The following is a 60,577-nucleotide window of genomic DNA, read 5'->3' on the forward strand; positions in this document are numbered from 1 at the left end:
TTGAATATAAAACCTAAACTGTGCGAGTAACGAAATCTACCACTCAACATATATACAAAGTGTCACAGTACACGAACCAGCACTAAATATGAGGTATACCATGACTACAATAGTCTACAGTATAAAGCACAACAAACAGGGCAATAAATCATAGACAGCAGAAATGCAGAGTTGTTGACTACTCTACAGCATAAGGTCACGCCTGAAAGAGCACCCAAGCATCCCTGTCCAGCATAAATAAAGATATATGGCTGCATTATTCCAGCCATCTACAACAAATCCAGCAACATCCACATCATCCAGAAAACAACCAATCAACAAGGACTAGAATATCCACACCATCCACAGCACCTTGAGAGTAGGGGTAGGACATGAAATGATGATTATCGTGTCAACAACCATTGAACAAAGAAAATAGAAAAAGTAGGATATATACAAAATTAGCAAAGATTTATTCTCAGTAATGCCTAGTGCATGAAAACTCCATATAATAAACGGCCAGACCAAATATAGTAGTGCATGATGGCTTAGAACCAGTTAGCGTCGTGGATGGTGTATAGAGCTTCTTATTCTTTGGTCTGCATATGATAGTTTATCCTGTTGAGGACAGTATATATGCCAAATCCACTTTGATCTGGTTTACACATTTAGTGACCAACATATCTCAATTTGAAATGCAGACAAGACTACCAGCCGTATGCATTTGATATTATGTTTCCCGCTCTAAATTTTAAAGGCTGATAATTTAGCTGTGGAAGAAAGTTGCAGGTGTAGTGGACTCTCTCTCTCTCTCTCTCTCTCTCTCTCTCTCTCTCTCTCTCTCCTGTGGCTGGTTGGAGAAATTACAAATTAGATGATTTCCTAGTTGTGTAATGAAGGCAGGTAACAGAATTTGGAAGGCTTTGGTTACTTTTAAGTAGAGAATAACAAGAACTTCTTCGGTTCTTCCGGCAAGACATTTGAAAAATAAAGTTCGGCGCATATTAAAGAAAATCAACTCTCATTAAAAAAAAAAGAGAGAGAGAGAAAAAAAAGGGAAAGGTTTTGAAAAAGGTGCTTCTCAAGATTTTCCTGGTCGGGATTTCGGCTGATTTCATAATTGTTTTGTAAATCCACAGATAACCGTGCCGGGAGCATCGAAGATTACAGGGAGATTTTGGTCGTACCAATATAATCCAAGAAATTTCGGACTTACTATGTGCTCGTGGTGTCCCCCATGACTATAAAAAAACAAAACAAAAGCTTTTAATGTTCGGTTTGACTCTTCGAGCAACCAAAGGAAATTAGTGGCAACCAAGAAAAGCAATGATACAAGCAAGAAAGAGGAGGGAAGGAGAGAAAAAGCTCAAGTTCTTTTTCTGTCTTTTCCGCATATAAGAATCCAGGTTGGCGTCCTTTAACTTAAAAAAACAAAGTAACTCTAATTTTTATGATTTTTTAATTATATCATTGATACAAGATATTTCAAGTAGTTTTTCATATATACTAACATTTTTCGAACTAAAAAAGTATATTTTATATGTTATTAAAAGAGCAAAATCATATAAAAATTTCCGGAAAATGGAAGCGCACTCATATTCCACTTATTCTCATTGAGTTATTGACCATTTCCATTTTCCAGATATTTTAAGGCGAGTTGTTTCTCACAGATAAATTGGGCTCTGGACCTCTGGCAACTCTGCTTTCATGTTAATGGGTATCCATCGATCATCAAAATGAATAAAAAATGATTGTAAAAAGATAGTTTCTTTTATAAACCTGGATTATTCTCTCGTTTTCAGTAATATTCTTTCAGTTGTTGGTATTAACTTTATCTTCTGGCCAGTGCCCACAAGTATAGATTCTCTCTATGATGCAAAACCTGAGCTCTCTCCTAGTTGGGTCATGGGTGGCTTGGGAATGGATGAATGTGCTCTGCCTCTGCTTGGATTCTCCCTGCTCACAAAAGATTTCCTGCTTTTGTCCTTGCCTTTTTACCTTTCCTTTTCGTGGATGCCTATACCTTTCCTGGGCTTCACGGTAGGTGCAAGGCGTGGCTGGAGTGCACAATACACATACACAGCAATGCATACGTGCACGTTTTATTCCACACATTTGGGTATAAATACTCATTAACATTCTGAGTTTCTCTATAGCAGTACCTCTCCTACATCATTTGCTGCTATAGGTGGACTGTATTTAGTGCAGATTGCTGAACCGTGAATATGAGCTACAATACGCATTACAACATGGGTTCTGGTTTGTTTCTTTTCCTCCTTTCATTGCCTCTTTCATCTCAAGTACTTGCATGTAGTGTGGCCTGCTGTGGGAACTCCTCCATATTCTTCGTCGTTTTCTTTGTCGTGATGGATGTTTGTTCTTTGATTTGAACTCATATGGCTCCTGCGTGGTGACATTATGGTGACATAAATTCAGGTAGTCGAACTGCAAGGACATTTGAGTTTGGAAGGACACATGTAGTGCGCCCCAAAGGAAAACACCAGGCCACTATAGTTTGGCTTCATGGACTCAGTGATAATGGCTCGAGGTGATGTTGCTATTTTTGCCCGCAGTTGTCTTCCATGCTCTCATCATTGTTTTTGTTTTTCTATGGATTATTGTGGTCATCTCCTGCAAGGACCATCTCCAACTCTTTTAGGATGGATGGAAAGGAAAATTGCATTTCCTTTTTTCTTTTCTTTTTTTAAAATTTTTTTATATATGAGGGGGACTTGATAATTGTGAGGGACATTTAATACCGGGATGAGAGTAATTGCAGTGCTATCAGTAAGTTCAACATAAAACTAAGCATTTAACAGCCTAGCTTGTATCATTGTTTCTATGTACCTATTTGATTGGTAGGGAGAGACGGCCAGGTTAGAACTGTCAAAATTTAATTATTGTCTTTGTTTTATTTTTATTTCTGTCTCTCCCTCAAGGGTTGATGCTATTCTTTCCTTCTGTATTCGAGTACATACCCGGTAATGGAAAGATGGACTTTTTGGTTTCAGAGGCACCAAAAAAAGAAGAGTTCAAGGATGTCAACATCCCGACATGGTCTGTAGTGTCAAATTCTTTGATGTGGAGTTCCCTTTTTTTTATTTTTATTTTTTTTTTTCTGGAGATTCCCATGAATAAATCTTATGGGAGAGAGAAGCAGCACCGTGAATCGATATAATTTGTTTAATTTTTCATTTTCGTAACTAGTGTGATTTTGATGTAAGCTTAACTTGAGAAGCTTTAGTTTGGGAAAGAGTATATGCCATATTCATGAATGGGACCAGTAGTTCACTTGGTTTTTCCCCAGCTGAACAACTAGAGAAGATACTTTACAAAGGATATTCATGCGTCCACACACACACACACACACCCCGCACAGAGGAGATCCATCTATATGTGTTTTTAGATAGATAAAATAACTTTTCATTGCCCTAATGAGAATGAAAGATCTGTAAGTTGAAGATATGCTTTCTCATTCCCTGTTTCATTTGGTTGCAGTGCTTCCCAGCTCTTAGAATCCCTTCCTCTTCCGAATGTAAGGACATTATTTATGAACTTACTAAGCCTGTACATACTCTTTTCCATGCATGTATTACTTCCTTCTTATCATAATTAAGTTTTCTTCTCCATAAGTAGCTTAGGCTTCTGCTAAAATTCTGTGACACAGATTAAATGGATCTGCCCAACTGCACCCACACGTCCCGTTACATTGCTTGGTGGTTTTCCTTGCACTGCATGTAAGGATCTATCAACTTTTGTAATCTGTTTTGGAATCATAAAATCTCAAGTATAAATAGGACAGCATTTATTATCATGTTTTGATCATCAGTATTGCTTATGCCATTCGTCTCAGGGTTTGATGCGGGAGAGCTTTCAGAAGATGGTTCAGATGATTGGGAAGCTTTAGATGCTTCAGCAGCACATATTGCAAACTTGTTGTTAACAGAGCCAGCTGATGGTACTTTAAAGGCTAAATAACTTTCAAAATAACTACCTCGCTAAAATAATAATAAAAAAAAAATCTTTATTTTATCATTTTTAATTTGTTATAAAGTTCCACAACCTCTATGAAATTATTTCAGAACCAAGAAAACCAATGTTTCACCTCAATTAAAAAAAGTTTTTAGACAATATCTAAACGTCAGTCTTGCAATAATCGATCCAGTTATTGACAATTTTATGATCATACTACTTTGTTTGACAGTTAAGGTTGGTGTTGGAGGCTTCAGTATGGGTGCTGCAATGGCCCTTTACTCTGCAACTTGCTATGCTCTAGGGAGATATGGAAACGGTAACCCATATCCTGTCAACCTAAGGGCAATTATTGGACTAAGCGGATGGCTTCCAGGGGGAAGGTACAAATTCGTTTGGAACATTCTTTCTCAGACAAAACCAGATATTCATTGTCTTCTTTATGTTGGAAATGATTAGCACTATCCTGTGTAGTAAACCATGTTCCAAGTAGGGGGTTGTTGATTTGAGAAATTATTACAATATAAAAGCATCTGATATTCGTGTCATTCCAGCGGTTTCTATATGATTTTCATTTATACTTCAAGTTCTTTTCATTTTGATGGATCTTATCTAATGATCGTAACATCTGTGGTATATATGCATCTTAGTAGGCACCCAATTAGCCATACGTTCTATGTAGAAAGTGCACAGAGCCAATACTTAAATAACTTTAAGAAAGGCAAGGGGGCAGGAGCATCTTTAAACAAGGCATGTACGTGATAGAGACACCAAATGAGAGAAAATAATTTGGGAATTTTCAAACCAATGTCTTGCTTATTTAGTTTGCACAAAGAAAAGTAAAAAAGAAGAAAAATTTTTGCTGTGTATGTATTATTGGTTTTCACCCTATCATTTTACAATGCAGGAGCTTAAGAAGCAAAATACAAAGTTCACATGAGGCTGCAAGGCGTGCTGCTGCCTTACCAATTTTACTATGTCATGGGACAGGTACGAGTCTGTCTCTCTGTGGGCTGTAGTAGTTTATGCTTCTTGATTTATACACTGTTTGATTAAAAATAATATAATCATCAAAGATTTGGGTCTTAATGGGAGAACTTTAATCTACAGTAAGAGATGACAAGTCTTTCCTTCTTACCGTGACTTTTGATTTCTCCTTTCCCTTTAACTACTGTAGTCATAGGAAGCTCTCATCTAGACATTTATATGCGTTTGGGCAGGTGTATATGTGCATGTGAAACAAAATCAATCATCCTAAAGCTCAATCTAAAATTCCATTATCTGAATCACATTTGTTTATCGGATGTTGTGATGTGTAGCAGCTAACAATAATAAGTTGGTGACATTACCTGTTACTGTTAGGTAGAAGGATGTAATTTAATCCAGTCTTGATGCATTTCCAGATATCAGTTATAGAAATTCTTCTCGTGACTGTCATTCAAAGCTTAGGTTGCCCCTTGTAGTCAGGCTTCTCGATGGCAATATAATGATATAATCTGTTCTGCACACAAAAGAATTAGCTAGTTAAGTGGAGTATTCTGACTCTTTTATCTTCTTGTAGGCGATGATGCTGTCCTCTATAAATATGGGGAAAAATCAGCCCAATCCTTAAGTTCAGCAGGATTTCAACACCTTGCATTCAAATCCTATGAGGGGTAAACTATTGATTTTGTTTCCATTAGTGAGATATGGACTCACAATAACAAGATGAAATTGGAAAGAAGCATCTCTTAGCTTTTGGTTTGGCTTTGCAGGCTTGGTCATTACACAGTACCTGCAGAGATGGACGAAATCTGCCATTGGCTGACCCCAAAACTGGCGCTCGAAGGGACTCGCTCGATGCGGAACTAGTGTTGGAGCTAGTGATCAGTATGAGGAATAAAATTTTGAAAGGCGAACAGGTTTGAGTGCACTGTGTACGAGTACTAGGTAGTACAACATAGTATTATGGAGCATGGGGTATATTGGTATAGTTAAGATAAATAATCTCTCTCATTCCTTAGCCTCCTCTTGTCCTAAATGAAAAAGTTTGGATGTACCTCACTAGTTTCATTCTAGTTTCTTTTGCTTTTCATATCAAGCAATTCTCTTTTGTATGCTGCACATATTAAGCAAACCAAAACCGCACCTATATCTCATACAGATGACAAAACGTGACAGAACAGAAACCTACCAATTTGTTTGACTGTAATGCTGATGCTTCTCCGCCGAAGCTCAAATTTCAAGTCATGCAGTAAGCTAATTACTTGGATTTTAAATTTTAATGAATGATTTGAACTAACCAACCACCTTCATGTAGTTTTCCGTGAGGATTTTGAACTGAGAAAAATGGTCCTTGCCGTGCATCATATTAATATTGATGTGCAATAATTTCACGTTGTTGACTTTTATTTCGAGTTTTGTTATTCATCATCCACACGCACCATACTTAATTTTATTTTTTTATAGTTTTATTTTTTTAAAATTAATTAAATTCTTTTACTCATTATCCATATACCATATTTGCTAAGAAAATAAAAATAAAAATATATAGTATGGCATATGAGGATGACAAATAGAATTTCTCTTTGAGATTAGATGGTAGTTCACCGTTCACCTATCTTCCTGATTTCTGAAGTTTACAATTACCATTTAATAAGTTCAACTACTTACAAACCAGAGTATAAATATAATACTTGTAAAACCCATTACACGGAAAGCTTTAGCATCACAATTTTGCTACATACAAGTAAAATCATATACTAATATACGTACTAATATTGATTTTTTCATATTCAAAATTTAAATTAATAATATTTTCAATAAAATCTACTTTTTGACCAATCATATTATATTTGTGCACATATTACTGCGCAGTTATGCTTACAACTAGATTTTTCCTTAGCATCAATAGTGTGTTAAATGCATCACTAAGCAAGCTTGCAAATATAATTTTTCTTTCTCGTTTTGTGTTTTCAAATACCAACACATGCTTTACAGCTCTAACTAATTTCTTAACATTACCAGACAATCTAATAATGCTTTAGAGCTCTAAAGCATTGATCAAAACTTGATTTAACAACCTTTTACCAATAAACCAAAACTCTACAGACAAACTATACTCACAGAAATACCTGCGCCTAAATCTAACAAAGATGGTAATTACACGTGCCTCTATACCATAGACGACCTTAGAAAGAGTAGACTAAAAAGGCTTAGAATTAGCACCGCCATTGGAATGAGGTTCCCTAGATTTCTTAGCAATTAAAAGCCCGTCTTCAGCTCTGCTTACGAAGTAGAAAGCAGGGTACCGCCCGATGCCTACATAATACGGTAAACAGGTTACAGATTTTGTCAATTGCATTACCAAGTCAACAAAATATCGATTGACTTACCCAACTCCATGGATTCATTCAAATCAGTGATTAGCAGTACTGTCTGTATGATCATTTTTTAGCTTGCTTGACACCGTCTTGTATGGGGTAAGAGGAGGAAAAGAAGGCACAGCCTGCAAAATGAATTTGCGGCCACACCTCAAGCCCCGTGGGGAGCTTGACCTTTGTCCCTCTGCCCTGTGAGTGTTAGTAGTGTCCTTGAGTATCTCACGCATATCATTGTCCTCCATCATGTTACAGAGTGCAGAGTCAGAGGTGAGCTCATGGGGGCCATTGCTCCCACATAACTTTGGTGTAAGAGTAACAGGGGAGTAGCGCCAATGTAGGGAAGCAGCTGATGACTGAATGTTACTTCCCAATTGCAATTGGGCTTGTGAAACTTCTGAGCAAGGATCAAGATTACGTATATGAGCAATTCCTTCCCATGATGTTGGCGAGAATTGCTTGCTACTCCCATTCTCTTCGCTTTCCGCAATGTGCAGCTTCTCATGAGACAGGTTATCACATCTCTCAGCTCTCCTGTAGTCTGTTTTTGCCGTTCCATTGCAATGGAAGGTTTAGTTATTTGTAACCATGGAAAAAAGATAATGACCAGTAATATCCAACATATTAAAGCAATGCCCTTGAGAAATATTTTCATGCATCCGCGACATAGGTTAGTGCCAACCAACCAAAATGTATTGTCTCCAATTTGCTTGTCGATGAAAATGCAAATTTTTAATAGATGACAAAGATTGAACTAGTGCAGATGATTTTCACTTATCGCAAAAGTTGGATATCATATTGTATACATGTATTTCAAAAAAATAAAAGGTCAATTTTAACTGAGTCAACTAACTTATTAGCTGCTCACAGTAAGGATACCAAGAGACAATTAACTACTTGCTACTATCATCCTAGGTATTTTGGGCAGACAGATCTACTAATTCTTTGATTCCAGTTAGGTAAGAGGGATCTTGAACTAAGAAATAGAATCTAGAAGCTAAAAAAGGGAATGCTCAAATACAGTTCCTCATCCTACACGGTTTATCATTTCCTTTGCCAAGAGTATTAACTATCACCTTCAGCTATTGCTCTTGGAATGAGTGGATGATCCATCCTTTTTCCAATGTCATAGACAAAAAGCCTGAAGAGTTTTAACCACACTGGGTGGCCACCTCAGAGTTTTTTTAGTTACTCGTGGAAATTTAAAAATGGAGCATTTCAGGTGTTGAATGATACTGCATTTGTGATGGAAAAACATGCTATTATATAACTTAGTTCACTAGAAGAAGCTAGAGAAAAGAGATTGGACGAAAATCTGACCTGACTTTATTCCAAATGAATTTTGACAACCGTCACATCGGCATCCATCAGAACATCCCACTTTAGCCTTGAAATAAAGCAAAATGTGTCCATTGAGAATTAAGGAAAAGAGCGCAAATTTACCTTGGTCCTAACCCAACTCTGTTATTCTGACATTTAACTCATTGATTAATGTTTCCATTTCAAACAAAAAACGAAGACAATCAGCATGATATGAATTTCAGGAATGTCAGGGCAAGAGATTGTTATTTTGCTATTAAAAATAAAAAACTGCAAGTAAACCATGTAAAATGAACCTGATAGCATTCACAATATTTTTTAAGACATTTTGACTTCTTGCAATTGCATCCTCTTTTGTGCCGGGCTGAAGATGGAGTAGTCCAGTTTCCTTCTTCCTGCAGTGTACTTCTGCTCAAAATATGTTTAATTGAATCACATTAAGGAACAAAACAGATAGTTGAACAAGTGTATACCGTAACATTTGCTGGAGACTCAGTTGTTTGCTTAACAATCTTTGGAGCAAATGCAAGAGGATTGCGAGACTCAATCTGCTCCCGTGTACTAAGAACCAAGTCTTCATATTCAGGTTTGTTAAAGCAGGTTTCGCATGCACAAGAACCCACGCAATAAATTCCAGCTGCAAAGCACTCGCAATAACTGCCAATGACAGAGTACGGCTGAATCAAATTGCAACAGCAAATATGGTCTAAATGTGCCATTTTCAAATACATTTACTGTCAGCAAAATGTATAAAAGAACATATAACCACATTCACAAAAAATGCATCCACTGGAAAGTAGAATTTCATAACACAAGATGAATGCCCCCTCTCATTCACTTACAGTTTCAAGCATTTGGACCTCTTACAATTACAATGTTTGCAGTCGCCACTCTCACTTTTGTTTGCAGTGCTCTTCCTGGATGCATCCCAAAAACTCAAGTTCGCCAACTGTAAAAAATTAGCGATTCATAAACTATATGATGAAAGCATGCTGACCTTTTCCTTTTAGGGCTCATTTGGTTTAACTCGTCAATACTGTCAGCATTTTGTTGAGCGGAAACTCTCCCCTCACATGGAGCCACCTGCAGCTCAATTTGTGTTAAAGGAGAATCACTTGGGGGATTCAGACTCTTAATAGGGTAGGAGGTAGAACTGGTTGCCACTCCAGCTTGACTTTCCTGCTGATCTAAATCAGCATGTGAAAACATTGTCCCAGCTATGGCTGAATTTGCAATATTATTTGGGTCCTTTACCAAATCATTGCTCCACTCAGGCACTGGCTTATCTTGTGAACTAAGGTTTGAGTTCTTACTTGTAAACACATCCGAGCCTGAAAGCATAGATCTGCCAATGCTATTTACATGCAAACCAATACCAGATGGAAGGGGAGACAGTATTTCAGAGTTTCCAATATTTTGAGTGGATCTATCCACTTCAAGCGGGCAGCAAGATGCCTGGGAAGTTATGGACAGAGTACAGCCAGCTGCATCCCAACTGCTAGAGATTGGCGCCAGACTCTTCAAGTTTGTTATGCTAGCCTTTGGATTGGCAGTATTTCCAGTAGCTATACTCTTGCAGGCTAATGTGGCTTCAAAATGAAGATGTCTACGTGTACCACGACAATTATTGGCGCCCTACATTTTGATAAAGAGATTAGTCTACCGCATGAAAATATTGAAAGAAATGAAACATATAGACTACATTCCGGCTGTGCTAAACTTCTCTCGAAATATAATGAATTTTATATTAAAAATATGTTTCCAACAATACTTACCATTATTTCATAGTTAGCTTCAGACATACACAATAAAAGAATTATTAACAAGCAACAATGCAAAGTAGAATGCTACCAAGTATTCTTTACAGTTCACATTTTTATAACACAGCGTTTTTTGTGACTCTGTCAAAACAGATTAGTTGTACATCTTAATCAATATACTTTATAAAAGAGCAAAAGAAGAAGCATATAGCAAGAAATGCAAAGATGAATATGAGCTCAAGACGGAAAAACCCAAACCTATGCATGTATAGCTCACTGTCATTTCATTTTGTTGTTTAAAAAACATCGATTTTCAAAAACTTAGTACATTATCTAGTGGAATGGTCTCAGGCTATCATGTGCAAGTGGGCAGATTTAAATATTGGGAACAGCCACTTAGGTAGGATTACTCAACCATCCATGCACCACCTGTTAGTCTTTGATTGGCTAATGTGGATATTGATGTCACGTGTCAGCAAATCAGGAACTGACACGTGACTTGTTAATTTATAAATCGACGGAGGTACCTATTGGAGAGTTTCTTGAAGTTCAGTATCAGTTTTGCAAAAACTGAGAAGTTGAAAACTGAGGCCTCGAATTGCAAAAGGAAAAAGCTTCAAACCAGTCAGTTGTAAATTTAATTTTGACACCAACCAATAGAAATCCGCCACATAGAATGTGTACAACCTAAAATTTACACCCCACACGTACATGATTTCATTTTATTTTTCCATCTCTTCCCCCTCTCTCTCTGTCCACCCCACACCTAAAACCCAAAGTTTTGAATATCGTTTTGGTGACCATTTCGATTAAGGCACTGGAAAGAAATATTTCGTTACTGGTATGTTTCAGTGTACTGTTTCAGAATTAATTATATATTATATATAAATATTTATATGTATATATAAACTAACAACTAATAAAATAAATATATATATGTAAATGTGCATCATGTATATGTATATACATATAGAAGAATTGAATATTTATAAAATGAATATATGTTGAAAAAAATCACAAACTTGAGTTAAGACATAAAAATAAAGAAACAAAATAAAAGAATAGATAAATTATTAAAAATAAGGATATTTAAAAGAATAGAGAATGAGGGGACATATTTAAAGTTATAAAAAAATTAAAATTATATAAATATATTTATATTTTAGATCTAATTAAATACGGTTTGGATTTAAAATTTACAAAAATGCCATCTAAGTATAAACAAATTACAAAAACAGCCCGAAACGGAATGGGGACTGAAACGTTCAATTCCAACTGCAATGACCAGAATTTGACCGAAATGGCCAAAACAGGACTAGAATTTGAAGCGAAACGGAATGGGGTGGTAGAGTATACCGGACACTATACTGAAACGGAAAATTCCAGCCATTCCGGCCGGAACGGAACGAAATTCAAAACCTTGCTGCAACCCCCTCTCCGCAAGCGTGCTCTCTCTCTCTCTCTCTCTCTCAAGAAATTGCTTAAGATATTTTCGACCTTTTTTTTTTTCCCTGAAGCATCACCAATACCGACTAGTGTTGCTCTTTGGAATCGCTATTCGAAAGTGGCCACTATCACTGCTGGATGGGATTTACTTGGGCTTGAATCCAACACCGTTGTCTCAATTAGAGATTAGTGGCAGCTGAGGAAAGTTACCTGCATGAACATTTAGCAAGAGTTTGGATCTTTAGTGAAGGTCTGACTGGTCACTTCATGCATGCCAAATTGATGTCCCCATTAAATCCTCAGACCTTGACCCAGAAGATTCCTTTACAGCATCCTAACGATGGGTAGGCTAGGGGAGAGAGAGAGAGAGAGAGAGAGAGAGAGAGAGAGAGAGAGAGAGAGAGAGAGAGAGAGCTCAGAGCAACAGGTGCGGGGAAGAGAGAGAGGAAGAGTGAGTGAGAAAATAAAATAATGTGATCATCTGTATGTGGTTTATTATTTTCTTCAGTGCAACCAATAGTGGCACGGTCTAATACGTGAGTGTAAAAGAAAATTTGCCACCCGACCGGCTGGGAGCGTCTCTCATTGCAAAAACGTGAAAACTCAAGTACTGATTTTGCAATTAATCCAAATCTATGATTGGGGATGTGTGAAATGCATCAGTTAGATATGCTCCAGATTTTAAGTTTGACTCATAGAAGCAGAAACTGAAGAAAACAATAATTAAAGCATGCTTAGTTTGTACCTTAACAAATTCTTTCGGTAATGTTCTTGAACCATCATCAAAATCTTCACAGGCTTCATTAATCTGCAAAGGTTCATGAAGTGATTGACAAGTGCCATCCACTTCATCCTGTTGTGCACCTTCAATCTGCAAATTTAACATTTAGGTTAAAATATATATATATAGAGAGAGAGAGAGAGAGACCCATGCCAACAATTACCTGAGCTGCATGTCTTTCACAATGTTGCACTCCCGAAACAGGATCGAGCTTCATATCAGCATCAACGATGTCCTTCGATTTTTCTGAGGTAAATCCTTTTAGGAAGTCATCAAACCTTTCATCATTCCTCAGATCAACTGAACTTTCAACCAATTTAAGAGGACTTAGATTCATATTCTTTTCAGCTGGATCACATGATGTAAGAGCTCTGTCCTCTCTATTACTATCAACAGCATCATCAACCCTTTTTATGGTTCCTTTCAGACCAGCATAACCACCCTGTAACAACTGAGGCACTTCACCAGCTGATTGCAAGCCTAAATGGGTTGAATTTGTAGAGTCCACCTCCATAGGATCTACCAGATATTCATCGATACACCCCGAGGGACTGCATAGCTGGCCTTCCTTCTCAAAGCTAGGAATGTGCACAACATTCAACTGGGTATTAAAATTTTCATGAACAAACGAATCTGCTGCAGCTACATTATCTCTGTTGACACGAAGAAAGAACAATTGATAGAAAGAGGTCAGCGTGCTTGACCATGGAATGGAAAAAAGATAATGCATACAACCCCAAGTGACTGTCAAAAAGAAATAAGAACATTATGGAATCAAAGCAACTCACCTTTCCAGAAAACTGGTATCACGCTGCGGATCTATACGAGGTGATGTAAACACAGGTGGTGGGGTTGGCAAATTGGTTTCCGAAAATCTTTGTGTATAACGGACTGCCTTAACCGACTTTATTGGGGAAAGATTGCGAAGGTAATTGAAGAAAGGTGACTCCTACAGTTGAAATAAGAGAAAATAGACAAGTGAACACTTGATGCAACATGTCACAGATCAAAAAAAAAAAAACCAACAGATCACACAGGTGGAGTAGGCCACTACCAAAGCAACTCCAAAACATACTTTTTTTAGCAATAAAACGAAGTATCCTAACCTTTTTTTAATGCATCCATATTCCATTAAAATGATATACCAAACATGGCCAAGCCAAACGGATGTATCCGATTCAGTTTGTGGGGTGCTTGTTTTTCCCAAAAAAACGCAAAACGTTGATTCATATGTGTCTTTTGCCATTGTTAAAAACTAGAAATAGGAATATATAGATAAATCTTCAAGCCCTATATAAATCTCCAAGTCCTAGTGCTAAATAACTTTAAACCTTTGAAAAAGTATCGTAATAAATTCCCCCAAATAAAGCAAATGCAAAGTTTGATTGTTAAGAAAGTGAACGTCTGGAATTCATCATCATTCATGCCCACGAACGAATTCTTCCATTAAAAACTATCCCAAGGGACCATCAAATTCGCTACGGTTGAACCTCCCCCGGGCGGCCCGAGGCCCAAAAAAGGAGAAAGAACTTGGAACAGAAAAAAAAAAGAATCAAAATTTATGCGATTTCATTTGCCTACATTTTCTTACAAATAAAAAAGTTTGTAAACACGGCCGAGCACTACACTAAAGTTGGGAAACATAAGCGATCTGGCCCATCAGACAATCTACCAAAACGACAAACATGGAATGCAAAATCAGAGAACGAAACCAGAGGCTTACTTGCACTGGCGGAGAATCTGATGAAATCGGAGATGACGAGGCGGCGACCGGATTGCCCTCAGGAGAATCCATGTTCCACTTCTAAATCCCTCTACGTTTTCTCCACCGCATTTTGCTCTGCGGAGGGAGAAAGTAAATAGGTTTCAAACCTTAACGGAGCGGGAAACCGACCTACTTACGTTGTAAGTTGTAAGTTGTAACACTTCAAATCACCGCCACGTGTCTCCTCTCTCACTGTTTTTTTTTTTTTTAAATGTTTGGTCTCTTTTTCATGGGCCGAAAATGGCCGAATGGGTCCTGTTTTCGTAGGTTAGTTCCGAGTCCCACTCCCACTTTCTCGACAACCAAGCAGAGAATTTCCTACTAAGCAAGACTCGTACCTCATTTGGAAAGTGTCTTCGAAAGATGTCCTCCTCGTATCTTTTATTTTTCTTAAGCATCAACTAGTCCACGTGATGTTTAAGATGCAAACCATGTTCAAAACCTTTTGAAAAATCGCTAAAAACCGAGGTTAAGTCGTAGTGGGCCTGGCCTGTATGTCTGGATCTGGTTTTGTTTTGGGTGGGTCATTCGTTGCTTGGGACTAAAGACCTGGCCTCGCTGGACAAGCCCTAGATAAACCCCGACTCCCAATAACTGTAACAACTTAAAGATTCACCTGCGTTTGGTTGCCGAGAAAATTAAAAGCTGATAAGTCTTCGACGGTTTTAATTTTATTGTTCATTATATCGCACTTGCATTTAAATTTTCTCGGAAACCAAATAGGACCAAGCTTTGAAGTTCCAAAAACTCTTAGGAGCCCCCCAACATGTTGACCACAAAAAAAATAATAATAATAATAAAATATTTGCTAATCTCACAGGTGGGTATCCACCGAGTCAGCGTTAGCGACCTCGTAAAGTCCCAAACGGTAACCCTCCCCGTCCATACTTCTTTCGATATATGCCATCCCCCCAGACGGCGTGTTCCTCCTCACCATCGGCCGAAATCGTAGCTCCTTCCTCATCAACCTCTATCGGCACGTCGTACTTCACCGAATATCCTTCAAGCATACAGTGAATGTCGTCGCTGTGACGCCCCCAAATTCCGTTTGGGATCGGACGGACATTTGAAGCGTCGAGACATGCAACACAAGGTTGCCTGCCCCCGTTCATGACATATAAGATGCAATATTCCTAACATGCATCTAACAATATGCAATATTCGCAGTGGATAAATTTTTTCTTTAGCAATACTATGCACCAAATTGAAAATATCCTAAATGCTTAAAACATACTTCATACATAAAAATCCATTGAACAACTAGGATCACAATACTAGTCCAAAATGGTTATGATCCAAAAAGTACTAGAGATGCAACTCAATCGTACAAGTAGTAATTTACGTTAATTACTATATTAACATTTATGTCGCACCGTCGCTTAGTCAACTGTGTCTAGTTGATCAGCTCCTGATTCTCCTTCAGGTCCTGTAACAAGATCTACCATTCGGGGAGAATGGTAGTTGGGACTACCAAAATGAGATTTGATTACAAATCTCAGTAAGTTAACAAAAAACTTCCACACAAGCTAATAATGCATGGATGACAGTAAAAGCATAAATGCATAATCAAATTCATAAGTAATTAAAGCATAACTTGGCGTACAACATAGCATAATTGACATAACTTAAATTGAAACATGAACTGAACTTGACTTGACACGAACTTGATCTGAAACTTGACTTAGCATGAACTTGCTTTGAAACTTGAATTAACATGAAAAATACATACTTCACAGTTGTTGTGGCCCCATGTATTCTACGTGTAAATACATATTCCACAGTTGTTGTGGCCTCATGTATTCTACACAAACTTGACTTAACATGAAAAATACATACTCCACAGTTGTTGTGGCCCCATGTATTCTACGTGTAAATACATACTCCACAGTTGTTGTGGCCTAATGTATTCTACGGAAACTTATTCTTTAACTGCTTAAATACATACTCTACAGTTGTTGTGGCCCCATGTATTTTACGTGTCATAATTGCTGTGTCTCACGTAGTGTATGCGCCACAATTGCTGTGACCCCATACATAAGTAATCAAGATGAAACGTGACTGGAATACGAAATGACTGAAGCTCTGACGTAACATAACGTGATTTGAACATAACTTGAAATACATGACCAACTTGAGATAGAAACATTTCGTAACATGGCATAACATATAATAGACAACATATTTAACATGACATACTTGCAACAGTGAATATTACATGACTTGACATACATGTAAGAGATGGCATACTTAGCATGACGTACTTGTAAGGTACAGTAATACATGACAGAATATATTATGTAACAGATAAAAAATTGATGACAGAATAAATTCTATATAATAGACAATTACGTGATAACTTGGCATGGCATGACATATATGATAACACACATACATACACTGTAGTTCCTTTACTTAGCACACATACACAGTAGACTGCTAGTAAGTTAAAAGCTAACTTACCTCGATCTCCGCGTTTCTTATAAAACCTTAAGCGCGATTGCGAGTAACTGTAATTAGTGATTCTAAAAGTTAGCATTAAATCACTAATAAATTAAAATATGAAAAATACTAACTTAAAGAGTAGAATTTATATTTTACTCTTCTACATGTAGGAAAATGACCGTTTTACCCATAACTTAAGGATTTTGCGTACTAACTCCAGATGTCACCAAAATTTACATACCTCATGTAAATTTTATCCTCAATTCAAATATCAATTTAGAAAAATTTAAAACTAATCACAACTATTAAAACTCCATAGGGCCGAAATTCTCATATGCTATTTCCATTGATTTTTGTTTTTTAACTTGTTTTGATCAACCTTTTGATCTATGACTTATAAATATGCGATCTTCAAACCAAACCATCACATGGTTTAAAAAGATATCATAAAACATATATAAGCTTCTAATTCAAGATCACATGGTTAGAAATTAACCAAAATATAAATTTAGCCAAGAACATCCACACTTTGGCTTATCTAAATATCTCCTTGTATAAAATTTCATATCTTTGAAACTAACATTAAATATCTTCAAAATAATAATATAACATGTATATAAGATGCTTATGATCCTCCAATAAAATTATCAAAGTCGTTGGAATAGGTTTAGACCACAAAAGAGTTAAACTTTCTCAAAACAGAAACTGTTTTTCCTCTTCCGGTTTCTAAGTTTCTAAATCTAAGAAAATATTTCATCAAAACCTTTAATCATGCAAAAATCCTCAACCAATAGTCATATATACATGTTAAAAATACTCCATAAAAATTTCGGACCAATATCTATCCATTAGCTTGGTCAAAAACTCCAAACTATAACATATTCTCCAGTTTATCTTCCAAAATGACCTTTTTATAGTTTACATAATATTTGACTGACCAAATGATCTTCAAATGGGACAAATAAGATATCCACGTAAACTAGACTAAAAAAGAAATAACTTATATGAAGGATACTTTATGATAAAATACTTACAAAAGCTTCGAAATGGGCATGCAAAAGAACTCCTAAAAGCTGTCAGAGAGAGAGTGTTTGATATTCTTTTAATGGAAAGTATAAATAAAAATAATTTCGTGGGGAGAGGTGGCTGGAGATACTTATGGATGAGATATGGAAGAGATGAGGCTGGAGTGAGAGTTAAGTGTAAGACTCTCTTACTTGAATTGAGAGTTAAGTATAGGACTCTCTTACCCGGAGTAAGAGTGGAGTGTAGGACTCTCTTACCTAATAATATCTACAAAAATCAATTCAAGATATTTTTACCCAATAATATCCACGAAATTAGCTTAAAATATTTTTATCCAATAATATCTACAGTTTTGAACAGACGTTTTGTCCGAAAATATGAAAAAATGTTATTGCTCCATAAGACCTTAAATAACCCTCCGAGTCTAATGGCACAAACCATAATACATTTTGACACTTCTAACTATCTCCAATAATAAAAAACACACTTCTGATACCATAGTAAATAATAACACTAACTATGTAGTTAGACAAAAACCTATACGATTAATGGATTCGTGAAAACTTATGGGGTCTTCATGAGGTTCGTAAAGTTAATAAAAATTTCACAATTGAATTTCTAGCGGGCTGTTACAGTCGCTCTTCCCGTTTGTTGTCGAGATCTAGGGAGAGAGAAAGGAAAATGATAATATGAATGTGACCATCAAACGTGTTTACTTATATTTTTTAATTTTTTGATTTTTTATTAATAAATAAAAAAAGTAATTATTAGTGAATAAATATTTTTTTGTTAATAATTAAAGAAGTTTAAAAAATGTTTACAAAAAATTTATTTGTACTAATGTATATTTGATGGGAATATTTAGTAGATACTCTAGTATTGTTTAGAGATATAATATTTACAATAATAATGTACTTAAGCGTTGAGTAAATATTTTAAAAAGAAATAAATACTAAATTTATATAAAAAAATTTAAATTTTTAATAATAAATGTCACTTTTTCTTAAAACGATTATATAATATTTACACGTTTCATACTGTATATATCATTATTGGAAGAAACACGGCTGTGTCCAGGGAGGCAGGGAATTGGCTGCCTTTCGGGTGTGAAAAGCTAAGACAATTGCTGGTATGGGAGTGGTGGTCAGAGAGTTACATGTTGAAGGCTTGAAGCAGCAGGAGCGTTACCTTGACGCAAATTAGCGCAGCATATTCACCTTATTCTCAGACATTACATTATTTTTATTCTTATTTTTTTATATAGATTTGAGAATGAAAGTTTCAAATTCAAGACTTCCATTTTATAACTTAGAAATTATGCCAATCAGACGTCTCTGATGTTATTATTAATACGACTAAGCCGTGTAGATTTGGGTTTGTCATGTATAGGTCGGTAGAATTGTAGGATGGGAGAAGCTCCCAGCAAGTCGGTTGGGATTATAACTTTTAACACCAGCAACCAGCCTACATAAATCTGCCATTTAGGACGTGTACCAAATTAAAATTTACACTCACATCCACATGATTTTATTTTATTCTTCATCTCTTCCCCCTTCTCTCTCTCTCCCCCACCCCCCACGCCTGCAACGGTGCAATCCCCCCCTCTCTCTCTCTCTAAAACACACTCTTTCTCTCTCTAAAATACACCCGCCATCTTCTCTTGCTTGAAGTTTCCATCTACCCAATGCCTTCTTTCTGCATCTAAATGTCCAGATCATTTTCTGCGCGTGGGAGGGGGTTGCAGAAAATCATCTAGGTAACAGTTCATCTAAATATTTCATGGTAGAAAATTATCTAAATATAAACGCTATAAATATATAGGAGAAAATCATCACTTAGTCCATGTCAAAAAATCATCTAAATGTAAACGTTTAGCTAAAGTGATTTGTTTACATTGGTCTGGGGCGTATTTGGTTCACTGTTCTTTCTAATTGCAATTAGAAAGCTGTACGGATTAATGACTAATTTCCTTGTGAAGCTGTAAAATTATCAGACAATCTCAAATCTAAATGTTTCATAGCAGAAAATCATCACTGTATATACATTCTTGAGAGAGACGGGATTGCAGGCGTCGGGAGAGGAAGGAAAGAGGAGAAGAGATAAAAAAATAAAATGATCATGTGCAATCGGGTGTAAATTTTAAGTTGGTATACGTCCTACGTATCAAATTTATATTGGCTGGTGTTAAAATTGAATTCACACCCGACTGTTTGGGAGCTTTTCCCTTGTAGGATATCAATCGAGATCCAGCAATTGGAGGTCCTAAAGTTTTACCTTCTCTGCATAAGGAACAAGATGGGCATATTTTCAAAACTTCAAATAAAATTGGCCGTTTTTGTCTCTATATCGGAACAGAAGATGAAGTGTGGCTTCTCTTGTATTTGATTCACAATAGTTCAAAACCGTGAAGTTCAGCTACAAAATTAACAGAAAATAAATTAAATGAGGTCACAACACAACAAATCCAATGGCAGATGAAAGCAGAGTAATACGCCGCTTTTATTGTTTAACATTTCAAGCTTATCATACGAACCCTGCAGAAATCTAGCATATAAAAGTATAGAATCCCATATCTCGTCACTTTTTTTAATCAATGATCCAATATCGAGATCACAAGATTTCTAGTGACACCCTTGACCCCTTTTAGATTCACTGCGTCATTCAGACTTTTCCTGATTAGCAGCAATATCTTTCACCTTTTCCTTCAGTTCACCAGTCTACAAGAACAAACCACATTATTAGAGAAATGCACTGCCCTTGGCAAAGAATGAAGCAAAATATGTTTGGCACAAGAAGTAACCTGATGCATATTGAGAATAATATCCGAGCCTCCAATGAACTCTCCCTTGATGAATATCTGTGGAAATGTGGGCCAGTTGCTGCATTTGAAGAACGTGGAATTTTAAAAACTAGCATACCATACAAAATTGAAAAGATCATGGTCATCACAATCAAGAGTCCAAACTCTTCGCCCGTTTAAAAAAGAGCCCATCTCCTGAACTAATGCAATGCACCATACATCTCCTTCCTCTCTGTCTTCTTTTAATTAGAACCTACACCTAATTCCCTTGGTGATATAGCTGGTGAGGCCCAGGTGGCATCATCGAGCTCCGGAACAATATCAGTCTAATATTTAGAAACCTTAATCAAACAAAACTCTGTAATGGTACATCTCCACGGTAGTTTAGTCATCACAGTAGCTTGTTTTCATCTTGAAGAAAGCAACTGGATGCAGCTTTGATTTTTGACTTTTTATTATTATTATTATTATTATTATATATTTTTTAGTTCTATGCCCAGATATAAATATAAAATAATCGTAACGAGCAAAACACCAAGAGCTAACTTACCTGAAGGATTTTACAGCACCTTTCAGCTCAGGATTTTCCAGAATATTTCTAGCACTCAAAGGAACATCTGCAACAGTCATCCATATGGTAAGAGGACAATAACCAGATGATTACAATAAACCAGATACTTATCAAAAAAGGGAAGAAAGTATGATAAGCAGATAAATTTATTTATCATAGGAAGTTGACGAGTACCAAGATGAAAGCATTCAAATTACGGAAAACAGGTATAGGCACAGGTAATCCCTAGCTATAGGAGACAGTGTGCACAATCAACACTTTTACACTCTCCCATTGCACAGAACTATCAATTAGTAGCTTGTCCAGAGATAACTTTTAATTGGTTCCTCCTATGCTTTCATTCAATTTGTGCAGTGTAAGGGAGAAATGTCGCAAGCTATGCACTACAAGCCCTCTCCGCCATGATAAGGAAGGAGTAATCCACACAGCATATAACATGTGTTCATACATAGGTGCATGCTTTCATTTCATATACATGTTTCACATATAATGTGTATGTACAAGTGTTGGGTGCGTGTGCCTATGGTGACTCTGAGCGTGGCACAAGACTAATACACATTAACACATATTGATTGATAAAGTAACCAATAAAGGAATCGAAGGATTTGCTCATAAAACTAAAAATCTACACACTTACTATATTGTTTTAAGACTCTAACTGCCAATGAGCTGAATCCACACTGAGGAAATTCGGGAACACCTTTCATGTAAATCATTACAGGATTCTCCTTGACATCCTACACCAGAAGCAACTACAACTAATAAGTTTTTCTTTTCATAGGTAATCAGACTACAACTTCTCAGGATTGAGCTTGGATAAAAGCCTTTCATATTGCTAATGGGAGACAACGCCTTTCAGAACATGAATCCTAAACATAATTGAAAAGATTCATTTACCTGCTCAACAACATCCTTCAAAGAAAGGGGAGAACTCTCAAGCTTATTAGTGGGTCTAAAATCTTCATGTGTATCAGAATCGCTGGGCACGGTAGTTGAATATCGCATCCCATTGTGGTAAAAGGATCCGCATACCTACCAACAATTTAAAGCAAACTATTAAATGATAATACTGCTGTGATCACCGAGAACCAGAAGAACCAAGAATTATCAATCTGGACTGTGGAGTTGCTTTATAAATATTTGATAACTCCAACTTCAAGTCAATAACCCAGCGAAACTGCGACATTGCAACTCTTTTCCGTTAATAAATAATGAAGTTTATAAAGAAAATCTCAAAAGGGTGCATCCTAGTATACAGGATGTATATGACACAAGCAACGTCTAACAAATTCTAGTTCAGAGTAAACTAAACCCGAACCTTTACTCAATCTCTCACTCTCTTATTCATTTGACCAACATACCAATAACATTGATCCAAAATCCTTTGGCATCATGAGGCTACCTTGATGAACCACTAATGAACCCTCTCACTAAATAGATCTAGCTCGCCAGCTTATCTTAATAAACCCAAAAACGAAAAGAAGGGGTTAAACTCACCAATCCTACGGGCATGTGACAAATATCCACGTCAAAGAAATTCCATGTGCAAATGATATTGACTTGGAACCGAAACTAAAAGTGAGACTATATGTCTCTCAAGATTCTCCAAATAATCAATTTAATTTGACCAGAAAACAAAGTAGCTTCACATGATATTTAGTTCTTGTAGAATCTATCCCATAAGGTCAATTCTAGTGTTGTTGACAGTCACAACCCTCCTCAAAGCTATGACAGCAGGAGTCAGAAAATGTGGATAAGACCGGGACCATAACTACCGTACCATTCTCAATGTACTCTATTCCCAAAAGCAAAACATCTTCACGTTTTGTTCATTGGATGTCCCAATCCATGCTCGTCAGCATAACCAATTTTCAAGAAAAATCACAGCCCCTATATGAACCTAATTTCACAACCTACTTCTACTGATACATTTCAATGTAAATGCTGTGTTTTAGGAACAATCAGAGGATCCAAAGAAGCCACTCTTCGGCCCATGATTCATACTGTAAAATCTATAATCTCATCACGGGTGTATTGATTAACTAAATGTAGAGGACAACAGAAGGTCTTGAATCTTACAGTTCTACTAGAACGGGAGACCGCAATGCCCTTCAGCACCATACTCGATAATGACCTCGCCATTGTTTATTTTATTTTATTTTTTTTGGGAGCTGCAAATAATCTGCACAGAACAATAAAGAGGAGAAACATAACCATATATCTATCCAAACTATACGAACATTCATACAAAGTCACATGCACAAACACGGAGTTCAACAAAGCTTTCTTGGAATAAATTATTGGAAATTTGGAAACTAAACGAACAGAAAATGTTGAACACATGTGGGGTCGAGAAAACAGATTTTAATTTGTAAGAAACATATGTATTCAAGGGGAAAGAAAGTGATAATATCGGTTACAAAGTTCTAGTTTGGTTGCAGAGAAAATCTTTTGAAGGAAACGAGAAATTCTGGATGTAACAATATCTAATGCAAATTCGTGTAATAAGATTTCGAAGTCTGCACACATGAGAGTACAGAACAAACTGATTTCCGAAGAACAAAATTTATGTAGATGGAGCAAAAAAGAGGAAAGAGAGAAGCTGGAGAATGAAATTGTCACAGCAAGAGTTGGCACCAATGAGTTCTAACACAATAAAGAAATCTTAAAGCCTGTCACAGATTCATCAGTTGCTGCCATTTCCACTCCATTTAAGGAGGATCACATTCCTGGCCAGGGAGGCAGCCATGGTATTGACCCGAATAAAACGCCACAGGAAAAACCGAGGCGAAAAAATCCCCTGCCCAAGGTGATCACAGAAGGAAAACCCAAAAGAACTCCAAAGCCAGCGACCCCAAAACCAACGACAGGCAAGAGAAAGTGTGTACGAAGAAAATGACTCAGCAAACACTCTAAAACTCCAGCAGAAATATACCTCAGGGTTCAAACAAGGGTACGACTTTCGCAGGTTTGGTCAGAGAGTGAAATCGTAACAAAGTAACCGACTTACCTCAGGGTGCGATGGAGACCAGCAGAGTAGGGTTTTGGGCCCTTGGCACCTCCTCTGTGCGAACTGCGAAGAAAGAAAGCAAGGATAATCCCCAAACTAAACGTTGTCGTTTTATAGTCTTCTACTTCCTTGGCTACGCGCGCGCGTTGGCGATGTAAGGGTGTAACATTTTTTTGATAAGTAAATATAGCCATATATTTCCTATAAATAAATAAATAAATATATAGCCATATATTATGCATAATAATGGATTTTAGAAAAATAAATTAAAAATGGATGATTGGGCACCTTAGTTCTTTGCCTTGCTAATGTAACATCGATCAAACGAACATGATATTTGCTGCATTTGATTAAATAAATAGTACATCAAATGGGTATTAACCTTAAATATGGCAAAATTTATTTCATATTAAGGTTTGTAAAATGGATAAAAAATTTATGCAAAAAATGTTCAGATAAATTTGCTATATGTGGCAGTTCTACACGTACTTACTCTTTTATTTACGAGTTTATTCACAATATTCATTTTATTAGTTTTTTCTTTAAATTTAAATTCTAAATTTCAAATTTCATGATTTTTAATATATCAATAATTATAAATAAGTCTTTTATATATTTTTCTTAAATACATTTTATATTTTCCTTTTTAAAATTTGCATTTAATATTGTTTTAATTTTTATGTCTTTTTTTTTTCCCAAAAGGTAACCAAGTGATTAGATTTAAAATAAAATAAAAAATTGCATTTAGATGGAAGAATGATAATAATTTTCTAAAACATATTGAAACCTTTTGAATTTTGCCTAAGCGCAAGAGTGTAACCATGAGTCTATAGGCCATATAAAGTGAAAAGAACACTGTATATCATTAGGCCTGAACAAAAAAATCGTGCACCCGACCCGGATTCAAGTTCGACCCAAACCGACTCAAAATGCCCGGACCGTTTCGTTAATTTTCAATTTTCGGAAGTTTTGACCCGTTTTTCGAATTTAATCGGTCAAGTCGGCCATTAACCGATAACCGTACATATAACTGAAGTCATATACCAAATTTGTTTTACACACACACACACACACTCTCTCTCTCTCTCTAGCAAGGGAGAAGCATTTGTTTGTTATTTGAAATGGGTTTCTTTCCTTTCAATTGAGGGTCATGGCCATGGCATGTAAGGAAAGATGGTGGCTCTGAAGCCTTAGGAGAGGAAATCTAAGAATCCATTTTAGCCAACCCATTTTTTGCGCAGTCACTCTTCTTCTTCTTTGTAGTTTAAATCTTGGGCTTTCTTTGATCTTTCAAGAGCCTTTTCAATTTTTTTTTTTTTTTTTTTTTTTACGGGATGCCCTTTCAGCTATAGGTGAAGGGGGTCCTTAAAATCGCAGGCTTTGCTCCGGTTTGTGCTTGGAATAGCAACAAAAATCATAAGAAAGAACCTCTTGTTCGCTTTGCAAAGCTTGGTGTCTCACTCACTTGCTCTCTTTATTAGTTAGATTCGGAATATTTATCTGCAAGGTTTGGTGGTCTCTGATCAAATATAAGTAACAATGCATCAATGCCTCCATGTACACAATTTTTGCATCAGTCTTGATTTTATTTGATTTTGTAGCTTGATTTTACGAGGTGCTAGTATTAGGGTTTGATGGTCATGGTTGGATTTGAAAATTTTTGGGTTGATCTTGGTTTTGGATTGATATATGTTGTAAGTGTTCTTATTGTGGTGGATTTCCATGACCCTTTCTCGATTTGCTTTCTGCTAATTACCTTTATTTCGTGGAAGAAAATACTTCCATTTAACCAAAAGCTTAAACTTGAAACCCACTTTAATTGGAAGGAGCTAGCAATTTCTATATATTCTGGTTTTGGGTTGTCCTCGGTGATGGCAACAAATCTAATTCTAGTTCATGGTGTTTCACTTATAGAAGAAAATTCAGCTTGAAACAGCTCGGCGTTAAAATGAGTCAAGTCGGAATACCCGATTTTCCGAATTCCGATTTCAGGTCGGTCAATGACTATTTGGCTAAACGGTTAAACGGAAGATGATTGTTCCAGGTCAGGTCGGAATATGCCTTTTCGGGTCGAGTCGGTTCAGGTGAACAATCCTATATATCATCATCCTTGTCACTTCTTGATTTATAGTAAGAGATTTACTACTCATTATCTCCGCACACTACACCCATTATCAGCCTTATTCTGTGTCAAATTCAGAAAATAAAGTTTCCAACCTTCCATGTAATCCAATTTTCTGTTTAGGAAAAAATAACTCAATTCTTGCTCCTGTTCAACAAAAAGATAATTTTTTTTATTCACACAAATAAAACATTCTTGCTCACGTAATGTACCCTCATCTTATTCCTATCCCCTTAACCAAATATTTATTTTTAAAATATAAAAGACGATGCAATAGTGTTTCACATTCCCAAAATAAAGAACAATCACAATAAGAAAATGTAAATCAACAATTTGTTTTTGCAAAAGGTTTTCAGATTGAGGTGGAGTACTCAATCATCCATAACAAAAGATGCTTGAATTTAGCCCTTCAATGTCTCGCAACAAAAGGGTCATCATCATTCTCTGTTCACCAAAACATTAACGCTTTAGCAATCGACCTTATTCACCTGTATAAAAAACATGAACCTTCCGGCTGTTGTTTCTCTGAGATGCACAAGCTTGTTAAAACTTAGGCTGATCAACAACCCAACAACCCCCCCCCCCCCCCCCCCCCCCCAAAAAAACCAAAAAAAAAAAAAAAAAGCACACCAAAAGAGAAAAGAAAGACTTGCAAGGATAGCAGGGAAAATGGTTGAGAACTTACAATTGGGATCTGACCTAAAAACAAAGGAATTGAACTAGCGCTGGCTATTGTACGGTGACCATCTTTCATCCCTCCATCGCAACCGTCGGGAATGGGGTGCTGTATTATCTGTTGACCGCCTAGGATATCGTGTAAACCTGTGAACACTCCTTGGTGAATGCCCATGCATTTGACGGAAGCGGGGCCTACCAGATGAGGTAAAAGAGGACCTGCTCTGAGATGGCCAGAAACGGGAAGTATTTTCTGATGACCACTCCGGCGTTTGTCGCACACGCACTGATGAAAAATTGTTGCCTCGCCTGGTAGCAGCACTAGCATCTTCATGAGCCCATCGAGTGGTTTGCCTAGGCATACCCTCTGAGGACAAATCAGTGCTCCTTCCAGCAAGGGTACTGGCCTCCATATCATAATCTGCCCTCGATGTTCTCTCAGATCTCCTATTGTGCATCTGTTCTCTATCACTTGAAACATCCGAGAGATGAACCATGAGGGAGAGCCCAAGAGTACGAAACATGGCCTCCAAAATGGAAGACATCCACCCACTGAACTCTGCCGATAGAGTGTTTTCTTCACTGCTCTCTTCCACAAACTCTGGATGAAGTGAGCTAAGGACATCCTCCAAGTCCCTTTCCCGTTCCAACCTTGTCCAATCACTTCGTCGCATGGGGTCGACCTCTGATGGTATGACAGATGGGTGTTCAGACCTTGCATGCTTCCTGAGTTCTGAGTAGGTCCCACTAAAATCACACATCTCAGAGGAACAACTCCTTGCTCTGGAATTCATGAATTTACGAGCTGGCTCTACAATACGATACCCATAGATCTCTCCCCGACAAAGAGGGCAGACAAGCTTTGGCTGCAATTGGCTCCCACACTGTCTTGCTTGCCCAGGGTCCAACCCATGTTCCCCTCTGCGAAAGGCTGAGTTTGTGAAAGGAATTTCTTGGAGTAGTGTTATGGAGGCATGTGGAGCAAATGACTTACAGAACTGATCAAGACAATTGGAGTGCCGATAACTGGTGTTGCACATGTAAGGGCGGCAACCCTTCTCATGGGCAGAACACTTTAGAAGAACAGCATTATGAGGATGTTCCATACAGATTGGGCACCTAGCCTCCCCCCATTCTTTAACATCGACAGCTGATCCCAATTGTTCTTCCAATTTATGTTGCTCAATGTTCATGGAGCTATTAGGGTAACAAGATGCCCTTGCCTGATCAGCAGGCAAGGCTCGCATTCTTCTGACCTTTGGCATTTTGGGAGTCGAGTTGTTATCACGGGAACTAAATCTACCATAAAACCAGCACATCATAAGAGCAAGCATCATAATATCAAATCAAATATCAGATATATTTTTTATAGATAAATCAAATATCAAATATTACCGATCAATAATGCAATGCATGTGTGGATGCAATGGAAAATACTAGTCACTGACTCAGATCATTAAAACAAAATATGTCTGCAATTGAACCTGCACGATGACTGTATTCTTGTGTGAGTGCTCGTGAGTCTCTCTGATTGTGGATATCATTAGACTTAATGTGTCATATGTGCATAGACAGAATTAAAAGTGTGAACCAATATAAAATGAATCCAATAACTACAACAAGTAAAAGTTTCCAACTGATCATTGTAAAAAAAAAAAAAAGAAGTACAAGTTTAAACCATTCTCCAACACAAAAGAATTGATCAAGTGCAATATATTGATTCTGTTAGGGTCGCTTAGCCTCATTTCGACCATGCTGAACCCCCAAACCCCCCCCCCCCCCCCCCCGCCCCCCGCGCGGGCAATCTACTATGCCCTCAAATTTTACAACTTTATATCCAACAAGAATTTCTAAAGGTGTGCATCAGAACAATAGGGCTCTTCCACTTGCAAACACAAACAAATAGAAGAGATTCTCCATAACAAATTGTACCACCAACACGGTGGATAAACACTACTAGTCCGTGGTCTTGTAATTCATCTATCCTTACATCAGTAAAAATTCTCTAGTTCCTCCTATGAACCTACACAAGGAATCTCTTTCAAAGAGGCTCATAAAAAACCTGTGCACCACGGACCAAATAGCTAGTTACTAATTACAAACACACAACAAGATACACATGCCTTACATTAAAAAAACAAAAGAAAGAAGTAGATGGGACAAAATCCTACACAGCAACGTGAATATGCACCAATATGAGCAAAACAAAGCACTAGTCATAGCCGCTGTTTTTTTCTTCTTCTTCTTCTTGATGAAATCATCTGAAGTTTCTCAAGACAATAGAGGGCTTTCGTTTGTTTCTTGAAAATTACAAATTATATCCAACGGAAGGTTTCCTAAATTTTCATAAGTCTGTGTCCTCGTCATCAGGACTTGGCACATAATACCATTCTTACATGCCAAAAGCGCGTGATTAACTTACCGATAGAAAAACGTTATCATCACTTCAACGCATGACTCGACACTTACACCCACTTAGCACCTACCTACCGAACAACAAAAACTCATTAACTACCCCAAAACTTGTACCCAGTCCAATAACTGTTCTTATTATTTATACCTAGAACAAGAAAATTAATATATATATATATATATATCTTGATTCACCTATTAGTCCCAAAAAACTACAGAAATGACGATTTTTACTGTACCAATAAACAAGTCCCGGAAAATCAACTGCAACCATGGAGAGGCTGCTGTTGATTTAAATCCTCTAACTTCGTTGAAATAAAACCTCAAATTTCAAAAACAATGAGTAGATTAAAACATTAAACCAACCAATTTAATAAAAACCCAGATTGCTGAGGAAAAAAATCAAACAAAACCCAGAGAAATACATCTTACCCACCAAACATATCATCAAACAAAACATAGTACCGATCAAAAAAATAGATGAAGAAAAATGGAGAACATCGAGTTTACCGAAAGAAATTGGGGCTTTGAAAACAAGGGTAAAGCTTTACGAAGACGCAGCTTAATGAAGTCAGTCCCCGATATATATAGTATGAGAGAGAGAGAGCTGAAGAATAGCGTCTTGTATTATGGAAGTACACTGTTGTCCGGAAGCCCAATAGATCATAGAGGTGATATGGGCCGTCAGTTCAAGCCCACAACTTGGGGCCCATCAGCAATACAATGCATTCACCATCTTAAAAGTCAAAACCCTTCAGAAAGTCCAAATCCAGAACCCTAACAAACGGACATCATTAGAAGGAGGAGGAAGTGAAATCCGTACAATATTTATTTTGCCCCTTAGAATCCGATGCCGATGCCGGCAATGAAGAGGAAGAAGAAAAGTGAGCCCTCACTCACTTTTTCTCTGATCTCCCCAAAATAATTAGTCTTTTTTTGTGTCTCTATAAAATTCCTTGTAATTCGGCCGCAACACTCCGTCGTTTCATTCGAATTAGCTACTTTTACGCAGGTCGGGGAGAGGCGGTGGATGGAGTCCTTGTTAACGAGGAGGACCCGAACGAACCCACCATGGGAGAGAAGCTCGCGAGTCTGAATCTGACAGAGAATGATAAATCCAAGAGTGATGGTGCCAAGATTGATGATGACAAGAGCGGAGACGAACGGCCAGAGCCATCTTCTCTGCTAGAGCAGCCTCCGAGTGCGGACTCCGTTCAAGTGCTGCTTAAGCAGGCGTTACGTGCCGACGACCGTGCGCTCTTGTTGGATTGCTTGTACAACCGAGACGAGAAGGTTCGGCTTTGGTTTTTCTTTGTAGGTTTGTGTTAATGGTCGAGTGAGTAATTTCAAGTGTGTTTGCAGGTTATTGCGAAGTCAGTTTCTTTGCTGAATCCGGCGGATGTTCTCAAGCTTTTGCAGTCTCTGGTTTCGATTATTCAGTCAAGGTAAATATTTTCTTTCTCAGTGGCTAAAAAGAACACCATTTTCTCAATCAAAGTAATCGGAAGTATATATCTGTTTGCTAAGTATTGATATTTGTTAACCCAGATTGGCAAGGGGAAACGCTGAATTGATTTCCGGTTAATTGTATTTTTTTCTTTTTTTGGTTTCGAGTTTTATTGAATTGCTGATAATGCCGGTGGATGTAGATAAGTGTCAAGAATTGGCCACCCGGGAAGCTCAATGTACTATTTGTGATGATTGATTATCAGCACCCCTTCCTAGTTTTCTAGAATTTAAAAATCTTTGCCCTTATTCTTCTTTTCTTATACTTGGGTTGTGCCCCTTTGCGCCCTTAATAAAATGCATTGATTACAAAAAATTAAAGTGATTGCAAAGAAGCTAAATTTTTTCAGATATAATGTCTTTATGGCTTTGTTTTTATGCAGTGGTGTTCTGATTCTCAATAAAAAAGAGCTTAGCGAATCCCATGTTTATGCCAATTTCCTCCTCTTTGTTGCTGGTGTTTGGGAATTGTTGTCCATGCTGGTGTTTATACTTTTATCTGGTATTGAGGTTTGTGGACTTTTACGGTGTGTTTTCACCACAGGGGTGCAATTTTGGCATGTGCACTTCCATGGCTAAAAAGTGTACTTCTTCAACATGCAAGTGGAATAACGTCCCAGGAATCTTCTTTACTTGCCCTAAATTCTTTATTCCAGGTAAGAAATGTTTAATTCATTGTGGAAACATTTTGAGTACATGTACTACGAAACGCTTGTGACACATTGATTCCATTCATGTTAGAGAAGATCTTAATCATATCCGCATCTAGTACGGGTTTTCAATACTCCTTTATCCATATCTGTTGCTTCAAAAACATGTGTACTACGAAATCAACATATCTCGACTTTGGAAATGTAGCCATTATTTCCTTATATCTTTGACATATTGATAAACGTTTGGGATATTGATAAAATATTCCTTGAAAAACATTTGCCAAGAATATAACAGGAGTATAATTCATATTCATGCTTCTCACATTGTTGGTTTTGTTATATATGCTAGTAGTACAATGTAGTATATGAGTTTGATAATCTTATATGGCCTTGTACGTATGCAGCTCATAGAATCGCGAGTCTCAACTTTTGAATCAGCTATTCAACTATCCAGTTGCTTGGACATCCTATACACAGGGGTGAGTCCTGCAGTAAAATCTGCGGTCTTAAATTTTATGTGTTTCATGTTTTATTCATGCAAGCCCTTCAAACAGGTTGTTGATGACGAGGTAGATGAGAATGGCACCACGGTGCCTGTAGTTTTTGAGGACAAGGATGAAAGTGATGAAGAGGAATCTGAGGATGCTATGGAAACTGATCAAGATAGAGAAGATGAGGAAGCATCAGATGAAGCATTTGATGGTGTTGATGACATTGAGGGAAGTGATGGCATGACCGATTGATGCGGATTGCTAAATTTGTGTTGTATTTGAGAAATTGAGTCAAATATGGATCTGGATTTGTAATATTGTCTTGGAAATTGAGGTGATATAATTTATCAACAGCTTTTGTGTTCTGATACCCATAAGCATCGTCCGATATTATAATTATTTTTAAAAAAAACTGAGTCAAAGGGCGAATGAGCATGATGGATCCTGCGACCATGCATGGGAGTATTGTGCGAAAATTATAATTAATAGAATGGAGTAGAGTCAGGTTTAAGCTTGAGATTTCAGAGCTCGCAAATGGTCACCGATGAAAGGAAAAACTCGTTTTGTACAAAAACAAAAAATGAAAAAATGTGTTCGTTCATAGTAGCTCGATCCAATCTTGAAGTATCGTCACTCCTACTTCACCGATATCCGATTGGATCAAAGATCACTCTCAATCCATGTTTATCTCAGGTATTAAAGATTCTATGGCCGATCCTTTTCTATCGTTCGCAACAATATATCATAATCTGACCAAATTTAGAAGATAAGAGAACAAGATAACTGCATATTAATACCCTCCGCCTGGACAATCAAATTACCAGCAGGGCCCTACAAAGAACATCACTCCAGCTACTGCTTTTCTCAATGTAAAAAAATCACTCCTCCCGTAGACTCCGGGATGACATATATGCCCACTCGTCAAATTTCTTTTGGACTCAACTTCCAACGTTACACTTCGAAGATAGCCGTGTATTGTAAAAAACCATCTAAGCCGTATATATAATTGCTCTTAAAAACACTAATTGGGATTTACATCTCATTAGACGGACACCCATCTTATCTCAATCTTTAGTGTTCGTTTTGCACGGAGTGATCTGCAATCTCCCAGTACAAATTACGTACGTACATGCACACAAGAATGAATAACAAATTAAAAAGAACCCAAAGTGACATGTTATTTCTTTTTAAGTTGAAATTACATCTCCCTTTCACCGAATGGAGAAACAAAGGACTTCGACCAAAGATGTCCCAACAACTAAATTAAGAGAGATTACAGAACAAAACAGACAGGCAACAGACTTCAATTCCCAAATTCAAAACATTGTACGTCCTTATTATTTATATTATCCCTCGTTATTATGAGGGCTATTATTATGATCCTCAGCATCATCGCCATCTTTGCCCATGCCAACGGTATTCTTCACCGCATCGGCCGCACTTCGGGCCATGTTCTTCACACGCTCCCCGGTCTGTTGGATTATTCCAGCGGTCTTTTCCTTTCCGGCCTGCGCCTTCTCGCCGGCGGCCTCTGCTGCCTCCTGAGCCTTCTGCTTGGCTGACTCCGAGGCTTCGGAGGCCTTTTCCTTTGCGGCCCCGGTCTTCTCAGAGAGGTAGCTTCCGGTTTGGTCCTTGGACTCTTTCGCAGACTCGGCTGCGCTCGAGGTCTTGTCTTTGGCAGCTTCAGCCGTATCATGGGTCTTCTCCTTTACCGCTTCGGCCTTCTCCCTCATAGCACCCATCGTCTGGTTGGCTTTCTCCTGAGCATTCACGATTCAAAAAATCAACAAAAGGCATTGCCTGAGCTGAGTAAATTCCTTGTAGGGCCGCCATCTTAAAAAAAGAAAAAAACATGCGCCATGCAATATCATGAAAAAATATTAAAAAAACCGAAATGCCGATGATCATATATTCTTCACGACCTTACATAAGAATGCAAAAATAATCAAAAGTGTGTATACCTCATCTTGGCCCTTGGTTTCACCAGCTCGATAACTCTGATCATGGGATGCCATATTTTCCGTCAAAGGTGATTTAAGTAAGTACTACTTCTTCAGACAACTCTCTCTGAACTAGGAAAACTTTGCGTACCGGTAGAACTTGCTTGCAAAGATATCGGGGGTGTCTGGAATTCCTATTTATAGCATATCGTGTGCCCCACTTGCTAGACACGTAGCCCTGTCTTCTGACACGTATTATGGCCACTTCCTGCTGCATGCAACCGTGCTGTAGCCTGCCACGTGTCTCTTGTTACAGTAATATATGCCTGCTGTTAACGACCAAGTTCATCAATACTTTCGTTTTACGCTCGTCGTTAATGCTGTTGAGATATGTTTTGAATAATAATTAAAAAATAAATAAATAATAATAATAAATATTAAATAATAATAAATAATAGATAAAAAATAATAATAAAATATGTTAAGAAATGTTAAGTAATCCCCATCAACCAAAAAACTTGACAAGTAGATTCAAAAAACGTCAATCCAACTTACAAAAAAAAAATATTAACGTCAATCCAACATATATCGATTGAGAAATAACTCTTTATATTTAACTGTTTAAAATGTGTGACGCAATAAATATAATTAAAAACAATAAATATTAGTATATGTATAGAAATTATAAATCTCGATTCCAAATATCTTTGATTTATTTTTCATGAATTTTAGAAATAAAAGGGTTTGGGATTTATTGTAAACTATTTTGTAACAATGATTTGAAATTCTTTTTCATTGAGTTTTTCTATTCATCATTTATATACATCACATATATACCACGTACACTTATTTTTATTTTTTTATTTAAGTTTAATTTATCCTTCTTAAACTAGTTAAATTATTCTACTTATTATCCATATACCACATATTTAATAAGGGAAAAAAATTATTTGATATGTGATGTGAGAATGATAAATACAATTTTTCTTTTTCATTCAAGTAATGCTACATACAGTCGTGGATTGTGCAAATGCCGCACAATCACTTTGAAAAAGAGTGAGGTATATTATTAAAAATGTTAGTTTTTTTTTATGTAGGTCCCGTATTAATTTTCATGTCGATTCTGTATTAATTCACTTTTTTCAAATAGACTGTGCGGCGCTTGCACAACTATGACTACAAATATCATTTCTCTTTTCATTATAAAGAATTTGAAACCGAATATTTTAAGTTATTAATATACGGTTTATATTTGATTCAATACCAAATTTAAATCGTCTCTTTCAAATTCATTTATCCAAACATATAATATAAATAAATTATATAATATTTATCACTATTTATATAAATATTTCAAACATCTGATTTTGGATAACACATAGTTCGTGAAATGGTTGGTGCATGTTTGTTGCTAGTTGCTCGATCGGGACAACAATATCAGGTTGAAAAGGATTAAAGTGAGATTGCAGCTAGGGTTGTAATCGAGTCGAGTTGAGCCAGTTTTTAGCTTGCCGAGCTCGACTCGACTCAAAATACTCTAGTTCAAGATTTTTTTTAAATTTTTGTTCGAGATCAACTCAATAAGTTAAAATCTCAACTCGAGGTCGAGTTTGAACTCGTCTCACAAATGAGTTCGAGTTCGAGTCGAGCTCAGCTCGAGCTCGAGCTTAAATTGTTTTTTTTAATAAGATTTAATAATTAATCAAATAAATAAATAAATAAAAGAAATAATATTTAATTTATACAACTAACAAGTAGAACCTCTATTAAATTATAAACTTTTAAAAATTTTATAAAATTTATAAATAATTAATATTTAACTAGTTAGTATTTATTTAAAATAACAATATATTATATATCTACATATATTATAAATATATATACTTAATATGATAACATATATCTATTTCATATATGGTTTCCACATGCTAGTATATGAAATTATTAAATTTTATCGACTAATTATTATACAAATTATAAAATATACCTATGAAATATATTCACCATATAAACATAAGTAATTAAAATACATATTATATATTTAATTATAAAAGTGATATGCTTATATTATTAGCTAATACATACATACATGTATAGGTATATATATATTTATCAATATATGAATGAGTTTTAATCGAGTCGAACTAACGAGTCGACTCGAGTCTAAACGAGCGAGTCTAAACGAGCTTTAACAGAGTCGGATCGAGTTCTGTCGGGTACGTGTCATGTGACGCCCCCAAATTTCGTTTGGGATCGAACGGAAATTTGAAACGTCGAGACATGCAACACAAGGTTACCTACCCCCGTTCATGACATATAAGATGCAATGTTCCCAACCTGCATCTAACAATATGCAATATTCGCAGCGGATAATTTTTTTTTCTTTAGCAATACTATGCATCAAATTGAAAATATCTCAAATGCTTAAAACATACTGCATACATAAAAACCTATTGAACAACTAAAATCACAACATTAATCCAAAATAGTTATGATCCAAAAGTACTGGAGATGCAACTCCATCGTACAAGTAGTAATTTAACTACTATATTAACATTAACGACGCACCGTCGTTCAATCGACTGTGTCTAGTTGGTCAGTTCCTGATCCTCCTTCAGGTCCTGTAACAAGATCTACCATTCGGGGGGAATGGTAGTTGGGACTACCACAGTGAGATTTGATTTCAAATCTCAGCAAGTTAACAAAAAAACTCCACACATGCTAATAATGCATGGATGACAGTAAAAGCATAAATGCATAATCAAATTCATAAATAATTAAAGCATAACTTAGCGTACAACATAGCATAATTGACATAACTTAAATTGAAACATGAACTGAACTTGACTTGACATGAACTTGATCTGAAACTTGATTTAGTATGAACTTACTCTGAAACTTGAATTAACATGAAAAATACATACTCCACAGTTGTTGTGGCCCCATGTATTCTACACATCACAATGCTGTTAAATACATACTCCACAGTTGTTGTGGCCCCATGTATTCTACACAAACTGAATGTACTCAAGATGAAACGTGACTGGAAAACGAAAGGACTGGAACCCTGACGTAACATAACGTGATTTGAACATAACTTGAAATACATGACCAACTTGAGATAGAAACATTTCGTAACATGGCATAACATATAATAGACAACATATTTAACATGACATACTTGTAATGTACAGTAATACATGACAGAATATATTATGTAACAGATAAAAATTGATGACAGAATAAATTCTGTATAATAGATAATTACGTGATAACTTGGCATGACATGACATATATGATAACATACTTACATACACTATAGTTCCTTTACTTAGCACACATACACAGTAGACTGCTAGTAAGTTAAAAGCTAACTTACCTCGATCTTCGCGTTTCTTATAAAACTTCAAGTGCGATCACGAGGAACTGTAATTAGTGATTCTAAAAGTTAGAACTAAATCACTAATAATTTGAAATATGGAAAATACTAACTTAAAGAGTAAAATTTTTATTTTACTCTCTACATGTGGGAAAATGACCGTTTTACCTATAACTTAAGGATTTTGCATACTAATTCCAAAAGTTTCCAAAATTTACATTCCTCATGTAAATTTTGTCCCAAACTTAAATATCAACTCAGAAAAATTTAAAACAAAACACAACTATGGAAAACACACTATGACCGAAACATCCATAGGCCATTTTCCTTGATTTTTTTGTTGCAATTCTTTTCAACTTCAAAACTCATGCTTAAACCAAAATTTTACAACAGACATCTTCCAATCCTAAGTTCAAAACCATACTTAAAACATCCATTTAGAAAAAGCTAATAATCAACACCAAACTTTTTTTGTAAAAAGATCCAAGCACTTGAATCACAAGTTTTGACCTTAAATCAAAACATCTCCAAGAGTTTCAAAAATCAAATCTTACTTCTAACATATTCATAATATTATCCTAACATCAACCATGCTTTAAATCATCAAACCAAAGTCACCAAAATCACAAAATAACATTTGGAGTTTTTGGTTTTACACTTAGTCCAAAAACAGAAACTTTTTCCTCAACTAGTTTTGATAAATCTCTTGATCTATGACTTGTAAATATATGATCTTCAAACCAAACCATAACATGGTTTAAAAAGATGTCCTAAAACATATATAAACTTCTAATTCAGGATCACATGGTTAGAAATTAACCAAAATATAAATTTAGCCAAGAATATCCACACTTTGGCTTATTTGAATATCTCTTTGCATAAAATTTCATATCTTTGAAACTAACATCAAATATATTCAAAATAATAATATAACATGTATATAAGATACTTAGGATCCTCCAATAAAATTATTAAAGTCATTAGAATAGGTTTAGACCACCAAAGAGTTAAACTTTCTTAAAACAGAAACTGTTTTTCTTCTTCCAGTTTCTAAGTTTCTAAATCTAAGAAAATCTTTCATCAAAACTTTTAATCATGCAAAAATCCTCAACCAATAGTCACATATACATGTTAAAAATACTCCATAAAAATTTCGGACCAATATCTATCCATTAGCTTGGTCAAAAACTCCAAACTATAACATATTTTCCAGTTTATCTCCTAGAATGACCTTTCTATAGTTTACACAATATTTGACTGACCAAATGATCTTCAAATGGGGCAAATAAGATATCCATGTAAACTAGACTAAAAAAGGAACAACTTATATGAAGAAGACTTTATGATAAAACACTTACAACAGCTTCGAAATGGGCGTGCAAAAGAACTTCTAAAAGCTGTCCGAGAGAGAGTGTTTGATAATCTTTTATTGGAAGGTGTAATTGAAGATAAGTTCATGAGTGCTGGCTGGACATATTTATGGACGAGATAAGGGAGGTGATAAGGCTGGAGTTGAGAGTTGAGTGTGATTTTCTCCTACCCAAAATATCTATAAAAGATTATCTCATAATATTCTATCCAATAATATCTACAAAAAAACAACTTAAGATATTTTTATCTAATAATATCTATAAAAAATCAACTCAAAATATTTTTACCCAATAATATTCATGAAAATTACCTCAAGATATTCTTTTTATCCAATAATATCTACAGTTTTGAACAGACGTTTTGTCTGAAAATATGAAAAAATGTTATTGCGCCATAAGACTTTAAATAACCCTCCGAGTCTAATGGCACAAATCATAATACATTTTGACACTTCTAACTATCTCCAATAATCAGAAACACACTTCTGATACCATAGTAAATAATAACACTAACTATGTAGTTAAACAAAAACCTATACGATTAATGGATTCGTGAAAACTTATGGGGTTTTCACGAGATTCCTAAAATTAATAGAAATTTCATAATTGAATTTCTAGCGGGCTGTTACATGTCATTTACAAATCGAGTAGGTATCTGCTTTCACGAGCGAACTTTTTTTTTCATGAGTCAAGTTCGATTTGAGTTTAACCGAACGAATACTGAGCAGGCTATCGAACAGACTGGTTCATTTACAGTTCTAATTGCAACATGTCATATTAATGGAGAATTTTAAAAATATTTTATTCATATCTATAACTATTTGTCAACAGAAAATGGGAGGTCAAGTGGTTAACAATTCTGCCAAGGTTGTAGATTCAGGTACGAAGTTTTTATAAATGAATTATAGTTGGAGTACTTAACCAATATTATAATAAATAATATTAAATACAGTCATAAAATATATAAATTTTATATATTTTTTTGTGAATGTGAATCTAGACTAAAATTTTTGTTCAAAATTCGAAAATTTAGGTGGTCTAGATCCTGTTATTTAACACATTATTCGTAGCTGAATTTTTTTAAACAATATTTTTAGTTTAAGATGACATCGTTTTTGTATGCAAAACGTACAAAAACTAGAATTAAAAAAAGTTAAGAGTGTTTTTTTTTTAAATGGAATTAAAAATCAGATATAGGTTAAAATTCAGGTATTCGGTTCTAAAACCAATAGATCCAAATACCAACTTAGGTTGTATTTGGGTTAAACAATGTGGATATTTGACTGGTTTTTAAAATCTGGGTACTAATCTAGATATTCTTGAATATTTGAATCTGTATCTAGATGCACACTCCTAATTATCTTTAAATATAAGTGTAATCCTTCGTTAATTTTTTTTAAATGGATATTAAATTTACCTACATTTCATTTATCCAATCTTTTTAAAAAAGAATACACAAATTTATACATTATTAAATTGTAAATTTCATTTATATCTTATAATATATATGAATGGATTGGAACATATTTTATGTAACAAATTTGCGTGCGATTGCGAGTTCGACATACTACTCCTAAGGCCTGAAAATCAGACTATTTTATTTTATATAATTATTATAATTTTATCAAATTTACACATATAATATAATACTAGGTGGGAGCAACGTGCAAAGCACGTTTGTCTAATTTTATGAAATGATTATTTGTAAAAAATAATATATATTTTATAAAAATTATTGATGTCACTTAATAATTTAAGGCATATTAGAGAAAATAAAAAAATTAGTTCAAAATATCATATAATCCAATACATGTTTATAACATCTATAATTTTAGCAAAGATGTATACGAAAAATTTAATAAAAGTCTAACATAAACGGTAGTTCAAAATATGTATCGTTTGATGTTTGTATTATTATTCATCAATTTATGTCATCCTGTAGACGATCAATAGAGACAACATTGAATTCTTATTTTGCTGTTGGTTAAGTCGATCAGGGACAACATAAAGTTAAAACATAATCTTTTTATAAAATTTGTGGTATAATATTTTCTATATATAGCATATATATAAATCCTAAAATATATTTTGAAGTTGTTGGCCAAATTTACTCTTTCTTGATTAGCTCAAGGATCACGGCCTTTGTCATGTACCCATCATAGCAAGCCTACGTGTGGAATATGACTTAGCGGAAGTTACGTCCTACTACCATGGGAAAAGAAAAAACACTTTGATTAAACACACTTGTATTATATATTATATGAGATTTTTAAATTTGAAATATTCAATAATCTGAGTTAATGAAACGTATAATACACGTATATTATATTTAGAGATTTACGTCTTATGTACCTAATACACGTGTATATGTTAAGGAAAATGAGAAAAATATAATAACTAATATTTAATTACTTATTATTATATAAACTATTAAGTATTATTATTATTGTAATTAATAAATCATATAACAACATTGAATGCTATCTCTCTCAATATTTATGTCTTCATTTTATATTTCAAACCGTTAAAATAAACGGTGTTAACTTTAACGGAAAAACAAGAAAAACCGTTAAAACAAGATTTTCCGTTACATACACACTTTTTATATATAGAAGATAATAAATAATTTAATTTATTAAATTTAAAAAAAAAATAGTATCAAGAAATTACATTTTAATAATATTTTATTTATTTTTTAATTTTTATCTGTATAATCGAACGAGAACCAAAGGAGTGGATCGAAACGAGTACCATAACAAGTTGTAACCAACCGTACCGTAACAATCTTCACCGTCAAGCAATCCATTTGCATCCGAACTCCGAAGACCCTCGACTCGTACGCGGCGTGCCTCAGGTCTCGAAGATCCTACGAATCCCTCCCATCTCTTCCTTCCTCCAAAATTATCTAGACCTAGGAAATAGTGGGGTACACAAAGAAAGAGGAAATGTCTTTAACGTGTGTGAAAATGTCGGAAGATGTGTGGTTAACGTGTCTGACGCATGCATTGTCCACAGAGACCGAAGAGATCATGGGTCTTCTTCTCGGTGATATTGAGGTTCACTCTTTGTTATCCATTTTCCAATTTTTACTCCTTTTTATTTTTAATATTACGTCTCGTTTTATCTTCGTTGCGAATCGAGATTGCTTGGTGGGTTTGGTGTTTTTACTAGAGCTGGAATAGTTTGGATATGTCGAATTATGGATGTTTTCTGAATGGGTTTCTGACATATTGGTCATTTTTTTTTTCTCTGTGGGCTAGTGTTCCGTTGGACTGTGGGAAATTGCTCTTCTTTGAAATAAAGAGTCGGGTTCTTGTAATTTGTTGCTTGTTTTGGTTCTACTTGAACTGCTTGTACATGGATATTTTCTGAATCTGTAAAGTGAGTGATGTTGTGTTGTTATATTTTTGGTTGGAAAACGGCATTTTTTTTAAAAAAATTTCATCAAGAAGATTAAATTTGGAGTATTTAGGGCTTCAAGCTCTATTTCAGTTTCTATTTGAATATATGCTTGTGCGGGCTTTAGATGTTGATTACATGCTGATTCTGCAACTCTACATGAAAATGTGGTTTTGGAACTTTGGCTGTAAGTATAAATTTATTTACGGAACTGAAAATGAATCTTTGGCCATTCATTGAGTTTTTTTTAATTTTTTTTTTAATTTTTAATTTTTTATTATGTTTACACTTAACTAATCGGTGTTCTTGACTTGCAATGTGAATGGATATTAGTGTATCAAGATTTGGGTTGGTTGGACTTTTTTTTGCATGTAGTTTGGTTGGCTATTTTTTAACTAAAAGGGGATCTTGGCGCCTCCAAAATCCATACCCAGATGTTTATTCTTTGTAGGATGACCAGCGTCTTATATAACAGAAGGGTGAATGCATCTTCCTACCAAATTTTGATTGCCATCGGAGCATCGGCTTGCTATTCTATACTTATACAATATGCATAATGTGCTTGCTCCACTTTTGAAGCACTTGGTATGTCTGATTGAGCATTAGATAGGATACTGATTCATTTTGGGGCTTGTCAAATTATAAATCCTATACAATATTCGTTGCCAACTCTGTATTAGATGCCAAATTCCCATGTCTCATTGATAAAGACTTTGTTTTGATACATACATGTTTCCCTCGAAACAATGGGATAGCATCCTAAGTTTTGTGCATGCTTTGCAATCCATTCCATGGTGGGGCATTAGCGGTGCCATACCATCTTTCCAGGCCTTGCTTACCCTGCTAGTTCGATCTCAAGATTCTAGATATCAAGCTCAAGTAATTACCTACCTCGCATGTTAGATTTGTTGTTGGGTTGTGTGCCCTAAGTTTGGAGAAAATCGAGGAAATTCCTTAATGCTTCAGCCTGTTGACTTGGATGGATTTCCAAATAATTATCTTCTCGGTCTTGAAATATGCTGGATACAGAGATTAAAAAGAAAAAAAGAAATATGCCAGATACAGACTTACAATCTGCAGTACCAGCAACCAAATGTTTATTCTTTAATTTTGCGTCACACAGCATCTATGTGGAAATACAAGAGAATTGGATCTGTTGGAGAATAACTAATGATTTGTTGATGGATGTGATTGTTTGAAATTTTGATTTGGAAGGAAATGTGACTGTTGTGAATAGAGATTCATTTCACGCAGTATGGATTTGTTAAGCTATGATATTTTTCTTTATTTATTTTTTAAAATTATTATAAATAACTTTATTTTTATTTTTAAATACTGGTGATGGTGTTAATTCTGATGTTGGGATTTCAGTACTCTAAGAATGGGAGTGTAACTGCACTTATTTGGGGAGCATCACCGCAAACACGCTCTGATCGCAGAAAGGACCGTGTGGAGACTAATCCTGAACAGTTGGCTGCTGCATCAGCTCAGGCTGAGATATCCTTGATTCTTCTTTATGTGCTTAGTCAGTCTTATTTAAATTAGCACGAATATCTATATACTCTTTGCCGCTTTCAATATATGGATGTTGTTGATCAATGAAACTAGCTATTACTTTTCCTATGATCACAAAATTATAACTGCATGTTAATGATATGTAATCTTTAGAAATGTTTCATCCAAATGGAAAACGGCATTGCATTTCACCAGCTGGGCTCTTCTTCTGTTTGCTTAAAAGAAAGAGGAACCCAGCTTCTGTTTTCCAGTTAGTTTTCGGCTAAGTTAAATTTTCCTGGTTAATCAAACAAATTGTGATTATTAAGGAATGGAAGATTTTTTTAGTAGATAGGCTCAGTATATGCCAAGTGAATAACCTTCTCAACTCACATGATATTGTGCAATTAACTTTAGAAAACAGAATGACCATGTCGACCGGAAGAACAACAAGAGTAATTGGGTGGTATCATTCTCATCCTCATATTACAGTTCTTCCTTCCCATGTTGGTACGTTTTGACTATTGACTTTTTTGGCTTGATTTATTTTCCCTTATACGATTCAATCTTGTCATATTCAATGTGAGTTTTTTAGACATTTGAATTTTGTTTTGTAATTGATATGGATAATTTCGATAGGCTTATGTGTCCTTTTATATATGTGGAAATAAAGATGATCTTTTGGTTCCATCTGCAATTATGATCAAGGTGTCAACCTCTGAGTGAGATGTGAGAAAAGGACAATAGTTGATAAAGGATGATTAGAAGAAAACTATTGTAGATTTTTTTTTGAGTAATAAATTTCATTTAAAGCACAAAAGGCGCAATGCAGGTACACAGGATGTACACAAGAGAAACACCTATCTGGAAGAAGAAGAAAAAAATACATAAAAATCATGAATGTTAAGCCCATTAAAGTTTCCAGCAGCTGTCCAAAGAAAGAATATTTAAAGAGAGTTTTGAGTTCCTCTTAACTTCCATTCTCGGTCCTCAAAATTTCTGTAATATTTTTTCCTCCAAATACACCATATGAGTCAAGTAGCGATCATCTCCTCGCACTGCTATGATCTAGTAACTTCCCCGTAACCCTTTCCCAGCACAAAAATAGTCCACAATTCTTCTGGGCATTACCCTAGACAAACTCCCTTGACCGAAGAAGGCATTCCGCAAAACATTCACAATCCTACAATGGAGTATGAGATGATCGATACTTTCAACTCCTCTTACACGTATAACACCAATCAGTCACAATGATGTTTCTTTTTCTTAGATTATCTATTGTGACAATCTTTCCTAGAGTTGCTGCCTAAGCAAAAAATACAGATTTCTACGGGATCCTAGTGGCCAAATGCTTTTCGAAGGAAAGACGCCAAGAACGTTTCTTTTTTTAAAGTAAGGTGTTTCTACAAGTGCAGTCAATTAAAGTAAGCAGTTGATTAAAGTAATGCACGCTACTAAAACAAAATATGCTTATTAGTAATAAGCAAGGCATGTAGCTGCCAGAAAGCCTGTTCATTAGACATGGCGTTGTTATGGTTGGCAACTGGAAATTAACTATTAGTTCTCTTTGTATTCTTTGCAGATGTGCGAACTCAGGCTATGTATCAACTTCTAGATTCTGGGTTTATTGGGCTGATAATTTCCTGTTTTAGTGAAGATGTAAACAAGGTATGTATGAAGTGCATGGTATTCAGGAAGTCGCCTTATAAAATTGTTCATTTTTCATTTTTATTTCGGGTGGTTTTAGGTTGGAAGAATCCAAGTAATTGCTTTCCAATCCTCAGACGGGAAGCAGAATCATGTGTCAAGACCTTTATCTCTATCCCCTGTAAATAGAAGTTCAATTATAGATGTTGAATCATCTTTAAGTTCCTCAGAAAATGCATCAGCAAAATCCAGCTCTGCAAGGGTAGAGAGTCCTGAACAAGACACTGGTGATTCAACAACTGCCGGAGGTATTAAGGTATACATTCTTTTAAAGTTGAAATTTTACATATTTCTTGATCTGGTAAGTGATGCTTGAAATATAGCAGAAAATATGGGAAAATAATAGATATTGCTTCCTGCTTACATTGTGCCGCGTTGGGTGAGTATTTGGAGAAAAGGGGTTCTTTTTCAGTTTTAATCTCTGCTTGCAACTAATTTTCACTTGTGTATCGTGTAGATAATTTGTAGGTTCATGAATCTCTGGGAAGTTTGCCATCAACTTTAAGGCCCCATTTGGTTTCATCAATAGTCTCATTCCATTTCATCTCATCTCAACGCACTTTTCAATTTCATATTTTCAAATTTTCAACTTTTTCATCTAATCATTACAACTTTTCCAAACTTCCAAACAAAAAAAAATAATAATAATAATAATTAAAAAAAAAAATTCAAATCCAAAACAAAAATAATATTAAAAAAATTATATTCTAACAATATTGTAACTTATTTAATATTTTTATTCAACTTTTTCTTTCTCTTTTCTCAAAACCCCATAAAACATCTTAACTCAAACCATTTCACTACTATTCACAAATTATCTCACTACTATTTACAGATTTCTCATTTCATCTCATTTGTGTAACCAAACGATGGTTTAAAACTGGGTTTTATGCCCTTGTTCAAACACCTGGTGGCCTGCTTATCCAGTGATTCCTAATGGTCTCTCACATGACTACTTTTATTCAATACTGTTTAGGGTCCATATATAATTTTGTGCTAATATATCGATGTCTATTTGTACTTATCAAAAAAAAAAAAAAAATGGATGTCTATTTGTATGCTTAACTGATTTCAGATAGCTAGATTACCTTTTGTCTGATGGGGAAATTTGAGTGAGTATACTCGTAATATGTCAATTATATGTGGTTTTATGTAAGGATGATTTGGTTTTTACAATTGTCACTATATGCAGTGTATGATTGGCTAGGATGGTGAATGATACAATTTCTACAATTATCACCATATGAAATGTGTACTTGTGTTTGATTGGCTAGGGTGGTGGAAGATCCACGGACTTGGGAGTTCTCTTTGCGAATGCGGATGCTGATTATATAGGGAGGAAAAGGATGGGAGGAAGCTACCATGCTGATAGTTCAGAAAATGTTGTTGATATAGACCCCATGGATATGTCTGAGAGCATGCAAGAGGCTATGCACCGTTCAAATTTGGATGTGAGGTATACATGAGTATGTACTTGATCACTTGGTATCTTTTTTATTTTCTCCTATAGTGATAAAAGAATAATTTTTATTTTCTCCTATGTACTGGTTTTGATATCCCTCTGTCCTTTTAATTGAAATGGCAAGTTGAGCTTGGATCATTTAGGGCTTATAAAAGTTCTGTTGTTTTTTTTATTTTATTTTTTTGGCTTTTCAAGTATACAGTGTCTTTGCTGAGGGGCATGGTATTTCATGTTCATGTGACCTCATTACAATCTTTACTATTTATAAATTCTTTTGTTACCTTTTTTGGATGTATAGGGGGTGGTTTGGAGTTAGAGTGTGTTCTATGGATTGGTGTGTTCTGGTATCCTTATAAACCCCCACTGTATGCGTGTTTTATTTTACGCTGTGATTCTCGTGTATACTGTCTTTGTATTTCTCTTCTTCTATTTTACCTTAGAAAAGAGAGGGTTTTTGCTTTTATTTAATCTAGTGTGCTGGGGTTTTTTTAAGGCACCTTAAATCTTGAATTGCTTTTGTTTATTGGCAGAGGTGCAGAGCATGTCAGGAAAGAAATTCCTCTTCATATTTTGTCAACGTCATCCCTTATTGAGCTTGAGTCTCCTCTAATGTCATTTACAGACTTGCAGCATGTGCTATATGAAGAGGAGCAGGCAGCATATAACCAAGCTGTATCGCAAAATGCTAGGTGTTCAAATGATAAGCTGCAAAACTTATAATCATTTGGCTGTACTTTCTTTATGTTTTATACTGGTTCTGCTAATCCTTTCCTATTCTTTCTGATTTACTTGACTTTTACATAGGGATGGGAAAGTGCATCCTCTTACTTTCATACATCACACCTCAACTTATCAGGCTTCCATGTGCAAATTAATGGAATATTGGTCAGAATCAAATGCCTACCCCTTTTGCAATTGTTAGTGCTTGGATTATGGTTTATGCTGAATTTTTTTTTTCTTTGGAGTCTATTGCAGTTTAAGTCCTGCCATAAATGTTCTCATGGACCGCTTGAAAGAGAATGAGATTCAGGTATTGAACAAAACTAAATATATGCATTTTGTATTCAATAAGGACGCTCTATTGATCTCATTAGACTATATATATATATATAATTTTAAAGGAATTTGGATTGATGTGACATACCGTTTTGAGCTTGAGTCATTTTGCAGTTTCAAATTTCAATCTATATCTCCTTGCAACTCATATTTCAATTGGTGATCCTTCACTATCCATTTTATGAAAACTAGTTTGCTTGCTTCCGACTTATGCTGTAGGTGCTTGCTTGATGCATAGATGACCCATAATATGGTGGGTCACATTGTTTTCGTGCTTCAGGGCCTAAATTTAATAGTTCATTCTTCAGTTTGCATATCGCCCTGGTACTACAGTTCCTATTTCAAGCATGTTTACTAATTTACCTGGCTTTGCTTAAACAGTTAGCAAAGTTGATCAGTGAATCCAAAAGTTTAGAGGCTGAGGGTCTTAGAGCGGGTGAATCAAGTTCAGGATCTCCTCGACAAATTCCATATCATGATCTTCGAGGAAATGCTGCGTTTGGTAACAGGGACTTGTACAGTTCAGCTGAACCGATTAGCATGAGGCCAAGTGTTGCTGGTCCTGGTAGCCGGAGCAGAAAAGGGTCTCACTGAAATCTGAAAACACAGCGTCTTCTCAATGCATGTTGTGTTATGTATTTAAATGTAGAAACCTCGAAGCAAAAAAAAAAAAAGTTGTTTTATGGAATGTGGCATTTTATATCTCCACATATTTCATTCTTTTTTGCAGTGTGCGCCCCGCCCCACCGCCCGCACCGCCGGGGGGGGGGGGTGTGGGGGTGGTGGAGGAGGGCATCTGTACTGTTTATCCATACATTTAATACTAGTGATTTAAAAGGACCTGACCCCAATATCAGTCATATGGCATATTTGAGTTCGCGCCTATGCATATTATATTCATTTTGGATGTATTTATATTGTGAAAGTTAGAAATAATGCGTGTATTCTTCTGCTTCGAATGGATTTGAGATTTAGGTGTGTTTTAGATAGTGAGATGAGATTATTTTAAATGAATGAATAAAATATTATTTTTCTAATATTATTATTATTTTGAGATTTGAAAAAATGGAATTGTTTATTATATTGTGTGAGAATTTAAGAAAATTATAATAATAAATATGATGAGATGAAATATTTTTACCATTCGGATACTTTCACTGTGCTACAATTTTATCCTCTCATTTTATTCTTTGCAGGAAACGTAGTCTTTTCCTTTTTATGGTTACTTATACGTGCACAGAAAAACTTCAGAGAGAGTAAGAGGGGAAACTACAGAACTTTCTTAAAAAAATTTCACTGGTTAAAACAGCCAAAAAATAATATTTAATACGTTTCACAAAATTTTATTTCAGTAAAATATTTCATTCGATGAATCTGATTAATTTATAATAACTTTAATATAGAAACCTATATGTATACATTTATTTATTTATTTATTTTTTCTTTTGGAAAACACATAGTATCATGCTCTTGAAAAACACATGCAACACACGCATGCACGCACACAGAGTAGATTGAGAGTGACAAATTTGAGGCAATAAGGTTGGTCGTGGTCATGCATGGAAACGATTCCCGAAGCGAATCAGATCAGCCCACTTCTCTTTGCTCATCTTTACAGGTTGCTCCTGCCCCTCCTTTACCCGTCTCCGAGAGAATGGAGGCCAGATCTTCTCATTTCTTCCTTTGGACAGAGGAGTCCAAAGGAAGAAAGAGCTTAAAAAAAAAAAAATATGGAATAGCAGCCGCAGTAGTAGTGGGAGAAGCAAAGAAAAGAAAAAGATGAAAAGATGGTCAAATGAAACCTCGAAGACTTGCTATTCCATCATAAGCTTCAAACTCTCTTTATTGAAACTCCCCAATTGGCCTTCCCTTTTCCCTTTTCCTTTTTTTATTTTTTCTTTGCATTTTTTTATTTATTTTATTTTTAACTTTCGAGATCGATCTTCCTCATCTCTGCATGAAGGACAAAAAAGAAAAGGAAATGCAACAATATATTAATTTCACCTACGTATATTCTCACTTGTAAGACATTAGAATACATTTCTGACATCGAAATGATCAGACTACTTGTGATTGAGGAACGTGAGTGCATGGTAATCCTAAAGAGAAAAACTCAAAACTGTTCTTCAATAATTGGACCTAGCTAGCTAGTTGTCTGTATAAATTAAAGAGCGTTTTCTTTAATTCGAATTGACAGAGGACTTTAAGTACGAATAAGGGAATATTCATAATTGAAAAGCAATAAGTATTTTTTCCAGTATATATTGACTGTCAATTTTGGTGATTCCCAAAGAACAATTGAAAGAGACTTAACCCGCCCATCGTGTATGTTGGGATAAGCTGTGTCTGGCCCTCTTCATAGGTCTTCTGTTTAGAATATTCATTACATGGTAGGGATTTCTTTGTTTTGGATTCCACATTGTCCAATAACTTAGAGCCAAATGTGACATTATTTTTATCGTTTTTTTTTTTTCGGTTTTCCTCTCTTTTTTTTGTGGTGGGTCTAATGTGTTAAGTTTTGCTAGCTTGTGGGGGATTTCATGCACTTGAAAGTGCCATTTAGTGAAAGGGTCCCATACTAATGTTTGGTCAAATATTGGCCTTTCTAGGGTTCATGGTTTATGATGGATTAATGCATGTATTTTGAACGAGGTTTGTTAGTAAAATTAAATAATAAAATTTATTTATTTCTACTAGCTTAAGCTTTTGGTACAAGTACTGATTTTACATAATATCAAAGCATGGGTCTTGAATTTTAATCAAGAGAGTGTGAGTGTTAAAATATAAATTAAATAATAAAATATACATCTTTCCATAAATTTAAACTTTTGAAATAAGTAGTACTACTGATTTTACACGAAGATACTTTTTTTTTTTTGATAAGTCTACACTAAGATACTAGCAGCTAGTTACGTATGGAATAGACTAAATTATTAATTGACTTTTGCCAAATCATTCATCTTACTTCAGCTTATTTCAGATGAATTGAGCAACGGCTTTGGTGGTAATTAAAAGCTAGGCCTAGGTATAAAAATCTTGCCAAGGAAATGTAAGTACTAGTTCTCACTGAAGAGTTGCAAGCTGGATAACTAGCACAAAGATATCCTGAAACCAACCATTTTCTACAAACTATTTATGGCATTTTGGTTTTGGTTTTCATTTTCAAGATCAGGGACCATATAGTTAAGAGAACATGAATTTTAGGCATGCGATCGAATTATATATATTTAATCAATTGCACTATTGATCAGTACTACTCACAAGGTAGGTAATTAAAGGTTATTGGTTTGACTCTTCTCCTCTTCTCCTCTTCTTTCCTTTAGTAAATTTAATTGCTTCGGAGGTTAACAATTAACAAAGGTTTTTCCCAAAAGAAAAGTTGCTCTGTTGTTTATACCTATATGTTAGGGAGCTCCGCACATTGTTTTTAGTCTAAGTTGTGACCTAGTCCTCATAAATAATACTGAGGTTTCTGAACTGCTTAACGAATACTGAACTATATTTTATTTTCTAAAATTATCTTTCAAATTAACCATGTGTAATGAGCTTTACCTCCATTTTGATTCGGGTCTCTAGATCTACCTTTATTGAGTAAGTTGAGTGAGGAAGAAGTAGTCTTAGTGAATATATCCTAAAACTAGCTCCTCCAGATCGAGAGCCTTCCTCCTCGAAAGAGAGAAGAAAAAGAAAGGAAAGAAAGATGACTTGTTCCAAGGGGGTGAAAACCATGTAAAGAAGAGCATGCACTAATGTAATGCAACTTGGTAGTGTCTACATTCATGAGGTTACTCATGTTAGAAATAGAAATCCTTAAAGAAGCTGTATAGCCAAAGACCAAAGTGTTTATTCAAAGTTCAAAATATCCTCTGGAATCGTAGCTGGAATTTTCCTTTATCTCTTTTTTACTCCTTTAGATTTTCTTGATTCCATTTATCAAGGTTGCCAGTTGAGAGCACGAAAAAGTACGTACACGGCCCTCCACTTATTCCCTTTATCTGTCACCTGAACTCGAATATAAATACCCCTCGTGTCACACATTCTATCACCAATCCCTTCTTCACCTTCTGATATAATTTCAAGTCATTACATTTTCTTGAGGTTTGTTCTTTAATGTCTTTAACTTCTTCTCTGTGTTCCCCATTACTTCTTCTTCTTCTTCTTTTCATCTTTCTTCTCAATTTGAAGGCATATAGCTGATTCTTAAGTACTGTCCTTTCTCATCAAAGAAAATGAAATCATAGTTGGGGAGCCATGCCTCATGCCTCTTGCTTCTGAGTCTTGGTTTCTTCGCATAGTTAGCAGAAGTACTAGTGGCAGTGCTCTTGGAGATGATCTAGGTGTAAATAATACGTACTGGCATGCCACATTTTATTGCAGAGCACCAATATTCTCATTTATTTTTTGTTTTTTTGTTTTTTGTTTTTTTCATAAGCAAATGAGCAGCAATTAAAGTTAAGAGAGTTGAATTAATAACCTTTACCCTATATTTTGGTGTCATTGATATGGTGAGGTCTGGTGCTGTGATCAGGACTAGCAAGAGAGCAGCAAAATTCAAGTCTCAGTAATTTAAAAAGCCATGTCAATATGCCAGTGAATTATTCAAATTAAACCACTGAAATAATCCAGGAATTTTTGGATGCAGAAAATATGAGCCGGCCAGGAGACTGGAACTGCAGGTCATGCCAGCACCTCAACTTCCAGAGGCGTGACTCGTGCCAACGTTGCGGGGATCCTAAGTCCGGTGATAGAGGTGACTTCGGGGGATTTGGTGGGAGAGGTGGGTCTTCCTTTGGGTTCAGCACAGGCTCGGATGTCAGGCCAGGTGACTGGTACTGCACCGCCGGCAACTGTGGGGCGCACAACTTTGCTAGTCGGTCGAGCTGCTTCAAGTGTGGTGCATTTAAGGATGACTCATCTGGGGGCTACGACAGCGACATTCCCCGCTCAAGAGGTTTTGGTATTGGTAGTGGTGCTGGGGGTGCTGGCGGTGCTGGCGGTAGATCTGGTTGGAAATCTGGAGATTGGATTTGCAGCAGGTGATTTTATTTATTTAATTAGTTTCCCTATCGAAACAGAGAGCGTTTCATGTACATCTCTGCTTTTTGTTTGGCTGCTCTTCTTTGACTGCTTTTAATTAACTTTAAGACACTTTAGTGTTTGAGTGCCAAAAGTTATTGCATGCATAAACCATATAGCTTCATTAATGAATGAGAAGATTAGTCATCTCAGTCTGAGTTTATAATTAACGAGAATATTTGTGATCTTTTTTTGTTGGTGGGGGGATAGGTCGGGATGCAATGAACACAACTTCGCTAGCAGAATGGAATGTTTCAGATGCAATGCCCCGAGGGACACATACTAGACATGTTACCCAATTTTGGGTGAGTATATCCTGCATTAATGTCTTTATATATATATGTTTTCTTTAATGTAAAAGGTTGTAGTTTCCAATACTAAAAATGGGGCAACTTGGAGACATATTCATGGGTTAGTCCAGCTTTATCCCTCGACCTCTGCCTCCTATAATGTTGCTAACATTCGTGGGCTTTTCTCTGCAGGCAGAGAGCAACCAAGCAAGAGAGACAACATCATAGATCCCTACCATTAGTTTTCGTTCATTATTTCTTTGGATTGTTATGGTTCTTATGGTGAACATGGACGTATGTGTTCGTTCACATGCAGCGCTTAATACCTCAGCATTTGCTAATTAAGCTTCCATAAATGTATTACAATGTAGTTCGGGTGCTTTCAAGTTTGAACTATCTACCATATCTTGTGTTTAAGACTTTATTTATTGTAATGGTACCTGCTTTCTTTTATAATGGAATTGATTTTCAATCTCTTTTTCAGCACCGGTAATGACGTGCATGCAGAACTTCCATAAACTCTGTGTCTCTCTCTCTGTGTCTCACACACACACAGCGAATGTTGTGATGGGACTAAGGCTATGATTAGAACACAAACTTATCTCAATTGATCTCAAACTAATTATTAATGGATCCACAACTTTTTCAACTTCTTGTAAAAAAGTTAAGCCCATTTTAACCTACTTTGTATTAAGTATACATTTCAACTTATTAACACTTAAATACATCTCAACGAAACCTATAAAATACTATTATTGATCATCACAGCATACAAATGTAGCCTAAACTGACATCTCTTGAAGGCCCTTTAATGCAGTGGTCCAAGAAACCTTTTTTACATGAGCACTTTAAGGATTCTTTGAGCACAACCCACTGGACAATTCAAAACTTGCCACGGACCATCACTAGAACTTTAGGTTTAACACATGCAAAAGAATAAATAAAGGCCAACTTTTATGAATTGACTTTAATTTTACCGGGAGCTTAGGAAATAGTGATTGATTCCAATAGGCATCAAAGTACTGTATAAAAGAGTGCTATTAGATTCTGGATACGGACAGAATGCAATACTTTAAAAGTACATGGGGGCAAGATCGTTTTTGAAGTGGAGATATTAGTTTTCTCTTCTTTATTTGAAAGCTTCCCTTTTTAATTCATTTAATATATAAAGAAGCAAAATGTATAGATCACACAATTAATGGAGAAAAACACATATTTATTAGACCTTAGCAGTACTACAGGAAGAATATATAGATCACATGCAGTACTGATATACGTACATATGTACTCATAAAAAATATACATACTCATCAGAAACAATATTATTTGGGGCAGTGATGATACGTACGCAAGGCATCCAGACTCAGAAAGAATTAAGTTGCATCGTCTCTCAATCGAATGCTCTCAGAATACACTGCTTATAAAGCTAATTAAATCAATTCGTACATCCTTCTCCTAAGTGAAAGAGTGGAAGGTGAAGTTACAGTGCTAGTATTACTAGAAGAGATTGTTGTGAGAAAAGTTGGTACCATGATCTCGAGGCTGCATGCACGCACTTGATTTATACGTTGGATACAACAAATGCGTTCACTTAATATCGATTCAACTTGATCATATATATAAAGGTATAAGCTGCGCGCTAGAATGGAATTCATGCATATGTGCATGGAAGTTCAACTGACCCAGAATCATGATTCAGGTCAGTGGCAGTAGAGTATTAATTGAGGTATATATATGCAGTAGGTAGGAGGAACGGAACACTTTTTCAAGATCATCTTCTTCATAGAGGTCTTGTTTGCGCGCGTTTTTCCTCTTTAGGGGATCTTTAGTTTATGATCATATCTCTCTCATTATATTATATATAGCAACTGATGATCATGTAAATCATGTCATATCACGTTCACAGTTTAAACAGAGCTCGTTGATCTCTTATATGAATAAATTATTTAAAGGTTTTTGATCTGCATGTGTGTACTTAAATTGCACGAATATTAAAGGGTAATAAGATTCGACGTTGATCATTTACTTCTAGTTCTCATCATTAAAAAGCTATGAAAAAAGGAATGTCTAAAACGCATTTCGTCTTGGATTCCCTTTATTGACCTCATGATCAATATCATGCATGCAGTGTCTTTAGAAAGTATTATTTATATCTATACCGATATCAAAAGCATCATATGCACAACTGTCTCCCCCAACGCTCCATGCCCATGATGCTTTAAGCAAGATTCTTGTCTTCCTTTCAGACAAGCTTTATGACGTTACTTCAGACATCTTTGATAATATTAGTCGAGAACTAATTTCCTGTTCTAGCTAGCTAGTAAACCAGCTACGTGGCATGTATCATCATGCATACACACACACACACACATACACATACATTTACATTATTACTCGTTTGGCAGCCATGCCATAATTTACTTAACTTTGGAACCGTTGTGTGTGTGTATATATATATGAATAATTCTGGTTGCAGTTGCCTAGGGGAAACACCGTGCAAGCAGCGTCCACATGGAAAATGAACCGTTTCATTATTTTCTCCCTTTTCGTGGTTCCCCTCTCATTTCTCCCATTCTTTTTCATTCCCCTTTCGTTTGCCCCTTGGTGTATTTTTAAGAAATAAAAATCTTCTGGGTTGCAGAGATTTGAAATCAGAAAGAGAAGAAGCTTTTTGCTTAGAAATACACTGGGTTGTAGAGGAAATCGAAATCGGAAAGAGAATACGAAATACGCTGGCTATGCCGACACTATGGTTGGCAGCCAAGAGGGAGGAAGTGAACACCTTGATTTTGCACAGATCTGTTCTAAAAAAATTTCAAGAAAAGTTTCAATACACGGTGAAAAGAGAAGCAAATTTTTCCAAGTTTTTGGGAGGGAAACGTAGGGTAGGATAGATTGGGTTCTATAGTGGATCTGCCCAGGAAATATATAGAGCAGTTGTTGAAATTTTTTTTTCCCAGAGCTGTTGTTGAAACTCGATTAACACATGAATAGGATCTGAAACTCCACGGTGAACAAATCGAAGCTCTACGACGACGAAGACAACCTCCAACCCACGGGGCACAAATCAACAATGCCAACTAGGGGTGTTCAACCGGATCCGGATCCGGGTATCCGGCCATAGCCGGATCCGGATCCGGCTTTTAAAACCCGGGCGGTTATCCGCCCGGATTGACCCGGATTCCAATCCGGGCGGATAACCGGGTCTAATCCGGTTATCCGGTTTTTTTTTTGTAGTTTTTGCCTTAAAACCCGGATATCCGGGTCATAACCGGGTCTAATCCGGGTTGTCTTTTTTTTTTTTTTTTTTTTTTTTTTTTTTTTTTTTTTTCAGACTTTAAAACCCCAAAAAATATATATAGCACTTTTAAAAAAAAATATCTGATATATAAATAAAAATGCAAAAATAGATAATATTTTGTTTACATCTCAATGCAAAACATAGATAAATAATAATACAATACAACTAATTAAACTAATACAATCCATTACAAAGAACAAAATAAATAATAATACATTACAATGCTGCTACTATTTAAAAAAAAAAAATACAATGCTCTTCACATCTTGAAAGTTGAATATGGAATTGAGGAAACTGCACAAGGGAGGATAACAATCAAGCATCAACTGCACAAGCATATTGTTGCATAATATATGGAAAAACAAGTTCAGGGAAAAAGGAGAGGATAAGAGGCAGCAAAACTCCCAAAATTAATAGCAAGCGGTATTTGTCTAACCCAGTTTTTAATCTTACCCAGTGGCATTTATGGTTTCTTAAAGTCTTCTTCACTTTATAGGCAAGTCTAGAGAGGAAGTCCAATGTAGAGAATCATACTCCTTAAGTTCAGCTCATAACAAATTGACCAAAATGCCAGCATCTCAGAAGTCTTCTCTCTATTGCTATGGCTGACAGTTCATTTTCTAAATTAAAGTATAATAAGGTCTGTGAGTCCTGGACAACAGTAAGTATTAATATCAATAGGCGTAACTAATGGAGAATTCATATAAGCTATGCATAAAGCCAATAAACTAATGGAGAATTCATCACCATCAATTGTAGGCCAATATCTTGCTGCACTGTTTGACATGCCAATAGGGTATACCATGCATACTATGAACTCACAGCCCATGAATGTGATGACTGAAGCACATGACTGTTAACAGACAAACAAGGTAGAAAATAACAATATGTTCAAGGTGTTACATTTTTAATTATATGAACTGATTCAAGGTGTAATTTAGATGACAAGAAGTTTTGTACAGAAAACTTCTTGGATGAATAACTGTTTCCCGCCAATGAAAGTTTGGCTTTAAACACAGAAAGTATACATCATAGGCAAAAAGAGCAGAAATTGGTGTAAAAGGGTAGAGAGGGAAGGCATCTAAGTAAAAGTGTAAAAGTGTAAGATGATTGTTATCTAAGTAAAACATAAACTTTTATATCTCCTCCTTAACATGAATGAGTAATTAAAATTGACACCAACTAGTGACAAGAAGAAGGAAAGTCATCAAAGATAGTTCACTTAGAAATCAATTCCTCATACATTACCACTCTGTAGAATAGCCACTAGACAAAAAGACAATATACAGAAGTTTGTGGAGTTAAGAAAACTGACAATTTTAATTCAATCATTTCGAAATAAGAATTTAGATGTGAAGATCACAGAAGTAAACAAATATTTTGCACCACAATAGGCAAAAGGGAGCCATCTTCCGCACTGCTGCAATTCATTGGATGCTAATAAACCTCTCAGTTTTCGGTTTCTAACACATGAATGATGACACAAACTTTAAATTTGGGAATTTTGTGAATTTATCGCCTAGCCTTTTTCTTAAAAAAAATAATATACCGGCAACAACTATAGGTTTAATAAGAAACATGATATCTTTTTTTTTTTTTTTTTTTGCCTTCCTTGACAGGCTAAAAAAAAGCGGAGATTCATTGTAACAGACAGTTGAATCCTAAGAAACCAGAAAAAGAAAGAGAGAGCTCACCGAGGATCGGTTTCCAAGGCGGTGTGAAGCGCTTGGTTGATCGCAGAGTAGAGGTTCATGGATTTACCGGTTGGCAGGAGAAGCTTGTCATCACAAGCAGTCGAAAAGCCCCTTCTAGAAATACAAGAAAGGGACCTTCCAAATCTGCTGAGAAGGGTGGCTGCCATGTCTAAAGAGCAGAAGAGCTATCTACGTTTACGTGAAAAAGCGAGTATCCGATTTCTTCGAAGAGATTAATGTGGAAATTAGGCCCCTTTGTTTCTACTCTTAAATTAAAAAGGAAAATGATATAGATGCATGGATGGTGTTATTGTTATCTTATTATTCCCAATGCTCTCATAATTGTTATCTAAGTAAAAGTGTAAGATGATTGTGTTAAGATATCATCTTCTTTCTACTTGGTGATGATCTTTTTGAACTGCAAGTTGGCAAAGGTGTCTACTGGGAGGGCAAGTATAAATCATATTAAATCATCAACATCATAACATATAAATCTGTAAATGATTATAATCAAAAGCCAAGTCACAATAATTGATATTAACCAATTAAAATCTACATACCGTTGGAGGGCAAGTATAGAAATAATGAATCCAGAAAATGATGACTACCTTTCCAAACCCAGAAAATCAAACACAAACCCAAATAGACCAAGCGATGAAGCCAGAAAATGATGACTACCTTTCCAAACCCAGAAAATCAAACACAAACCCAAACTAGACTAAGCGAAAATAAACACAAACCCAAACAGACCAAGCGAAAATCAAGCTCAAACCCAGAAAAATCCAACCAAACTGAGAGAAAGACAGAGACAAAGAGACCAAAAGCATGAAAAAGGGAAAGAGATATAAACATTAGCTTCACAAAATAATAAACCCAGAAAATCAAACACAAACCCAAACAGACCAAGCAAAAATCAAACACAAACCCAGAAAAATCCAACCAAACCGAGAGAAAGACAGAGAGATTGAGAGAGAGAGAGAGAGAGATTAGCATACCGTCGGTTTCGATTAGCATACAGACAGAGACAGAGATAAACAGATTCGCAATCGGCACGACTAGGGTTTTGGATGAGAACTTGAGAGACGAGACGAGACAGAGAGCTGAAGAGAGGATTCGTTCGGCTTGAGAGCTTGAGAGGAATTAAATGTAAGAAATAAACGGTGTCGTTTCGGCAAGAGAAAAAAAACATCCGGATGTAATATCCGGTTACGGATTACCGGATTAGAAAACCGGATCCGTAACCGGATCCGGGTTTTTCTTAACCGCCTGGGTGTAATCCGGGCGGATAACCGCCCGGATTCACCCGGATTCCCGGTTTCGGATCCGGACCGGGAAAAAATCCGGTCCGGATGCACACCCATTGCCAACTTACGAAATTTGTCACTCCGTCGGTTACGCACAAAGAAGAGAAGCTCCAGCCACGAAGACGAAGACAAGTGTCTTGCCATCTACAACCCAGTGTATTTTTTAGCATTTTTGCATTTTTTGTCTAAAACCCAGTACTCTCCGTCGGTTGCATTTTTTTACTTTTTTGTTGCGTTTCTCAGAGTTTATCAAGAAAAAAAACAAGCAAAGAAAGAAATGAGGCAAGAAAACCAAAAAGGTAGAATCAGAAAGAAGAAAGAGAGAAAGAATGAGAACACTTTGCCTTTTGTTTTATTTATTTTAATTCCACGTAAGCACTTATGTACGGCCAATTACTCCGCTTGTCCCTAATAGAACTGGATATATAGAAAAAGAATTTTGCTACATACAAATACAGTCGCATACTAATTTTTGTATCTATACTGATTTATTCATACTTAAAATTTAAATTAATACTATTTTCAATAAAATCTACTTTTTGATCAATCACATCACATTGGTACACATATTAGTACACAATTATGCTTGCAATTATATTTTTCTATAGAAAAAATTTAGCTGTAAGTATAAATATGTGCATCAATTTAATGTGATTGGTCAAAAAGTAAATTTTATTAAAAATAATATTAATTTAAATTTTAAATACGAAATAATCAATATTAATATGCAGATTAATACGCAATTTTATTTGTATATAGCAAAACTCACATATATATATATATATATATATATCTTATGTATTAGTACTCACGTATATAATCTAAAGGATGCGTTTTGGTTTTAGGTGTGGAGATGGTGTCACAGCAATTTACATAATTTTATATTCCACATTATATTAAAAATATATTTTATTATAAAATATACTTAATATATGATTCTATGAAGTAACTTTTTATAATTTTAATCATAGACCTAGCACTTCTTATAGGTAGCCTTGTGAATTAATGCAATTAA

The 60,577-nt window shown here is 35.7% G+C and overlaps 8 protein-coding genes across 13 annotated transcripts; 4 read left to right on the plus strand and 4 right to left on the minus strand.

The window, feature by feature from the left end:
• Positions 1-2,000: 2,000 nt before the first annotated feature.
• LOC122283039 (acyl-protein thioesterase 2-like) lies at positions 2,001-5,997 on the plus strand. 2 transcript variants are annotated; one of them, XM_043095188.1, is made up of 10 exons: positions 2,001-2,019; positions 2,139-2,238; positions 2,416-2,527; positions 3,478-3,514; positions 3,647-3,716; positions 3,833-3,937; positions 4,184-4,334; positions 4,859-4,941; positions 5,513-5,606; positions 5,706-5,997. In XM_043095188.1, the coding sequence occupies exons 2-10, from the start codon at positions 2,205-2,207 to the stop codon at positions 5,800-5,802; spliced, it is 783 nt and encodes a 260-aa protein (XP_042951122.1). In that variant the 5' UTR covers positions 2,001-2,019; positions 2,139-2,204; the 3' UTR covers positions 5,803-5,997. The 2 variants fall into 2 exon arrangements, with proteins under 2 accessions (XP_042951122.1, XP_042951123.1); XM_043095189.1 differs by lacking the exons at positions 2,001-2,019; positions 2,139-2,238; positions 2,416-2,527 and adding an exon at positions 2,546-3,036.
• Positions 5,998-6,861: 864 nt separating this feature from the next.
• LOC122283026 (CRC domain-containing protein TSO1-like) lies at positions 6,862-14,705 on the minus strand. Of its 2 annotated transcripts, XM_043095174.1 has the most exons (11): positions 14,341-14,691; positions 13,406-13,566; positions 12,781-13,270; positions 12,582-12,707; positions 9,628-10,265; positions 9,473-9,547; positions 9,104-9,287; positions 8,927-9,025; positions 8,631-8,697; positions 7,326-7,851; positions 6,862-7,251 (listed from the first exon to the last, which is right to left on the minus strand). In XM_043095174.1, the coding sequence occupies exons 1-10, from the start codon at positions 14,410-14,412 to the stop codon at positions 7,349-7,351; spliced, it is 2,415 nt and encodes an 804-aa protein (XP_042951108.1). In that variant the 5' UTR covers positions 14,413-14,691; the 3' UTR covers positions 6,862-7,251; positions 7,326-7,348. The 2 variants fall into 2 exon arrangements, with proteins under 2 accessions (XP_042951108.1, XP_042951117.1); XM_043095183.1 differs by lacking the exons at positions 6,862-7,251; positions 8,631-8,697 and having other exon boundaries at positions 7,387-7,851; positions 14,341-14,705.
• A 5,499-nt stretch (positions 14,706-20,204) lies between these two features.
• LOC122283065 (monothiol glutaredoxin-S15, mitochondrial) lies at positions 20,205-24,389 on the minus strand. Of its 2 annotated transcripts, none has more exons than XM_043095190.1 (7): positions 24,232-24,389; positions 23,301-23,403; positions 22,119-22,253; positions 21,859-21,958; positions 21,201-21,267; positions 20,651-20,729; positions 20,205-20,567 (listed from the first exon to the last, which is right to left on the minus strand). In XM_043095190.1, exons 2-7 carry the CDS (start codon positions 23,361-23,363, stop codon positions 20,508-20,510), a joined length of 504 nt encoding a protein of 167 aa, XP_042951124.1. In that variant the 5' UTR covers positions 23,364-23,403; positions 24,232-24,389; the 3' UTR covers positions 20,205-20,507. The 2 variants fall into 2 exon arrangements, with proteins under 2 accessions (XP_042951124.1, XP_042951125.1); XM_043095191.1 differs by having other exon boundaries at positions 24,157-24,276.
• Positions 24,390-26,617: 2,228 nt separating this feature from the next.
• On the minus strand, positions 26,618-30,087 carry LOC122283091. Its single transcript, XM_043095192.1, has 2 exons — positions 29,951-30,087; positions 26,618-28,327 (listed from the first exon to the last, which is right to left on the minus strand). Exon 2 carries the CDS (start codon positions 28,291-28,293, stop codon positions 27,073-27,075), a length of 1,221 nt encoding a protein of 406 aa, XP_042951126.1. The 5' UTR covers positions 28,294-28,327; positions 29,951-30,087; the 3' UTR covers positions 26,618-27,072.
• Positions 30,088-30,164: 77 nt separating this feature from the next.
• Positions 30,165-32,460, plus strand: LOC122283107 (WD repeat-containing protein 43). Its single transcript, XM_043095193.1, has 6 exons — positions 30,165-30,324; positions 30,453-30,733; positions 30,803-30,885; positions 31,491-31,602; positions 32,004-32,078; positions 32,154-32,460. The coding sequence occupies exons 1-6, from the start codon at positions 30,291-30,293 to the stop codon at positions 32,340-32,342; spliced, it is 774 nt and encodes a 257-aa protein (XP_042951127.1). The 5' UTR covers positions 30,165-30,290; the 3' UTR covers positions 32,343-32,460.
• Positions 32,461-33,243: 783 nt separating this feature from the next.
• Positions 33,244-34,198, minus strand: LOC122283123 (late embryogenesis abundant protein 2-like). Of its 2 annotated transcripts, none has more exons than XM_043095194.1 (2): positions 34,052-34,198; positions 33,244-33,850 (listed from the first exon to the last, which is right to left on the minus strand). In XM_043095194.1, the coding sequence occupies exons 1-2, from the start codon at positions 34,103-34,105 to the stop codon at positions 33,437-33,439; spliced, it is 468 nt and encodes a 155-aa protein (XP_042951128.1). In that variant the 5' UTR covers positions 34,106-34,198; the 3' UTR covers positions 33,244-33,436. The 2 variants fall into 2 exon arrangements, with proteins under 2 accessions (XP_042951128.1, XP_042951129.1); XM_043095195.1 differs by having other exon boundaries at positions 33,244-33,923; positions 34,052-34,191.
• A 7,330-nt stretch (positions 34,199-41,528) lies between these two features.
• On the plus strand, positions 41,529-48,774 carry LOC122283149 (lys-63-specific deubiquitinase BRCC36-like). 2 transcript variants are annotated; one of them, XM_043095196.1, is made up of 10 exons: positions 41,529-41,835; positions 43,550-43,675; positions 44,095-44,182; positions 45,255-45,340; positions 45,420-45,635; positions 46,654-46,835; positions 47,372-47,530; positions 47,646-47,726; positions 47,817-47,871; positions 48,279-48,774. In XM_043095196.1, the coding sequence occupies exons 1-10, from the start codon at positions 41,725-41,727 to the stop codon at positions 48,489-48,491; spliced, it is 1,317 nt and encodes a 438-aa protein (XP_042951130.1). In that variant the 5' UTR covers positions 41,529-41,724; the 3' UTR covers positions 48,492-48,774. The 2 variants fall into 2 exon arrangements, with proteins under 2 accessions (XP_042951130.1, XP_042951131.1); XM_043095197.1 differs by lacking the exon at positions 41,529-41,835 and adding an exon at positions 41,936-42,763.
• Positions 48,775-51,851: 3,077 nt separating this feature from the next.
• Positions 51,852-53,756, plus strand: LOC122283175 (TATA-binding protein-associated factor 2N). The gene is made up of 4 exons (XM_043095198.1): positions 51,852-51,995; positions 52,540-52,933; positions 53,184-53,278; positions 53,456-53,756. Exons 2-3 carry the CDS (start codon positions 52,545-52,547, stop codon positions 53,257-53,259), a joined length of 465 nt encoding a protein of 154 aa, XP_042951132.1. The 5' UTR covers positions 51,852-51,995; positions 52,540-52,544; the 3' UTR covers positions 53,260-53,278; positions 53,456-53,756.
• Positions 53,757-60,577: the final 6,821 nt, after the last annotated feature.

Source organism: Carya illinoinensis, chromosome 1 (genome assembly GCF_018687715.1).
Source record: "Carya illinoinensis cultivar Pawnee chromosome 1, C.illinoinensisPawnee_v1, whole genome shotgun sequence".
Lineage (NCBI taxonomy): Eukaryota > Viridiplantae > Streptophyta > Magnoliopsida > Fagales > Juglandaceae > Carya > Carya illinoinensis.

What these genes read in the sequence shown, in the direction of transcription:
- LOC122283039 (XM_043095188.1), top strand. Translation starts at nt 2,205, where the DNA reads ATGAGCTACAATACGCATTACAACATGGGTTCTG. An exon ending in GCATTACAACATGGGTTCTG is followed by an intron (nt 2,239 to 2,415) that starts GTTTGTTTCTTT and finishes ACATAAATTCAG; the next exon opens with GTAGTCGAACTGCAAGGACA. An exon ending in TGGTTTTCCTTGCACTGCAT is followed by an intron (nt 3,717 to 3,832) that starts GTAAGGATCTAT and finishes CATTCGTCTCAG; the next exon opens with GGTTTGATGCGGGAGAGCTT.
- LOC122283026 (XM_043095174.1), bottom strand. Translation starts at nt 14,412, where the DNA reads ATGGATTCTCCTGAGGGCAATCCGGTCGCCGCCTCGTCATCTCCGATT. An exon ending in GTGAAAGACATGCAGCTCAG is followed by an intron (nt 12,708 to 12,780) that starts GTAATTGTTGGC and finishes TTAAATTTGCAG; the next exon opens with ATTGAAGGTGCACAACAGGA. An exon ending in AATATTGTGAATGCTATCAG is followed by an intron (nt 8,698 to 8,926) that starts GTTCATTTTACA and finishes CTTTATTTCAAG; the next exon opens with GCTAAAGTGGGATGTTCTGA.
- LOC122283065 (XM_043095190.1), bottom strand. Translation starts at nt 23,363, where the DNA reads ATGGCGAGGTCATTATCGAGTATGGTGCTGAAGGGCATTGCGGTCTCC. An exon ending in TGAAGGATGTTGTTGAGCAG is followed by an intron (nt 21,959 to 22,118) that starts GTAAATGAATCT and finishes CTTCTGGTGTAG; the next exon opens with GATGTCAAGGAGAATCCTGT. An exon ending in GGTGCTGTAAAATCCTTCAG is followed by an intron (nt 20,730 to 21,200) that starts GTAAGTTAGCTC and finishes CTTCAAATGCAG; the next exon opens with CAACTGGCCCACATTTCCAC.
- LOC122283091 (XM_043095192.1), bottom strand. Translation starts at nt 28,293, where the DNA reads ATGCCAAAGGTCAGAAGAATGCGAGCCTTGCCTGCTGATCAGGCAAGG.
- LOC122283107 (XM_043095193.1), top strand. Translation starts at nt 30,291, where the DNA reads ATGCCGATGCCGGCAATGAAGAGGAAGAAGAAAA. An exon ending in GTTTCGATTATTCAGTCAAG is followed by an intron (nt 30,886 to 31,490) that starts GTAAATATTTTC and finishes TTTTCACCACAG; the next exon opens with GGGTGCAATTTTGGCATGTG. An exon ending in CCCTAAATTCTTTATTCCAG is followed by an intron (nt 31,603 to 32,003) that starts GTAAGAAATGTT and finishes GTACGTATGCAG; the next exon opens with CTCATAGAATCGCGAGTCTC.
- LOC122283123 (XM_043095194.1), bottom strand. Translation starts at nt 34,105, where the DNA reads ATGGCATCCCATGATCAGAGTTATCGAGCTGGTGAAACCAAGGGCCAA. An exon ending in AAACCAAGGGCCAAGATGAG is followed by an intron (nt 33,851 to 34,051) that starts GTATACACACTT and finishes GTGAATGCTCAG; the next exon opens with GAGAAAGCCAACCAGACGAT.
- LOC122283149 (XM_043095196.1), top strand. Translation starts at nt 41,725, where the DNA reads ATGTCTTTAACGTGTGTGAAAATGTCGGAAGATGTGTGGTTAACGTGT. An exon ending in CAACTGCCGGAGGTATTAAG is followed by an intron (nt 45,636 to 46,653) that starts GTATACATTCTT and finishes TTGATTGGCTAG; the next exon opens with GGTGGTGGAAGATCCACGGA. An exon ending in CGTTCAAATTTGGATGTGAG is followed by an intron (nt 46,836 to 47,371) that starts GTATACATGAGT and finishes GTTTATTGGCAG; the next exon opens with AGGTGCAGAGCATGTCAGGA.
- LOC122283175 (XM_043095198.1), top strand. Translation starts at nt 52,545, where the DNA reads ATGAGCCGGCCAGGAGACTGGAACTGCAGGTCATGCCAGCACCTCAAC. An exon ending in GGAGATTGGATTTGCAGCAG is followed by an intron (nt 52,934 to 53,183) that starts GTGATTTTATTT and finishes GTGGGGGGATAG; the next exon opens with GTCGGGATGCAATGAACACA.